At 43.9% G+C, this 72,089-nt stretch overlaps 2 protein-coding genes across 2 annotated transcripts; one reads left to right on the top strand and one right to left on the bottom strand.

The window, feature by feature from the left end:
- Positions 1-14,110: 14,110 nt before the first annotated feature.
- On the top strand, positions 14,111-15,019 carry BHLHE22 (basic helix-loop-helix family member e22). The gene has a single exon (XM_074146843.1). It carries the CDS (start codon positions 14,111-14,113, stop codon positions 15,017-15,019), a length of 909 nt encoding a protein of 302 aa, XP_074002944.1.
- Positions 15,020-27,200: 12,181 nt separating this feature from the next.
- On the bottom strand, positions 27,201-45,870 carry CYP7B1 (cytochrome P450 family 7 subfamily B member 1). Its single transcript, XM_074146666.1, has 5 exons — positions 45,738-45,870; positions 38,724-39,320; positions 38,073-38,279; positions 31,649-31,827; positions 27,201-27,633 (listed from the first exon to the last, which is right to left on the bottom strand). Exons 2-5 carry the CDS (start codon positions 39,298-39,300, stop codon positions 27,346-27,348), a joined length of 1,251 nt encoding a protein of 416 aa, XP_074002767.1. The 5' UTR covers positions 39,301-39,320; positions 45,738-45,870; the 3' UTR covers positions 27,201-27,345.
- Between the last annotated feature and the right edge of the window lie 26,219 nt (positions 45,871-72,089).

The raw sequence follows: 72,089 nt of genomic DNA, 5'->3' as shown, positions 1-72,089 counted from the left end.
AGGATGGTCTAAGAGGACTGAAAGGAGCCAAAACTGGTGCAGTCCATATTGAGCACAAACTAGCATGAACTTCTTTGAGACTCTTAGAATCATAGAATGGTTTGGGTCAGAAGGGACCTTTAAAGATTATCTAGTCTAACCCCTCTGCCATGGACAAGGACATCTTTCCCTACATCAGGTTTCTCAAAGGCCCGTTGAACTTGACCTTGAACACTTCCAGGGATGGGGCAACCACAGCTTCTCTGGGCAGCCTGTTCCAGTGCCTCACCACTGTCAGAATAAAGAATTTCTTCCTTATGTCCAATCTAAATCTCCCCTCTTTCAGTTTAAAACTGTACCTCCTGTATCCTGTCTACACACCTTGGTAAAAGGTGTCTCCTCATCTCTCTTGTAAGTCGTCATTAAGTATTGAAAGGCTGAAACAAGATGTCCCCAGAGCCTTCTCTTCTCCATGCTGAACAACCTCAACTCTCTCAGCCTTTTTTCACAGCAGAGGTGTTTCATCCCTCTGATCACTTTTGTGGCCCTCCTCTGGTCCTGCTCTAACAAGTCCATGTCTTTCCTGTGCTGAGGACTCCAGAGCTGGACACAGTACTCCAGGTGGGCTCTCACCAGAGCAGAGTAGAGGGGGCAGAATCACCTCCCTGGTCCTGCTGGCCACGCTTCTTTTTATGCAGCCCAGGGTACAGTTGGCTTTCTGGGATGTGAGATCACATTGCTTGCTCACGTCCGGTTTTCCATCCACCAGTACCCCCAAGTCCTTCTCAGCAGGGCTGTTCTCAATCACTTCAACCCCCAGCCTGTGTTGATACCTAGGATTGCCCTGACCCAGGTGCAGGACCTTGCACTTGGCCTTGTTGAACTTCCTGAGGTTCATGTGAGCCCGCTTCTCAAACCTGTCTCTTGCCAAACTCTGTTTTGGAAGTGGCCACCTGAAATGGTAGAAAGCAGAGGCAAGCTGTGCAGTAACGACTACACAGTGTGTATAGCCCATGCTCAGGCTCAGTCTCTGCCTTTCATTTTCCTTTTCCTAGAAGTGTGGTCTACCTGCTGAATCTCTAGAGAATATATCTCTTACTTTTGCCTCTTATTGTATGAACAATTTTCCCTTACAGAAGAAAAAAAAATTCCGCTTTATTTAACTTTACAGTAATGTTAGGTCTTTTATGTGGAAGCTCTTCAGGTCCTGTGATCTATCATTTTCAAAATATCTTCGAGCACAATGCAGTAGGTGCCCCCCAGGCTGGCTGCAGCCACTAGGATGTTCCCATCTGGCCTGCCATCTTTTCTGTAGCAGACGGGGAGCAGATGTTCAAGGAATTAAATTCACTGGGACAGCTGAACGCCTTCTCATGCCTTCAGAGCCCGGCAGAGAGAGCAGCGACCACCACGGTGCCCATCAAATCTGGGGCGAGGACAGGAGGGTTGATACCTTTGTTCCTGCCCAGGCTCTGGTTTGCCTGTTAGCGTCCAGTCTTAGATCTTAAATGTTCCCCTTGCTTTCTGATTGAGCTTCTGGACACACAGGCAAGATATCATGAGGTAGAACACAAACCACAATACCCTCTTCAGTGCCCACCCACTTGCCCCTGGTTGAAGCTCCCTATTCCCACATTGGGAGTAATTCACCCAAACCCACATTTAACACAGGATGAGGGTCTGTAGCCACCGCACGTGAACGCAGAGCTGGCAGGATCCAAATGTGTATATGGTCCTTCCCTACGATTCGTTCTTATTTTGCTGCCTTTGCAGTCTACTTGTCTTCTGCTAAGGAGTTGCCCATTACCCCATAGGATTTTTACAGCTGCTATTGCTGCTGCCATTCTCCTTGTTAAAATATCTTTGAGCACGATCCCCATCCCTCTTCTGCCCTGTTTGTGGTGTGGTCTGACAAACTCAAAGGAAGGGTCCTAGTCAGGCTCCTCTCTCTGCTAACTAAAAACCAGTAACACTGGTAACCAGTAGGTAACCAGTAACACTTCAAAAGCAAGCACTGTCATTTATAAGTCTCGCTGCTATCTGCTTTCTTTTCTCCTGCCATGCACTGTCTGCAAACACAGTTTAACCTTCTGTAGCTGCCTTGGGAAGAGTTACAGCTCTGCTGGGGCTTTTAAGTAGTCTTCTGTCTGACTCAAGGTCCTGGGTTTGCCATAGCTGCTGCATCCCATGTTGTAACCACATTGTAGGGGGCTGGCAGAGCTCTGCTCCTCTTGGGGCTTAGGTCCGATTGCTCCACATACCACACCAGGAACCATTGTGCAGGACACCCACAGGCTCCCACAGGCTTGTGCCATGCTAAACATGCCTTTAGATACATGTTCCTTCTGAGAAGAGGCACGGATTTTGAATGGAGTGTTTTGTATGCAGGCAGCAGGGCAGGGCAAAACAGGTAAAAGGGGGCAGAAATATTCAGAAACAAAGGATGAGGCAGGTCCTGGGTATGTCCAATAACCAATTCTAAACATGCCCTAATTGGGGTGAATCTCTTGACGGGTAAATCCAGGAAATGCAGGGCACAGTTTCTTAGACTCCTGGCCCATGTGCCCTACCACAGTGCAGCCATCCCTCCTTGCTGAAGACCCTCAGATGAGGAGTCTGAGTGTGGGCACAGAATCACAGAATCACAGAATATTTTTGGTTGGATGGGACCTTTGAGATCATCGAGTCCAACCAACAACAACAACAACAAAAACCAAAGCAAACAAAAAAACCCCACTAAAAATCCCAGAACACCAAACACCAAAACCAAACCAAAACAAACGCCCACAGCCACACCCCACTCCACCCACAAACAGACACAAACCAACAATCTCGGGCACTAGAGCATGCCCTGAAGTGCCATGTCTACACGTTTCCTAAATACCAGAGGGAAAGATCCTCCCTTGGTCCATCCTACAACCAATTTAATAATGGACAAGTGGCAAATGCAATAAAGTACATATTTTCTGAAGAAAATGCTGCCAGAGCATCATCTGCACGGTATTGAGACCAGCAAAGCTCATTAGAAAGGCTCAGGGAATGTACAATTTTAAGAGTAAAAAATAAAGTGGCTTAGGGACAGATCCTGATGTGGTTCCCCCAGAGCGATTTGCACATCCCACCAGTACCACCAAGATCAGCCGCTGGCACCAGCTGAACAAGCACCATTCGTGCCAGTTTCCTGGTGGGAATGATTGATTAGAGCTGGTTGAGCTTGCTCTGTCCAGAGCAGGTGCGGAGCAAATTTGCCCTGACTCAGTCAATTAACTTTATCAGAGAATCAGAATCAACAGCGTGAATACGATAACAATGTGTTGCAGACTCCATGCTTCTCACTGTGCCTGGTCTCACACTGTTGGTATAGTCCTGAAGTTATTGCTTAAAAAAAGTTCCCACATCTTGTAATGTGTGGGCACTTGGGTCATCCAGATTCATCCTATGCATGAGCAGAAGGTTGGTGAGCACATTGAAGCTACGCTCCTTGGCACCACGGGCTTCATCTGATACACAGGAATAACTATCACTGCTGAAATCTTTGCATTTGAGTCTTTGTTTTATCTTTGGGTGAAGTTGTTTTGGCTTGTTTTTTTTTTACTTCAGGTGAACAATACAGAGAACTTACCCTAAGAAGTGTGGGAATTCTGAAGGTAATCACATGGTATGGTACAAAGAAGAGGCCAAGTTTAGAAAAGCAAAATTTGGACCAAGAAGTTAGATGCCCAGATGCCCAAAGGTCAAATCTGATGTGTACCATGGGACACAGAACACGTGTCTCCAGGGTGACTTGTGTTTATCAGGGCCAATGTCAGTGTTGGAGTCTCTGTCCCCCATCCTTCTGCCATTACACTGGGAAATTCCTGAAGAATATCCTATGGCCACAGTTAAGAAAGAGGGGCAGGGAAAAATCCCATGCCCTGTTCGGGAAGTTTAAAAAATATGTCTCAGGGAGCCTGTGGTGCTTCAAGCGAGCATCCCTCCAAGTCTGATGGCTGATCAGACTATATAGTTGACCTTAATCAGTACAAAGTTGACCTCAGTGAACTCTCCTTTCAGAAAAACAGCACGTAATTCGTCACTAAACTCTTAATTCGGGATTATTGACAAGAAGTGGGTAACCAACCAGTACATTAAACAGGTTGTCTTTCCTGTATTAGCCTGATCTGATGCTATACGTCGGTGTGTATAGGGCCAGGGGTGTGAAAAGGCTGCCTGTGCCCTTTCCCTGACGGTGCCTCAGCTCACAAATGCCCAGGTGTAATCCCACGTGTTTTGTAGCTCAGATGCTCTTAGTCTTGCCTCAAGCCAGGCTGTTTGTTTTCATGCCCATTTAAACTCAAATAAATCAAATAGTTGTCCAGGTGGATGGCCAGTGCAAGAAATGGGACAGTAATGAAGTAAATCAGTTTGAAATATGTTGTTCTCCATGCAAACTTGCCTCTTCAAAGATGACTGTCACTTTGGTGGATTCAGCCTGCAGGTGCGCGGAGCCCCTTGCTTCCAGCAGTCCTCTCCTGGAATAATCAAATAACTCTGCAAAGGAAACATCCGTAAGTCTCTGTGACAGCCTAAGACAGGACGAAGGACGCTAAAAGCTTTTGTCAGCCCTCAAGCATTCTCTGGTCACTCGGTCTTACCCTCAGAAAGGGAGTTGTGTGTAAGCTTTGTGGTACCTGGACTGCTGTTGGTAACCGAGGCTGTGTTGCAAAATACCCTGAAAGCCAAAGTTCCTCACAAAACTGAACTGTAGGGTTTATTTCCATGGATAGCCTTTGGCCTCTGTCCTTACCCCACGTTGGTTGTGGCTGAGGTCTGGCAGTTGGTGTGCTGATCCTGGGTTTGAACGAAGGTCTAACTGAGCTAGCAGCACAATGCAGAGCAACACCAAGGCTGCTGTGAGCACCCTTAGATGTCAGAGCTCAGCAGCTGGACCTCACAGGAGCACAGCAGGGTCCCTGCCTCACCTGCTCCTGCCTCCCTGCTTTTCCTTCCCTTGCCAAAGTGAGGTGGAGTCCTTTAGTTTGCACCAGCAGGTCTCTGCCCACACAGAATCAATGGCAGGACTGGGACCATTGCTGGCAGCATCCTCCTCTCTGGATGGAAAAGCAGGTTCATATCCCATTACAATGGTTTGGCTCAAAATTACCGTGAGTGTCACAGTGCTAATCAGAGCTCGACACTGCCACAAGGAGATTTCCTCTTGATCGTGGTCTCTGCTATTATTGAAAGATCCTGTCACTTTTAAAATGAAACAAGGCCATATGGTACTGAGGTATAAGTCTTGTGAGGAGTGGCTGAGGGAGCTGGGGGTGTTCAGCCTGGAGAAAAGGAGGCTGAGGGGAGACCTTCTCGCCCTCTACAACTCTCTGAAAGGAGGGTGTAGAGAAGCAGGGGTCAGTCTCTTCTTGCACGTCATAGGTGATAGGACAAGAGGAAATGGCCTCAAGTTGTGCCAGGGAAGGTTCAGGTTGGATATTAGGAACAAGTTTTACATGGAAAGGGTTATTAAGCATTGGAATGGGCTGCCCAGGGAAGTGGTTGAGGCGCCATCCCTGGAGGTATTTAAAAGATGAGTAGACATAGTTCTTATAGATGTGGTTTAGTGATGGTTTTTTATCAGTTAGCTTAATGGTTGGACTAGATGATCTTAAAGGTCCCTTCCAACCTAGACAATTCTATGATTCTAAGAAGCAAGAAATCAAGGGAAAGAAAGAGAAAGAGGTAAAAAAGGAAAAGAGAAAGGAAGGAAGGAAGGAAGGAAGGAAAGAAAGAGAGAGAGAAAGAAAGAAAGAAAGAAAGAAAGAAAGAAAGAAAGAAAGAAAGAAAGAAAGAGAAAGAAAGAAAGAAAGAAAGAAAGAAAGAAAGAGAAAAAGAAAGAAAGAAAAAGAAAGAAGGAAGGAAGGAAAGAAAGAAAGAAAGAAAGAAAGAAAGAAAGAAAGAAAGAAAGAAAGAAAGAAAGAGAAAGAAAGAAAGAAAGAAAGAGAGAAAGAAAGAAAGAAAGAGAGAAAGAAAGAGAGAAAAAGAAAGAAAGAAAGAAAGAAAGAAAGAAAGAAAGAAAGAAAGAAAGAAAGAAAGAAAAACAGAAAGATACAGTTGCATACCAATGAACTATGTTGCTTCCCCTTTTTTGTTACATGCCATTTCCCCTGTCCCAGCCTGTAGCCAGGATCACTGTATTTTACTACAGTGAAAGCAAAGAGAAATAATACCCAAGAGAAAAAAAAAAAAACGTGATCTAAAAAAGGGAGAAGTTCTCCTGCCTTGTATTATGTGCAATTCTAGGCACTGTAACAGTGAAACATGAGCTGATATCTGTTTCTCTAAACACAGTGTGTTTTAGAGGATGTTACTCTCAGAGCTTCTAAACTTTGTGACATAAACAGCAAACCTAATTCTGAAAAAAGCACCTACCACACCAGATTACCATAACCAGGAGCACACACCTTTAAATCAAAAGTCAGTTGAGTTGGAAAAGGTTTAAGTTTTTTCAATAAATTACTTTTTATAATGACTATAAAAGTTATATAGTACACAGAGACTTGCTAGAGGTAGATACTTTACTGTACCTGAATTGCTGGGAATACTTCCTGAGACATAAAGCTGACAATCAGACATCTGAGTGTGTTTGAAAAACATCGTCTACCAAAAGATTAAAGTATGAATTTACCAAAGTAATCCAGGGTGGAATTTCTTTGTTCTTTCTTGTTACTTATCATGGCAACTGAAGCGATGTAATAGGAAATGAGCTTATATTTTAATTCAAAAATAGTTGAAATATAGGAAGAATCCGAGAACAAAATTATTTTCCACTGTTAAATATATGGATTTTGACTCTTACTGAACTGTATTTCAACACATTTTTATATTTTATGCCCATGATAAGTTATTAAACATATAAAATTGCCTTATTTATAGAGTATAGCAACATTGCTAGTGATAGTGCTTCCATTTTTCAATGTAGCAACTACTTAGATGTGCATAAATTCTAGATGATCTTTTAATTACAAGGGGGAAAAGGGAATTGCTAGGAATAAAAGGTTTGTTATTCTACAAAGAAGGGGGGAAAGGAGTGATGATTCTAAATCAGCAAAAGTATTGAATTGCATTTTTTAAGAAAAATAAAGTACAATTCAAAAAAAACCAAACAACTTTATAGTTAGAATTGTTGGGAGAAGGTCATAAGGAAAGTTGAGGGGGAGAAAACTAAGGATGTGAAACTGAGCCTATCTCTGTGATGTGCAGCATGGAGAGGAGGAAAGGGAATTAACTAATGAACTTATCCAAACTACTGACAATTATTTTACAGTCTTCTGGAGAATTAGCAATCTCTGAGAGGTCTGAAAAGAAAGGGAAGCATGTTACTGGTCTTTAAAAATGGCAGGGGAAGAGGAAGAGAAAGAGTGAACCTGTCATCTACCATCTGGTAAGCCTAACTTCAGGCTGCAGTAATATAGTGGAAAAAATATTAAAAGGTAAAAATCCTGAGCACTTAGGGGAGAACAGATCCACAACCAATAAACAGCATGGATTTATAAAGAAGGGAAGAAAGGCACACGCAAGCATTTTTTTTTTTTCTTCCTATAATTGCAAAGTGGTGGCTGAAGGGAATACAGTAGGTGTAATATACGTGCCTACTAACATATAGATTTGGATGTATGGGCTTCAGTAAATTAAATAGGATCTAGCAGTATGACCAAAAAAAAAAAAAAAAAAAATCCAATGTAATTTTTTGGCTTCTAACACAGAGGCACCGTGTCATGTACCCGGGAAGTGATAGATGTCTCTCTCGGTATACAATACTGATGAGATAGCACCTCCACTACTGCTTTCAGATTTAAGTACTTTCAGTACCAATAAAGGTGAACTGGAAGGAGTTCAAAAAAGCATGGAAGGAAAAGGAAAGGCCTATAGAAACCGTTTGGCAATGAAATATTAACTGAAAATAAACATCTATAGCCTGGCCAAACAAAGGTGGGAAGAGTACGATCACTGCCACATTCCTTCCAGTGGGAAGTTTCCAGTATAAACAAAATAGGGTCAATTGTGAGCATGAAAGCTGGGGAGGGAGTAAATATTAAACCTGGCCAGAGCTCTGACCTCTGCTCCCGCTGAGACCCACACAGAGAGTTGCTGGTGGGTGTTGGAAAGGAGCAGAGAGAACGAGGACCTACTCTGAGAGCTGGAAACAAGAGGGGAGCAGTACTAGCTAGAGAGAGCTGCATGGGGCAGAATTCAGGCTGAAGTAGATAAATAAGCATAACAGGTATCTCTGTCGATCCAGGGAATGGTTTGCTAAGGGGAGCTATCCCAGTAACCCTGGTTTGGCCAAAGCAGAAGTGCACAAACATGGGAAACCACATCCATGAGGAGGGGAATGGTTTGGAAGGCATAAAGGGGCTTCTCTGGGGAAAGGAACAGAAGGAAGGAGAGAAAAGAGGGAGAGGGAGAGGAAAAAAAAGGGAAGGACAGAGAGGGAAGGCAGAGAGAAAGAAAAAAAGAAAAAGAAAGAAAGAAAGAAAGAAAGAAAGAAAGAAAGAAAGAAAGAAAGAAAGAAAGAAAGAACTAACTCTCAAAATTCCCTGATCCAAAATAGAGCACACTGAATTGTAACAGGATCTTCCAGCCTTTCTCCACAAACCTCAGCGTAACTCCTCGATGAGTTTATCATTGCATATGCACCCAGTGTTGTCCCTGACACTGGGACACCATGAGGCTTTTCCAGCCACAATCTATTTCAAGTCCATACATTTCCTGGTGTGAATCTATGTAAATGAATACATAATACCTCCTGGTAGCCTCTTGACTCCTGACCAAGCACAGCCTTCAACCCATAGGCTTCAGCTTCAAAAGCAGACCAGAGGAACAATTATTTCTTTCCCCATGACAAAACATGACAAAACACACTGCAGGGTTCTTTTATATTTCCATGTATTTTTTATGTATTTATTTATTCATTTTTACACTTCCGTGTAATTTTCTGTCTCCAGCTTTACGTCGGTCCTTCCTTCCACCGCCGCCATCAACCCCGCCGCCTCCGAGGCGCTCCATGCATTTCTCCCGCTGCCCAGGAGATGGTGCTGTGGTTTTTGGATCGGGAGAGCAGAGACCGGGACCGGGGCCGGGTGGCCGGGAGGTCCTTCCCGGGCTCTGCGGGGACACTCAGGTGCCGTTCATCCCTCTGCAACCCTTTAGACTTTCTTTTCCATCTTCAGCCGTCCCCTTCCGAGGTGCAGGGACACCCGTCTGTGGGTGGCATCCCTCACCTCAAGATGTCTCATCTCTGCTCTTCTGTCGGGTCAACTCCATCAGCACAGTTTTTCCCCTCCTGCAAAGGACTGGGGGTGGGGGGGATGCTTTCCTCCATTTTCCAGCCCCCCGCCACACGAATTTCCCCCAAGTCCATCTGCGCACACGCACCCGCCACGTCCCGCCACCCTGCCCGCTCCCCGACCCTCCTGGCCCCGGGGAACAGGATGCTGTCCCTGGGGTTGAGAGCATCGCCCCCTTCTCCTCCCCTACACGCGGCCCCGGTGGGCTGCCGGATCCCTCTTTGCTGCTGGGAACACTTTCCAGGTTGGGAATTCACCGGCCTCCTGGGACTGCCCTTGGAGTGACACCTCTGAGGAGGTTCGCACCAGGAGCGAACGCAAAAGGGGGGGTTGAGGGGGTGGGAGGGGTGGTGTGTGTAATTTCTTTCTTTTTACTGTCTTTTCTTCACGCTGAACTTTAATAAAGTTTGCCTGAGAGTGAAGGCAACACAGAAGCAGATGCGGTGAACGAAAAGCGCCCTCCGACACCAGATTTAGCGCCGGGAAAACCGGGCAGACCTTGGGTCTGGGGCTGCCCCCGGCCGGCCGGGGAGCTCGGCTCCCCGCTCTGCTCTCTCCCAGGCCCGGTGTGTCGGGGGCAGGAGGGACTCGGGGCTGAGCCGCTGGAAGAAGGACCGGGAACTTGCGGGTGATGCCAAGCCCTGCCGTCCTGCCTCAGCGGGCACGCCGTGCCTCTGCCCAGAGCGGGCAGGGAGAGTCTGCCCTCATCTGCCTAAAATCTGCCTCGCTAGCAGTCATCTCCTAGGCATCTTTAGGGAGAATTTGGAAAGCATCCTTCCTCCTGGAGGCTTTTCGGCAAAGGAGAAGACCGGCCCTGGGGAGAGGGAAGGGATTTTTAACTTCTCTCCCAGGTGGGGAGCAGGATAAAATGACCCTCGAGTAGATCTTGCAAAAGACACCATGGAAAATTAGCCATCGTTGTGCTGTCCGTTCTCATCTGTGTTTTGGGACCTTCCAGCCTCCTGGCACCCCCTGTCCCTCCCTCCAGCCCCTCCCGGGACGGCCCGAGCCCGGCCGCTCACGGTGGAGGGGAGGTGATGCTCCGGGGCGACCGGCGCCGTCCCCTCTGCGGCTCGCCTCCGGGCTGCTCGTTTCCCGAAATAATGACCCGAGTGGAGCGGAGCCGGTGGCAGAGGGCTGCGGTACAATTAAACCAGGTAACGAGACGCTGGGCAGATGTGTTTTCATTGCGCTGTAAGATAAACGCAGTGTTAAATGCCTGACAACTTCCCAGAAGCAATCAGCAAAAGTTTACGAGTGCATAAACCTCAAAGACCATTCCTCGGTATTTTTATAAGCCCCGCATTTAAAGCTTCTATAAATTCTTCTGCCTGCTTCCAAACTAAAGTTCCCGCAGACTGTTAAACAGCCACTTCTTCGGGAAGGGGGGGGGGGAGACAGATCACAACGGGCGGGTCCAGGAGAGGCGAGAGGGGCTTTCTTTTTGTCTCCTCCACTTTCCTCTCCCTCTCACCCCCCTCCAAGCTAGAATTTGGAAGAAAGTTGGGCTCATTAAAGCACGGCGAGCCACACACGGACGCATCGGCAAGATGACTGGGATCCCTCGATGTCTCAAGACCGGGGGGGGGGGGCCAGACCCAGAAAGAAAGGAAAAGGAAAGGATGAGGAGAAATAAAAGAAATAAAAAGCGAGGTGGATGAACGGATGGGTAGAAGCAGGGACAAGCACAGATCCACAGAGAGATCAGCAGTAGGCAGGCTTTGGGGGGGTGTGGACGGGGATGAGCAGAAAGCTTAGACGAAAAGAGAGAAAATTCAGAAGCAGAGCGCAAATCTGAGGGAAGGCAGTCGAGGTCAAGAGGAGGCGGCCGTGACCTCCGGGAGGTCGCCGCGATGCCCCCGTTCCCCAGCTCCGACGGTGCGGCCCGGCAACACCGGCCGCCCCTTGGGGCAAACGCGGCGGCTGCAGCCTCGGGGAGCGGGAGCGGGAGCGGGAGCGTTCGCCCTCCCCAAAGTTGCAGGCAAAAAGACAGGGGTTAGCACTAGCGAACCCACGGATCAGAGGGAGAGATCGAGCCGGAGACCTCCGCCTTCGAAGCAATAAGATGCGCGGGATGAAATGTTCCCCCTAACCATCAAATTATAATGACAGTATCCGTCATCCTTAAGTGACCACGTGAGTTTTACAAGTTGGATATTAAACAGATTAAATAAAATTTAAAAAAAAAAAAAAAAACAAACAACCAAACTACAAACCCCCTATTGCGATTATAAAGCCCTTTGTTTATCATCCCCGGGACAATGAAGCTGCTAATTGGAAAACAATAAACCTAAGATGCCTTTGGATTAATAATGATAGAGGTTAACGGTGGCATCCCTTGGAAAGGGGGAAGGGAGCGAGGCGCTCGGTGACTGTGCGCTTGGACGGCGACCAGGGACAAGAGCAGCAGCCAAATGGGGTTGGGGGTGGGGGGGGGAGTGAGACACCACCACCCCCCCCCTCTTCGGAGGGCTCGGCTTGTATGTTCGCCTCTGATCCGGAGACACGAGGTGAGGAAGGTCTGTATTGTAGTCATGTCCTCGCTAGATGAAATCTCAGTCAATTACTTTGAAATCTGCAGCTTGGCTTCTTTTCATTCTTTCCAGGTGAAAATTCAAACGTTTTCTGTTGTCGCCTGGTCCTTTCTTTCCCGAAACAAGGCACCCAACTGTTCTGATATTACCATTCAAAAACAGGTTCTGTGGCAAACCTCATTTGTGAATCTATTACAGAGATTAATAGATTATTTCTCCTTTTTCAACTAATTCTCAGTGGGGAAATTTAACCATATGGTAAGGAGAGAATTAGAATTTCATCACATTAGAGCAAAATGTAATGAAAAGAGTCCAACACCTGGGGCCAACTCTGAAAGACACAATTAAAAGGTTTTTAATGAAACCAGAGAAACCAAAAAATTTCATAGCCTTCAGTAATCCTGCCACATAAGAATGATTTACCGGAAATCTTGGGAAATATTGTTTTTACTGATGTCATAAGAATGAAAACCTGCCACTAAATACTCCGAGCGCTTACAGAAAAAGCGAGAGCGAGCTGCTCGCCTCCAGCATTAGAGGAGCAGTGGGACAAAATTCAGACCAGCCCTCGGGTTGCCACTTCAGCTTCTGGGAGAGCACAGAAGAGCGTGTGCCAGGCTCCGAGGAGAAGCCCCCGGGAGGAGAGCAGGGGGGCCGGCACGCCCGGAGCGGGTGGCGGGGAGGGGGAGGGGGGGGACCGGGGCGCTGGGGCCGCTCTCGCCTTGACACCGGCTGCGGCATCCCGGGATTTGGGAGCGGAGCGGGGTGCTCCCGCCCCGCCGTGTTCTCCGGGGGGAGGTGGGGGGTGGGCGGCAGGGAGGGAGCTGCAAAGAGTTGGTCAATCACAGTTAAAAAAAAAAAAATAAATAAATAAAAAGAGAGAGTTTGGTGGGTTTTGCCCTTTCTCACCCCGCCCTCCCTTCTCCCCAGATCGGTTCATTTTCAAGGTAACTGATGGGGTTTTATATTTTTTATAGGGACACGGGGGATAATCACTGGAAAGCGGCAATCTGCTACTTGAAAACGGCTAAGGGGAGGAGGAGGGTAACCTCCCCGTAGTTTGGTCTCCGTTTGTTGGAGGTTTGGGGGGGGGGGGGGGGGGGGGAGGAACGGGGGAGGGGGGGGCGGAGAGGGGACTGGGGACCATTCGCCTCCCAGGGAAGCAAGGTAGACTTTGGCGGTGGGCAGGAGTGGGCACGGCGGTCCGGGTTGGTCCGGGATTTTTAATTTTTTTTTTTTTCTTTTTTTTCTTTCTTTCTTTCCTTCCCAGGCGATGCTTTTCGCGAAGAAGGGTGGGGGTGGGAGGGGGCTATAAGTTAATGTAAATGCTAAGGGGTGGGTGGGCTGGGGTGGAGGGGGAGAGGGTGTCACTCCCGACTCCGCGGCTAAGTTAGCAGAAGTCTGCTGGCAGCCCTCGGAAGGGGAAGTGTTGGAGCGGGCTTTTCTGCAGTGCAGGGCTGTAATTTGCTGAAGGAGGCAAAGAACATCCTTCGATCTAAGTAGGGCTTTTAGTGTGCTCATTGATGAGTGAAAGTCGCCACACATGTCAAGCTAAAGGCAGTTGTTGGGTTACTAACAGGACACAACGTCTTGCAAACATATGCGTTAAGCTGTGTATACAGATGGCAGGGAGAATAATGGAGCAGGCGCCTCTTATAAAGCTCTAGCTGCTGCCTGTCTTCAGACCTGGGAAATGAAACTATTCAGACTCAGGGCCAGATAGCGCCTGGGATTGTTTGTTACCGTTTTAATCCTATTAATTAAAACGTTAACCTGATTGGGTAGAAAGCTCTGTCCCAACAGGCGAGTCTTCTTCATAATAACCTACTCTCAGAGATAATGATGTAAAAGACTCCCCCGTCTGCGGCGGCTGCTGGTTGATGGGTCCGGAAATCTCTTGAAGGTGAATCCAAGCAAGATAAACGGTGGAAGCGGCTCCGCTGGCAGCGCACAATGCCCCAGCGCGGCGCCTGCTGAGGGCGAGCCGGAGCCGGAGCCGCAGCCGGAGCAGCAGCCCGAGCCACCGCCACAACCGGAGCCGCAGCCCGAGCCGGAGCCGCCGCCGGAGCCGCCGCCGGAGCCACAGCCGGAGCCTCAGCCGGAGCAGGGGAAGCCGCGGCGCCGGGGACGGAGCAGCCCCGGCGGGAGCCGGGAGGCGATTTCTGCCAGCGGGACGCCGGGGAGCCGCCCGCCGCGGCGCGGAGCCTTGGAGGAGCGGGCCGGGAGCTGAGGGGGGCGGAGGAGGCGGAGGCGGAGGCGAGCGGGGCGCCGATGGAGCGGGCGCTGGGGCTGCCCGCAGAAGAGGACCTCTTCCACAAGAGCCTCGCCGCCTCGGCCAAGCGCATGGAGTCCGCCTTCCGCTCGCCCCCGGGGCTCGACCTCTCCCACCCCCGCGACCGCCAGCCCTCGCCGCTCGCCTGCTACGAGGCGGCGGAGCCCGAGGCGCTGCTGCAGCCCGGCGTCGGCGGCGACCCGCTGGCCCTGCCGCCGGGCTCCGTCTGCGTCAAGTACGGCGAGAGCGCCAGCCGCAGCTCGGTGGCCGAGAGCAGCGGCGGCGAACAGAGCCCCGACGACGACAGCGACGGCCGCTGCGAGCTGGTGCTGCGCGGCGCCGGGGGGGACCCGCGCGTCGCTTCGCCGGCGGCGGGCGGCGGCGGCGGCGGCGGCGGGGGGGGCGGGGGGCTGAAGGCGGCCGAGGGCGGCTGCTCCAACAGCCACGGGCACGGCGGCAGCAAGAAGTCGAAGGAGCAGAAGGCGCTGCGCCTCAACATCAACGCGCGGGAGCGGCGGCGGATGCACGACCTGAACGACGCGCTGGACGAGCTGCGGGCGGTCATCCCCTACGCGCACAGCCCCTCCGTGCGGAAGCTCTCCAAGATCGCCACGCTCCTCCTGGCCAAGAACTACATCCTGATGCAGGCGCAGGCCCTGGAGGAGATGCGGCGCCTGGTGGCTTATCTCAACCAGGGCCAGGCCATCTCGGCCGCCTCCCTGCCCAGCTCCGCCGCGGCGGCGGCGGCGGCGGCGGCCGCCCTGCACCCCGCCCTCGGCGCCTACGAGCAGGCGGCCGGCTACCCCTTCAGCGCCGGGCTGCCCCCCGCCACCTCCTGCCCGGAGAAATGTGCCATTTTCAACAGCGTCTCCTCCAGCCTCTGCAAACAGTGCACGGAGAAGCCTTAAGCGCCGCCGCCGCCGTCGCCGCCCCCCGCCGCCGCCGCGGCCCCGGGGAGCGGCGACGGCCGGCGGCCCGGACCGGGGATCGCGGGGGGGACGGAGGGACTGACCGCTGCCCGGCCCCCGCCTCCCTCCGCCCGGCCTCGCCTCGCCTCCTTCTTCTCCTCGGGTTTTGCCGGGACGGGACGGCGGCGCCGGGGAGGGGGCGCGGGGCCGGGGGCGCCGCGGGGAGGAAGCCCCGGCCCGGGGGGAGGGGAGGGGGGGTGCTGGGGAGGCGGGGGGGATCACTCTCGCCAGGCGACCGCTGCGCCTCCGGACAAAGGAGAGGTCGAGAAATAGCAGGCCGGGCCGGGAGCCGGGGGTAGCGCCGGGGAGAGGGACGGAGAGCGGCCCCCACCCCGGCCCCGGTCCCGGCGAGGGGAAGGGACCGCAGCGACCCGGGCGAGGAGGTGGACGGGACAAATCAGAGAGGGCACTTGAACATAGATTTTTTTTTTTTTTTTTAATTATTATTAGCAGTATTATTATTATTATTATTATTCTGAGCCAGGAAACAAACAAACTTGAAATGTAAACTTATTATTTAAGCGACTCGCAGAAACAAAGAGACTGGACCATTGCTATGGAAGACTTTGTATTTTTTATCGTCTCTAAACTTTGATCCTGTGAAAATGCGCAAAGTTTGGTGAGAGTGATTTAAAAAAAAAAATTGAGAGAGATTAAAAAAAAAATAGACAAAAAATAACCGATCAAACCCCCTATTCCGCGTGGCTGAAAGTATCGCATTTTTAAAAGAAATATTTATGTGCACCTTGTTTCTTTCCACTTTGCAATGATGTATAAACAAGACATGCTATTTATTTGTTATTCTTTAAATGACCCTTCCACGCCAACAATATTTATCATGTGTTAAGGTCACGGGTCTTATGTGCAGTTACTTTCAATGCTTCTAAAATTCTGTTTATGGATTAACTTAAACTGTGTGCCAAGTGTTTCAAACGTTTATTTGCCAACAACGTATAACCAGAAATGTTGATGTATCCGAGCTGCTTAGGTTTATGAAAGGTCATCTGGATTTTAAGTTGCATCATCCCTGTATTTAAATTGAGCTTTAATAAATTGCTTCAGTCCAAAAATTACAGGAAAGGTGTATTCTTAATTGCTCAACCAACTGATTTTTGAAAGGGTATTCTTTGCATTATGACAGGTAATAGCTATTTACTTTTACAAGGCATCAGAGCAATAGCTGCTACAAGAACACTTGCCAAGCCAATGTTTTCCCAGGAGCTGTGTTTTCAAAGGTATAATTTAAACCGCTTTCAATGTCTATGTAAATTATTCTGACTGTGGATGATTATTTAAGTTTAAATACTTTAAAATACTTTAGGCTGATTTACAGAACGCGTGGAATTCTTCTCTTTTTTTTTTTTTTTTTTTTTTTTTCTGGTGGGGGTGGGTGGGAGGGTGGGTTTTTTTGGAAGAAAAATGAGAGCTGAAAAGCAAGAAGTAGCTATTTACCCAAAGTGAGCCTTCAGTTTGAGTTTGCATGGCTGGGTGGCTGTCTCTCTGCCATTTGTAAATCAAGATTTTTTTTATTATTTTTTTTTTTCCTTTTCCAAAACGAGTCCTGCTATTTTCCACTACTTGCAGATAATACAAATTCGGACTGTCAGGTTGGATGGCAAAATAGGAGCCATGATGGATCTGTTGGCAGGTCACGGATGTGTAAAGAGTGATATATATTAAATAGGTCAATCAGATTATGACAGCAATGTACGATCGTTTGTATGTGTATCTATGTCGGAAAGAATCTTTATTAAAATATTTTGAACAAACGCTTGTATTATGCTGTGCTTTGTTAAGCATATATCTCCAGATTTAAGGAGGTGGATGGGGGGGGGGGGTGGGGAAGAAGGTAGTTTCCTTTCCTTTGCCTTGTCCTGGATGCTCCCCGGCACCCCACTCCCGGTTCAGGTTGGGAGGCGAGAAGTTCTCCCCCGCGGTGCCTTTCCCCCGCGCCCGTGGCGGGCGGACCACGGCGATGCGGGGCAGCCGTGGGGCAACGCCGGGCCCTGCCGGCCCCCCACCCCCTGCAGCTCCACGCACGCCCCTCGCCGCCCCACCCGTGGGGCTGCCCGCGCCCCGGGGCTGAGCTGCAGGACCTCCCCCCCCCCTTGCCTCCTCCATACCCCTTCGCCAAGTTTTGGAGCCACCTCTCCCCTCGTGGACCCTGCCCCAAACCCGAGGGCAGGGGGAGCAGGCAGCTCCCCCAGTTCTGCCCGCCCCGCGCTGGGTCCGGGCTGGGGGTCCCGGCCCCACCGGCTCCCCCATCCCCTCGGGCGGCCCGGCCCGGTGCCGGATGTCCGCGGAGCCGGCTCTCCCAACGGCGGCAGCACAGGCGGGGGAAGGGGATAAATATTTTCTGCTCCACTTCCCATCAAAAAAGATTAATCAGAACCTGTAACTTTTCAGGAAACATAACTGTAAAGTGCCACGGAGCTGTGGGAAGGCAGCCCAGAGAGGGTGGGCAGATCAGCCCCCAGGCGCAAGGAGAAGCGTCTCTCAGCATTTACTAGACAAAGGCTGGGTGCGTCTAATTATGATTATTAAAACAATTTCCATGACGATGTCTAATATTATGTTAATTTGAAAACAACTGTGTATGAAAACTGTCGACTATAATACCTAAATTCATTTAATGAAACACATCGTTAAGGCAATTAAACCTCCTGGATGTGATTAAGGAACATAATTACGACACTGTTCTGCGCCATAATTGGGTGTCTTTAATCAAGGGGTAAAGTGATCAGCAACACAGCCATTAGTTTGTATTGTTCTGTCTCTGCTGTCCATCATTCTGATTAGGAATTAACCACCGCCACCAGCTTGGCGTGGTGCGTGTCCCTGTGTGTGTGTGTGTGTGTGTGTGTGTGTGTGTGTGAGTGTATAAAACATCGCAGGACACATTTGCTGCAAGATTTACCGCTTAATATCTCTGGCTACCGAGCAGGCTTCCCGGAGAGGTTCCCCCTGGAAGGCGCGGGCGCCGCCCGGGCGTGGGACGGGGGGAGGCAAAGGATGTCCCAGCAAACTCCTGGAGCTGCCGGGACCCGGAGCTGGGGGAAAGGCGAAGGGCCGGGGGAGGCCCACGCTCTGCCTCCCGTGGGAAGGAGCCGAGGCTGCTCCTCTCCGGCTCCGAGGAGCGAGGGCGGCCGCTGCCGTCTATGGCACATCGGGCGGTTTCTCCCTTCACCTCTCTCTCCTCTGCCTCGGAGCGACGGGAAAAAGGAATGCAAACCTTTCTTAGTTCTTCGCTGCCGCCCAAATTTGGGGTCGCTTGCTGCCTTCTTGCTCGCTTTGGAGGGGGATACAGGGAGTCTCTGGCGGGTAGAGGTGCTGTCACTCCCGGCCCCTCACCCCTGTCCCCCTGCACCCGGCAGCCTCGCTGGGGAAGCGGCACGAAGCCGCCGGGCCGGTCCTTGGGCAGGTCTTGCCAGCGCCAGTGTGTGTCGGGGGTGGGGGGAGGAGAGAGGCTCCCCCGCCCCTCTTAACGCTTGATAGATCACTTCACCAGAAATGAACATGTCCCCCTTCAAAAAAAGAGCTTCTTCCCCGTTTCCAACCGCCCCGCCGAACCGGGATCTCTACCCCCGCCCCCCCCCCCCCCCCCCCCCCCCCCCGCCAAAGCCTTCTCCGGAGGCTCCCTCTGCCCCCGCCGCTCAGCCCGGCTCCCTTCCCCCGGCCCCTTACCCCGGCCCTGCGCCTGGAATTGTCCCAGCATGAGTGACATTGGCTTTCCTAATGTAATGACTTATGAAAGATATAATCATGTGTTAAATTGAATCCTCCGCTTAACTGTTAATGGTGTGCTCTGGGCACATTTACGTATTAGATGCTATGGTAACTAATTACCACTAGAAGAAGGGATAATACACTTTCCAGACTTTGACAAATAATTATGAGTGTTCACATCCCTGCTAGCAGCAGTTGCAGCGGATCTGCTGGAATGAGTAAGTGAATAAATGAATGGGTAAGTGAACTTGTGTGCATGGAGGGGACTAGATAATGAATAGTGGTCAAGTGAGTTTTCTTATTAAAACCTTTAATGAAAATGTGATTTAGGGTGGAAGGGGGGAAAAAAAGTGCGACGCTGCCTCTAAACGTAATTAAATCGCGTAATATAAACATCAGAAACATAAATAAGTTTGCTTTTAATTAAAACGCAGCAGTCAAAGTAAATTATCCACGTGCACGGAAACTTTACAGCAATTAACACTTTTTTTTTTTTTTTTTTGGGGGGGTGGTGTGGCGGTGGAGGGGAGTTGTTGAGGAGGTAAAATAAATGAGCCAGGACTCCGCGCCTCTCTCCAGCATCATTTGTAACTTTGATTGTACCCGCTGCCAACAGGCCGGAGGGATCCCGAGGCTTTAATGAGGTGGCGGAACAGATCCTTGCCGGAGCGGGACAAAACTTTGGGGAAGAGGCGCTGGGCTCCGCGGGGTCCCCCTCCCTCCGGGGCTCCCGGAGGAGCTCCATCGGAGGCTTTTTAATGCTGGTTCCCTCCGAGATATTGCGCTTGGCGGAGGCAGGCGCCGCAGGGGTTAAGCCGCTCCCGCCCGGTGCCATCCCGGCCCGGGCAGGAGGGAAGGCGGGAGCCGCCGCCGGGAGCGGGAACCGGCGTGGCTGCCCCCGGTTCCCAGCCTGGCCCGGGGGCTCCGAGCAGCCGGCCACGCTGCAGAAGGGACATCTGCTAAATGAGCAAAAAAAAAGCTGCAGCCGTCCCCCTTTCCCCGTGGTCACTCGCTCATCAGCTCGGTGTCACCCAGCCTCCCCCTCCCCCGAAGCGCTCCGGAGGGGGATTTGCTCTGGTTTGGCTGGTTCTCCAGCCTCGGGAAGGGTTAAATCCTTCCCCAAGCCCCTAGTTGCCCTTGTCCTCTCAACCTGATTCAGAGACGTGTAATAAAATACGAAGCAAATTTATGGTGTGTTTCAAGCACTTTACTGCTGTATTTTTAAATTCATATATGCACATATAAGAACTATGATCTGTGAATAATTTGAAATGCTATAGGAAAACGATGCATTTTAGATCAAACATAACCGTTTTCTTACATAATTGTCTCGGATTAAAATCAAAAGAAAGATACGTTTCGAACAGAGACAAAGCTGAAAATCTAATGACAGCCATAAACTGCTAGACAGCCATAAATTAACGTCTTCATCAAACGCTGCAGGGATCAGCGCTTATCTACATCAACAATTATTTCTTCCGAGAAGTTGCAGAACAGATTGCCCCTCTAATACTATTTTTAAATCCTCATAATTGAAGATTAGGGGCAAACAATCGCCTTTCCAGAGTAAACCTCCTCTCCACCAGCCGAAGCCCTCCCAAACTCACCCACCACCCAGACCGGTTCCTTAGGAACCTTCTCGGGGGTCCTGGCCCTTTTTCCCGCTCCAGCATCCCCTGGAAGCGCAGGTTGTTTTTAGGAAAGGGTGGCAGTCGTCTTTCCTCACCATCCCCCCCCCTTCCCCATCCCTTTTTGTAGGGGGTCGGGGATGGGGGGGGGTGGGGGGAGTTGGGAACGCGGCGAGCTCAAGCCGGCGCCGGGAGCCCGGCGGGCAGAGAGGCTGGCGGGTTTGCGGGTGTCCCCCGCACCGAGGCGGCATCCCGGAGCGGAGCCATCCCGGAGCAGCGGCATCCCCCTTATCTCCTTTCTCCCTCCCCCCCTCCCGCCCCCCCGTGCTTCAATCCCTTCATCAGTCCCCAGCTCAACTAATGCCCATCCACTTTTCAGGTTCCAAGCTTTAGCGAGGCGGCAGTTCCCGCAGCTGTAGCCACCTGCGCTGCCGATTTTGCGAGAGGATGCTGTAAAGATTTCTTTTTTTTTTTTTCCTTTTTTTTTTTTTTTTTTTAGAAGGCAACGGAAAAAAAAAAAAAAACGTTGAGAAGATAGCCGATTCCTTGACTGACGGGATGGAAATTAGACAGGGAAAGACACGCTGCCTGTAGGAGGTTAGCAACTAAACTATTTGGAAGAAAGGGGTAGTTGGAAAGATGAGCCGGTAGGAGAGAAGTCACTGGCAAAAGTCATGCCGGGGTATTTACTTACTGGTTTTTACACCCACTGGAGCCAGAACCTGGACTTGTATTCAACTTTGCTGTACTCAAAGCTGCTGTTTGTTGGGGCGGGGGGGAGAATACAAACCGACACATCGGTGTCAAAATCGGTTTAACAAAATCTTGCAAGGTAGAATCCTCCAAGGCTCTTAGCAGTGACAGCTGAAGCTTAGGCTTCTTTTGATTATCTATTTTTGGTGTAAATAGTTTTGAAGACAAGCACATTTCTGCTATTACAAATGATGTATTCACACCACCTCAGTACCTGAGGTCCCAGTACTGTGCGTAGACACGTCACTGGTTTATATGGGGATAAAGATCCCACTACAGTTTAATTCTTTGCTTTCAAATGAACATGGAATATTTCCTATATTTTTTACATGCTTCTTTATATGCAGCAACCATTTCTTCATACTTATTGCTATTTGTAATCACAGACAATAACTTAAGGCTCACAATACTTCCACAAGTATAGTTTTAAATGGTGTTTTTGTAATGAGAGAATTTTTCTGCTATGTTGTGGTTATTGGGACATGACTAGCCAGGGTATGTAGGCTGGTTTAGGTAATGGGCAGAAAAATACTTCACTTTCTATGGTCTGACAGTTAAAATGGCTCTATTCATATGAATTAAGCATATGCCATGCATAAATTGATGTCTCGAATAATTTTAAAATACAGTGCAATATAAGTAACATCAAGAAAGCACGCAGTATCAGAACAAGTATTAGATGAAACACAGTGTTAGAAGGTCTTATTAATTTCCCCACAAAGTCACCTTTCAGATCATCCTGGAAAACTCACTCAGAAAGGTGCCCTTCAAGAAATCTCAAATAACGCCCCTTTTTATTTATAAACTTCGGTAACTTCTAATAGAATCTGGAGGTAAAGCTACAGCACAGTTACAAACACATTTATCAAACCCAGAAAGATGCTGCAGGTCTATCCCCCCTACGACGCATCTTCAGCAGCTCTCACAGACGTACCTGACAAGCATTTCTGCATGAAGGAACGAAGAAACCCCGATGTCTTTAAGGTACAGCCTTCATATTAAATAGCTACTTGTAGTACTCGGTAGCTACATCGATACTTAGGAAAGCCAAGGTGTGCTTTGCTGGTGCAGCGCTGTATATTCTAACAATTTTCATACATTTCCCCTTTTAAAATGAATGATCTGAGAGGACAGGGTATTTTACAGTAAGTAGTACATCTTGTACTACACAGAGGTTTGTAGAAGGAAAAGCCTGGGATCTGTATTTGGGAATCACCAGTGGATCGCAGAGCTTTCTACTAATTTTGAGTAATGTCCTAAGAACGTGAGAAGTACTATTTTTTTCTTTTTTTTTTTTTTTCTCACCTGACAAGAACTGGCTTAAGTTCGTGTGCCCAAGGTTTTTTTTCACCTTGCAGAAATACCTTTCAAAATCAAGCATCAGAAGAACGTGGTACGCTGAATAAATCATTTAAAAATGAAAGCAATAGTTACGAATCTGTGAGAAAGACGTAAAGGTAAGCTGGAAAAAAATACCATGGACAGCCATTCAATATTAAAATAGATATATTCATTTTTATTTTGTCCTTGAAATACAAAATTCACTTAAGATGTTAGATTACTAAAATAATGAAGTTTCAATTTTCTCGCTCAGAAATTCACAATATACCTTATTTGATCTAAGAGCCTTAATGACAGATATTAATCATTAAAGTAGAACCTAACCGTTGTTCATCTATATACAAAATGTCAGTTTGCACAATTAAGAGCAATTCAAAATCTTTTGAATGTCAGAAAGTTCAATAACGACGGAGCAAAAGATCGTTTATAATTCTACAAGAGAAATTCACAGACCAGTAATTACTCATAAAAATAGCAACGCCAAAAACTAGTGACATGCAACTGGCTTAAAAGCCCAAACTAAAGAACAGCTCTGACGCGGTTTTACATTAGCACATTAGGACATACTGGCAGAGATGCGAAAGTCTAATTTGCAAACAGGTACGCATAGACTAGCATGGGTTTTTAAGTAATGTAAGAGTTTGCAAAGTTTACACTAGCTTATGGCAGCATGAAAACAGAGAACGTACAATCTGTAAATTAAAATAAGAATAAGAATTAAAAAAATATCACATTTTAGCATTCACATTAGTTGACGATGAATTCACTTTTCTTCTTGGGTGCTATAAAGGGTCATACTGACTTAGTAAAGCTATTTTATATGAGAAAAAAAAAAAAGATTATTATTTTTTTTAATAGCAGAAGATGCCATAGGCAGTGACAACCTACAGTTGGGGGCTGGTACTGACCAGCCGCGTCACATCTCATACTGATGGCTGAGTTCACTAGAGGAACAGCAGAGAAACTCAAGGGGCACCCGTGTCCTCCTCCCACCTGACCTGGGTCAACGGGAGAGAGGAGCAGCGCTGGGCTTGCGGGGCAGACCCCGCTGCTGAGGTGGAGAGTAGGGACAAGGAAGCACAAGGTCTGACCACCTCCCACGGCTCACCTCTGCAGCACCACTGGCACCCGAATGCTTGCAAACAGAACTGCTGTTTCTGCTTGGGTGGTTTTGCCACCTTAGTGCCCCAGTGACAGACGCTACGAGCTGGTCGCTCCTGGGTTCAGCGGCCGAGGAGGTCATCAAAAACCGTATTGCTCCCTACGTCATGAAACATGCTCGTCCTCAGCCAGCTTGGCTCCTGCTGGGACAGACCTCCAGGGATGGTCCACACTCACCCTGTTGCACTGCTAAGGCTTATTGACCAGGAATTCTGACACCATGGCGTTTCACTCCCTGCCCCACGGAGACCGAGTCATTTCTGGTCAGACCAGCTGCTGACTCTCCATAAAGTCACCTTCTCAGCTGCTGAGCAGATGGACCAGAAGGGCTTGACGTTTCCTCTGTCCTGTTCTAGCGCTTGTGAAATTACAGGGGTGTGAGGTTTACCTCCTCTGCAGCTGGGGTATGACAAGGTAGCGATGCACTGCTCACCAGCAGAACTAATCTACCAGGAGCAGGGGTTACCAGGGACACAGTTCCAGGACAAGCTGGGCGGGCCCTGCTTTACATTTGATTATTTTGGTCCCTGAGCAAAAAGAGAAGCTTACTTTTACGCCAGCAAAGTGTATCCCCCTGGAGGTGTTCAAGGCCAGGCTGGATGGGGCTTGGAGCAACCTGGTCTCGTGGGAAGTGTCCCTGCCCATGGCAGGGGGGTTGGAACTCGATGATCTTTAAGGTCCCTTCCAATCCAAAACATTCTACGATTCTAAAACGCTGGCCTCTTGCATGGTGCAAAAAGTGGTCTCCAACCCCAATGCAAGACCTGTAAGTGTCTTCATGGAGGTTTCCTGCAATTCCTGGGAAAGATTCTGACCCTTTTTTTTTTTTTTTTCCTCTTTTTAAGTGGAAGCATGCCTTACAGATTTAATTTGCTTTTTTGGAGAAAATCTAGTTCCTCTTTTAATTTCAAAATAGATACCATACAAACTGATCAGCAATTAATCTGAAATTACTAATGATTTGCATGTACTTTTGGCACAGTCCTATTATGTCCTAGCAAATTATGCAGCAGCCTGTGATATTCTAATTCAAAATCCTAAAAATAGAATACAATTATAAAGAAAAAAAAAAAAAAAGACATGTTTAAAACAAATACCTACTGTTATTTTCGCAGTTGCTTCAGGTTTGTTTCAAAGTTGGATGCCAAAGAAAGATTTATCATAACTGTGGCATGAGACATTTTACAGCTTACATTTAAGCAATAATGGAATACAGTCAACAGTATAATGACATCAACGTTTTCTCTCTCAATAAACCAGGCTCTAATGTCCAAACTGGATTGTGAGCTATGGCTGAGTACAGAATAGCTCCTACAGAGTAACTACAGCAGTAAGTAACTTGAGTACAAGAATCTCTCCATAAAAGCAAATTTTATTCCGTGACACAAAGCAATAATCAGCTTTTGCTGTTGATTAAATGTTGAAGCAAAGTTAAGGCATTTAATCAACTGCAAAGCCCATTTAATGTAAGTGTACTCCAACACTGTAGATGTTATTGATATTCTATATGAAGAGAAAATATTTATCCGATATATCTCACAAAACCACAATTTTCTCCTGGGAGGATTTGGAATGTGGCTGTGCCAATCTCTGAAAGCCTTTCTACTGATGCTGATGCTTATTTAGGGTACGAGCTTTACATGAATAACTAAACAGACTTCTACAGAAATAACAATAAATAATTCTAATCCTTAGTATGTAAGTAAGAGTTTCCATCCATAGGCCATCAAGTGCTTTAGAGATGAGCAAAATTTCTGATTTTTAAAAGACTTACGCTGGCACATCCCAAAGAGAGATGTTTTTTTGGGAACACAAGGCAAGGCCCACAGACATGGCTACTCTCCCACCACAATTATCATCTTGGCAAATCGGGACTGGACAGCCGCGAGAATCCTCATCAGTCTCTGAAGCAATGGCTGGGAAGAGAGACAAGGTCTAAAAATCTCAGATCTCCTGCACTAGGATATTAATTTTTGAAACGAGAGCTGGTCAGCAGTGAAGTAGGTTGGGCAGCCAGTGCACAGACAACTTCTGTGGCTGCCCAGGGTCCTCGCTTGCTCAAATTTTGGCCCCAGGGAAGAGCTTATTTTCCAATTTGTAGATGGACAAGCCTGCTTCCAGAGGTCACACTACTCTGCCTACGCATAACAGTAAAACACCATAAAAAAGTAGTTTTAGATACCACACTTGCCCTTGAAGCCCTCTTCTTCTACTGCCTTTTTGGAGAAAGGGACAAACACAAGAAATGGTCAAAATAAACACATGAATGTGTTACTATGAAAGCAGTGAGACAAACAGAAGGTCATTTTTGAGATGATAGAATCATTTCAAACAGGCTCATATATTTTCTCCCTGAAGAACATACTTTTTTGGCTCAAAAGCCGAAACAGATCATTTAGGCTTGATCCAGAGCCTACTAAAATCAGCAGAACCGCCCTTCTGACTTTAAATGACTGCAGGAAAAAAATCACGGATTTTAATTTCTTTGCATTGCACCAAAAAAGAAGAAAAGCAAAGCATTCACCCTCAGTACATAAAACTGAAGTCAGAAATGTGTTGCCAGTTAAGACATTCTTGCACATCATCCCCCACCACCCCACACAGCTTCCATCACATCTCCCAACTAAGGGCTAAGATACTCAAGACCACAAAGGGAACAGAGTAAATAAAAAGTTAGAATAATAAACACTAACAATTCTTTCACCCTCCCCTAGAATTAAGTTCCCCCTTTCTTGCTGTTATGCTTCTATGAGCAGATGCAGAGATGCCTCCAGATGGTGGGTGTGTGGGACCTCCCAATCTAATGAGGGGGAACCCCTGGGACAGAAGGCTCCTGAGCCCGTTTCTCTTATAAATGGCCTGGATTCAGCTTGTTCTTGTCCTCCCTGTAGACCCTACTCAACTCATGGCCAAGTGTATGGGGACTTGTAGGGACATTGGGCTATTTAATTGGCCAAACTCTTGTCATCTCACCTCACTAGTTACAACCCAGGCAGGACAAATTGAGGTTGACTGTCCCCACATCTGATATCTACCTCCAGCCCAAGGGCCTTTCTCCTTAGAAACAAATAGGAAGGAGGTAAAAGCAGAGAGGGAGAAACAAATGGGCATGTTTAGTTTGGAGAAGAGGAGGCTGAGGGGGGACCTCATTGCCCTCTACAACTACCTGAAAGGAGGTTGTAGGGAGGTGGGTGTTGGCCTCTTCTCCCAAGGGAATAATGACAGGACCGGACGAAATGGTCTGAAGTTGCGGCAGGGGAGGTTTAGATTAGATATTAGGAAGAATTACTTTACTGAGAGGGTGGTCAGGTACTGGAACAGCCTGCCCAGGGAGGTGGTGGAGTCGCCATCCCTGGAGGTATTTAAGAAGCGTGTAGACATGGCACTTCAGGGCACGCTCTAGTGCCCGAGATTGTTGGTTTGTGGGTGGGTGTGGTGTGTGGTTGTAGGCGTTTGTTTTGGTTTGGTGTTGGTGTTCTGGGATTTTTTGGGTGTGTTTTTTTTTTTTTTTTGGTTGGACTCGATGATCTCAAAGGTCCCTTCCAACCAGGAAAATTCTGTGATTCTGTGAAATGCTTCCAAAAATACAAAGCTGAGTGATGAAACAGAGCAAACATGGAGATTAGTAGACGGCATATAGGCAGCCGCTCACTTTCTTCAGGACCTTAGCTTGTAACGAAAGGCAATATCAACGTCTGGCAGGAGGATACCAAGGCCCATACGACTGTTATCAAGTCTGACAGCTTTGTTTTCCGCTAGTTCTACATCAAAATGAGCCAATAGTAAGAAAAGGAACATCTTCATCTCATTCATTGCGAGGAACCTCCCTGGACACATGCTGATCCCAGAGCCAAAGGGCATTAGGAAATACTTCAGTTTTCTTCCTGCCTTGTAGAACGTGGTTTTCTTCTTGCCATTCTCTATGTATCGGTCGAACTTATACTCCTGAAAATAAAAGAGAGAGAGAGCATGATATCTAACAAGGCAGTTATATGAGTTGCTTTGTTTGCACAACGGTAATGCTTCTGAAACCCAAAAAATAAGATAAAGAGGAAGACAAGGAGCTGACAGCTTCTCCTTTTTAGTTGGCTCCCTCAAGTTTCATTAACTCACATTATCTTCCCTGCAAAGAACACTCCTTAAATCCACTTACTTAGCTTAGTCCTTTTACATCAAGCTCCTTCAACTTCCACGTCTCATCCACTGAGTGTCTGGCCTATATTGATTGTAATTAGATTTTGACCGCTTTGTAGCAGGGACAATGAACCTTAGTGGAAGGACAATTTTCTTGTAAAGCATCATACGCGCTCGGTGTGGTAGATACATCATGAATAAGGATAATCTGCCAAATTCTGCAAACGCCTATGAATAAATTAATGCATGGTGCCGATCTCGTTCCTGCAAGCTAGAGCAAAATCCATCCTTCTTTTGCACCCAGTGGTGCAGATTATTCGAAAACCAGACCCGATTGCTTTGCAGTCAATTTTCCCTTCAGTTGGGGATGGTTGCTGCTTCATTTGCCACATCTGACCTTCAAACAGTTTGCCCCGGAAGCTGTGTACAAAGCAGGACAACCACCAGGGACCGACCACTGTAAAGGAGGTGCTTTCAAGTTGGGCTTGTAACCTACGTCCCACAAATTGAAAATCTTTCTATTTTCTGGTAGCAGGATCCCTGTTTAGAGATAATTCATGTTTTTGAATGAAGGAGATCTGGCATCCTCACTCAGTCAACGGCAAATTAACCACTTACAAAATCCTCCTGCATGCTTTGAATAAAAATGACAGGCACTTCTTGCTTATGGTCACTCATTAGCATTTGTCCTGCTTTGCATACATCTGCTATAGCAGCAGCCATTTGGAGCCGGCTGGGAACAAGTCAGTCAGACAGAAACCAACCTCAACTGATTAAAAAAAAAAAAACCCACACCACAATGAAAAATACACTGATACTGATCTACCCATTAGATTAAAGGCTCTGAAGACCACGCACTGCAGGTCTTGCTGTCGAGAAGAAACAGTGGTAAGGGAGGTGGTCTCTGAGAAAGGGAACACGTACAAGGTGCGCTGGAGGGGATGTAACTTTGGGTGCTGAAGAACCAGAGCTTGTCTCTCTAAATGGCAGAGGTCTGGATTTTCCACAGATAAAGGTGATTATATATGTGTTTCCACTGACAAGTAACTCTTTTCAGGCTCTTTGAACACCCCAGCCAAAAGGAAGCATGCCATTTTTTTTTGTCCCCAGTAAGTTACTGCTTCATTTGAAGAAGCACAGTAAGAAATGAAAGCCCAGAATACCACTCCTTCCTTAAAAAAATTCAGTTCCTGAAATGTAAATCCTGCTGGTCTAAAAAAGCACTGCTATATATGAGCTGCAACAGCTTAAAAAAAACAACCCAACCCCACCCAGAGCTCTTCACTTTGTTGGAATCTTTCCACAAGGTGCACTCCTGGCGTCTGGAGCAATTAAGAACTGTGGTATGGAACACATAGACATACTGGGTCAAACCTTATGCTTTCTTTGTCATCTTAAGAGCCATCTGAGAGTTGTAATTGCTTTTAACAAAAAATAAATTGGCGTCTAAGGAATTGGGACAGCAGAAAACAAGTGTGAGACAGGAATGGAACCAATAACAATGACATCGAGCTCAGGCTTGTGCTGCTGAAGCCCCTCGGCTTGGATAGTGTTTCCTTAAAAGCTAGCTTCCTGGCTAAATAAAGACTTATTTTTGACAATAAAGGAACTTTCAGGCATGCATAAGGCCTCCTTGGAAGAGACAGGGTGGCTGATGGTAAGGAAAAGGTGAAGACACGGACCAAGAACAGGTGAAAAAGTCCTGTGTGGATGGACTGCTAAGAACATTATGAAAATTAAGCAATCTCCTGTGATTGATATAAGTCTCTCTCTGTCACATCTCGTATTTAGCTTTGTTTGGGAAACCATGTAGGGCTTCCTGTAGGGTTTCCTGATATTTCACTCTATGGGATTTGCAGAGTCCAGTTACTGAGCTCTGCAACTAGCTGAGTTAGGATTTAGGGCTTCACTTATCCGCTTCATAGAAAACCGACTCATTTATTCAGGTTTTGATGAGTGGAGAAAGAGGTCAACAATATACACTTACACTTATACAATATGGTGCCAAAGCAGAAGATAGCTTGAACTTAAATTTATGTATCCAGGAGAAAAGCACTGCTACAAAATTATCTCGTCAAGCTGCCTGCTTTCCCAGGAAAGTTTTCCCTAAATACATGACAAGCTCAAGACTGCACCTTTCAAAAAATTCATTCTCCCTCTCTATCTGATCCTCAGTAGTTATTGTTGAAAGCACACTGCATATTTTAAGAACCAAACAGAACAGTGATTTCCCCACTTTTCGAGAGGGCCCATGTGCTGAAATCAATGTACTGCAATGTGTGGATTGCTCATTCACTATCAAACAGATAAAATATATGAACTAAAGCTGTACTGTGAAAGCTGAGCAGAGCTGATACTAAGCAGATATATTCAAGCAATGGAAATATGGTAATATATTCCGGCAATTATTGGATAAGGGAGGGGATCAGTTTCCACACTGATGCTTTTGGTCTAGAACTTAAACAAACAGATGGACTTTTGACAAATCAATAATGTTCTCCAAAATAAAGTGTTAAGAATAAAATGAGAAAAAGCTTATTTGCTAGTTGCTACTTTTTAAGGATAGAAATATTAATTAACTATTTGCCGATATATGGATTATTTTTTAAAAACCTATTTTTCTCAGCCGGCTTTGTCTTCAGTTTTGGGTGGGGACAGCCAGCAGAGCCCTCCTGGAGGCTATTTTCATGGCTCCAGTGTTCATCCCTGTGACTATACCTTACCCCGACACGCTCCACACCTCCTCTCACTGAGGCTGGTGGAGTTTCTGCACAGCAAGATGCTCTCCCGCACCAACAAGACATTTAAATCTCATCTTTCCCTGCAACCTCATATCCTTAAATTCCCCAAAGGGAGAGCCTCAGGGAGCAATGCCTCTAACATGGGTTTTCTATAAACATGTAAAAAAAAAAGTCCAGTTCCCTTCTTCTTTGGCTCAAATGCCAAGGGTGGAAACCAGCGTGGCTGGGAGACAGCCACTTGCTTAGAAAAATGGGGATGAAGAATGGATCAGGTATGAGGGGAGGCATATGACAGCCTCAGCGTGCACCCTGCCTCTTCCTCGGTGTCACCCTGGGCTGGGGACAGCAGTTCCCAAGGAGCAACCTCGCCCAGGCGATGACTATTCAATTTGCATGCAGGTGGCGAACTTCTGAAGCCGTATTAAGGCTAAGGCAGGGTGGATTAATTTCGAGTCTTTGATATTCATTAACTCGAGCGTCAGAGAAAAATACAAGGAGATGACACAATTACCCTCCGAGCTTCGCTGCGGAGCAACAGCTTTACAGTCTCAAGTTCACAACACTCTACTAATTGATCAAGAAGGGGTGAATCCCTACAAAGGGAGGTGAAAAAGCATAAGGCTCAAGTAAGACAACTGCTATTATAGGGCTTCAGAGAGTCAATGATGCTTTGGGGGCACTTAGCTAAATGGCCCACATTATTTGCTATTTAAACCACCTTCTATTATTCAGCCCTCCTTGGGTATCAAATGATCCACTGCCAAACAAAACCCACATTTAGCCTAAAGTTTATGGTAGTCAATGTGCAATTGTCAATTCCTTTGAAAGCGGTGGCAGTCAGTCTCATCACCATATTTCTCTCTTCAGGCCATGAATCCTTTGTCCTATAGGGCCCTCGAAAATACATCTGAAAATAGGAAGATTTGTTCCACAAGAAGGAACAGCAGTTTAAAAAAAAAAAACAAACAAACAAACAAAAAAAAACCAACAACAAAAAAAACAACAAACCAAAACTCAGATCACAAAAGGCTTGGCTGCTGCAAATGTGCCTGGAGTAGGAAGAGGAGCACCAGCTGAATGTTTACCTTCGGATCTTCATAGACCTCAGGGTCCATGTGCAAAATCTGCGGGTAAAGGGCTATCCAGTCTCCTTTCCTCAAACCGACTTCTTGATTGCCCTCGAGCTTGAGAACAAAATCCTCCTGGCTGATGCGAATGTTCATGGAGGACGAGCACATCCGTAAACTCTCGTTTAAGGCGCTCTCTGCGATTAAACAGAAGAGGAGGGAGGCGGGGGAAAGCGTCAGGAATATGGAAGATGACTGGAAGTTATACAGGGCTACAGCTGCTGAATCTCGACAGGTTTAGTAGGGCAGGCTAAAGGGAAAAAAAAAGGAAAAAAAAAAAAAACAAACCAAACCAAAAAAACCAACCCACAAACCAAACATAAAGCAGAGACCAGGAGGAGGCAATAAACAGCCCCGCAGGGCCGGGGCGGGGAGCCACGACACTGAACCTCCCGATGTGATTCTCACTGATGGTGCTGAGAAATCCTGTCGGCTGTAGGCAGCACCGATTTTGGGGTGGAAAGTCATTATTCGGGCATCACGTTGAAAACGGCGCCATCAAAAGACACGAACGCTTTACGCATTTACATATATTTCAGAGGTTACAAGCAAATACCAGCGAAGCATCCACGGAGATATTTAGCTTGCTTTTCGAAAGCTGTGGGATGTAATGGCAGGACTATCTGTTAGAAAAAAAATCATTTCGCTTGTTAATTCCATAGCCATTCTGAGGATTCTTAAATTTATTTATTTTGTTTTCAATGCGCTGCGCTGCCAAATGATAGTGTCTGTTATGGTCAGAGTGAATGAAAGCAATTCATTATTTGCCTGGTAATTTTAAGAGAGAAAGACACTTTTAATTGGCCAAGAGAAAACAAAACATAGTCCTTTCAGGCTTAGGGAAAGCAAGATTTCTGTCTCCACCATCACATCCTGGAAGGCTCCAGAAGCTGAATGTCCTTGCTTTCCCAGTGGCCTTCACCTTTTGCTCCTAGCACGACAGATTTTATGGCTAATTTCCGGCAATTTATCCTGGCAGTTTGAGGAGGAATTCCTTTGGGAATAATATGCATAATTTGCATAAATCATTCTGATAGCATGTATATCAGCATGTAGCTCCTGTCTAGGGCTGCATCTCTCACTTTGTAATCAAAACTGACTATTTTTCCACCAGCGTATATGGGCGCTGTTATATGTGACTTGATTCCTTCTAATCATCAGTGTGAAAAATAGCCTAAAATAGGGTTTCATTTGCACATAATAATCCATTTGTGTCTGCATTTATGTTCTCTGATATCAAATAAGCCCTCTCTAAGTGTTCACCAAGGCACTGTAACTGCTGCACCCAAAAGGTTAGCTTATTAGAGACAGTAGCTACCCAATGTAGATGCCTCTGAAAAAAAAAATAATAACAAACATTCTTTCACTAAAAATTAAATCTGGTGCAGCATGCATAGCAAATAAAGTGGCCCTGGATGCTTTCTTGCAGGAGGTTTTTCCTTAAGCATGCATTTGTCTAAAGAAATGAGGCTGCGGTCAGCTTTGTGTGGCCAGCGCCGTGATTCAATGTGACGTACAGTGAGTCTGTGCATATTCTTTTGGACTGCCTTCGTTACTATAATCAGGCAGAGTCAAATCGGCTTGTTGGTGACGAAGCCAGAAAAGAACCCTGGTTCCAGAAGATGGCCTCTACTGCGGATAGCCACAAGGCACCTGACACGATAGATTTCAACTGGCAGCGCTCTGGCAACAAAACTTTACGTGGTACAAAGAACAGGGTCCAGCATCCGCTCCCAGACCGGCTTCGACCCACGGAAAACGAGGCTGGTGACTCCGCATGGGGTTCACCGTTTGGGAAACGGTGGCGACATGGGTGGTGGCACCAGGAATCAAACGAGGAAGGGGGAAGGAGAGGGGAAAAAAAAAAAGAAAAACAACCCCAAAGGAAAATAATTATTAAAGGGCGTCTGCGAAATAGCAGGTTTACGTTTAACCGGCCAAGCGCCGCGGTCACATCCTATCGGTGACATCCTCCCAGAAAGCGCGGCAGTCCCTGCCCGCTGCCGGATCCCAAATGACAATCGGGCAGCATATCTTATGCAGAAGTTAATCACAATAATGGAGCACAAAAGTGTGGCTTAGCGGTCAGATCGTAAATGACAAATCTGCTTTACCTTCCAGTACCAGTTATGTGGGGAAGGCGAGCTTGGCTCTCGCTCTGAGCGATCATGCCGATAATCATTAGACGACAGAAGTAATGAGTCACATTATGACCAACAAAGGAGAATGGAGCTTATACGGCTTTGCGGGCTCGCATTGGAAAAAAAAAGAAAAAAATAAATAGACAGTCAGCTTTCCACAAATGCTGGGGCTATACGTTGAGAGGAATGACAACTGCACAATAAAACTGCAGCCTTTCCTTGCAGTTGTCATAGTTCAGCAGACACCAGCCATCGCCGCTGACAGACCAGCTGGGAAGCTTGGGAGGCCTTCCATTCTGCACCGCGAGGTACAGTAAATTATCCAGCACGGGAGAGCAACATCTGTTTCCGTGCTTGTGCCGAACAAACAAGGCAATTTAAAGCATACCAAGGGATAACCAAGCAGCAAATGAACATGACCCTCATTTCCCGCCCCCCCCCCCCCCGCCTCACTTCTTACACACACGAGAAGCTAAACTTCACTGTGCGAGCGCTACAGAAAGAAGCCAGGCTGTTGTTTGATAAGGTGTTGTCAGAGAGATTTTACATATTTTCTAGAGAGAGAGAGAGAGAGGGGGGAAAAAAAAAAAAGAGAGAGAGAGAGAGATATCTCTCATAGTATTGTTATTCTTAGAATCCTCCCACTTCTCTCTTCGTTTCTCTTATACTAAAGCTAGCACTCAGCTTCCAATTCATTCTAGATTTTTTTTTTTAAAAAAAAAAAAAACTGTTTCAATATACTTATAAATATTCAGTCTTTAAACCCTAATTTGCTATACTTAGTTCACATGCCTTCAAGCATTTGTCTTCCAATTTCCACTGAATAAATGCGTACTAATGAGAAATAGAGCAAGCTGCTGAGGCAAAGCTGGGTGACTTGAGCCTGGCCTGCCACCAGCTTGTGATAGGCAGGCAAATTGAGTTAAAATGAAAAGTCTTGTCAGCTGAAATACAACATGGTAGCCAAACAGCAAGCTGTCAATCATCCAGCCAAAACAAGGGACTGCAGGTAATAAAAGGTCATTGCGAATCAGAAGTGCATTTGGCTTTCGTGGGCAAGTTAATTTTAATTAAACATGATCTCTATCTGTTAATGTTTTATCAAACTTATTGTGCATAATGGATTGTTAATTTTACACTAACACATAGCAGGTAATAGGGTACTATAATTATTAGAGTGCATTGTAGGAAAATAGCTATCGAGTATGCAAATATTTTGGGGGGGGGTCATCTACCCACAGGCATCGCGGTGTGCCAACACAAACGATGATCTGAAACAAGTACATTTGCATCTTACTAAGAACTAAATGGTACTGCCCAGCCCATTCCAGGAAAATATATTCATTTCTCTCAATCCAACCAACAATTTTCATGCTTAGCATTTCTGTTACAACTACGCACTCCGTATTAGCTGTTTTTGGGTTCCTACCCTTTTCTGTGTATGAAATATTTTTTCAAGCTGTGCTCTTTTTGCAGGAAATATCTGGGATTCAGCAATGACCCGGGGCAAGAATACTTCACCATATAAATGCGTGGACTAATATTAAACAAACGAACTGACTAAACACGGCTAGCATTAAACATAGCACTAAGTATATCTCTGCTTCACCCTTTGCATTTCCATTATAACCATAAAAAGCGACAGACCATTCTCATGTGTCGTTTACCGTATTAGAGCTCCGTGGTGAGCCATAACGACTAGTAATGTATGTTACTCTGCGCACACAAATACACGCATTTGGGTTTCGGGAGAAGTCTTACGTAGACAAAACAGAGTGTGCTGCCCCAGAAATGCCATCGGGAAAAAAAATAATCAGGGCCAAAATTTGCTAGTTTTTGCTATGGGTTGAAACCCCCCTTTTTTTTTTTTTTTTTTTTTTAATTCTAGAAAAAAAATCACATACCTGTGCTTTTAATTTAGAAGAAAATCAGGTCATATTGTTCCCTAGACCCAAAGAATCTGACCATAATAAAAACATTGCTTCCTGAGGAAGGCTTTTCAGCAATACTGGTTTGCTCTCCGTAGCATGAGGAATCCAAAAAAAGGCTCTCGTTACAGTAAGGCCAAAAAGAGGACGGAGAATCAGAGCGCTTAAAACAGGAGAAGGAGATGACAAGGTGATGAAGGTACAAGAATCCCACCTGGTCTGCCTTACTGGAGAGCAGGGACACAAACCCTGGATTTCTGTGCTCTCTCTCAGGGCGCGAGAGGGAAGAGGGAAAGCTCGGTCTCGGAGGCTGGGGATCAGTGAGCTGCAAGGGCAAAGGCAGAGCTGGCCCACAACCTCCCTGCCATGGGGGACTTTTGGTGCCCAAGCGATGCACATTGGGACCTTTGTCCCTCCTACACATTTATTAACAAAACATCCCTTTCCACTGGAGCATGAATTTAATTCTCTTATGGTACATATTTTTTTTTCCATATTATTACTTTATGGGACAGTATCCAGCCCTTTATGACTTAAGTGCCAGAAGAATTGAAATCTAGCTTCTGTTCATATCACATTACGTTTAATGCGATTATAAAATTTAACAAAAGTGTTACAAGAATACTACAAAGTAGGATGTGGCACTTTCCCCTCAACACATAAATCAAACGTTACCAAGGTACTTCAAGATTTCAAGGAGCAGCAGCGGAGGAATGACACAGTTAATGTTTTAAACTGTTCATACCATTTTGCACCAGATGGTTTCAGTGAAGTACATGCTTTTATTTTCCTTATTCCTACACTTCTGGGGTGCTTTTGGTTTTCTTTTCTTTTTTATTTTTTGGTTTTTTTTTTTTTCCTTGCCATTCCCAACGCTGTCTCCAAATACAAAATAAATTCTGTCTTGATCTTCTTGATGCTTGGTAACTCTCCTTTTCTATTATTTTTTGGTGGATGCTAACTCTGTCGTGAAGCAATTTTACTTGGAGTCCTTAAAAGTACATTAAATGCTTAGGATGTCATTCTTCAGAAGTGTCCCTGTCATCAGATATCTCCCCTACTTCAAAAGCATCCTCCATCAGTTAGAGATAAACCTGCACCAAAACAGCTGGGACTCCAGATGAAACCAACTTACTCGTCTCACGCTATGTAAGATTAACACTAATGATCTAACAAAAAGTAACTGGATCAAACTTGTTTTTATATTTGTACTACGAGAAACAATCCAAGTTTGAAGATGAGCTCTTGAGACATTCCACTTTGGATGGTCCTGGAGAACGGCAGCTACTACCGAGATCCAAACCAGGCTCAGAGACCGCTCTGCTCCACCACCCTGTCTCGACACAGCTTCTTTCAAGAGTTCATCAAAGAACATCAGTTCTTTGAGCTACCAAAACACAGGGTCATGAGCTCAGTTTCAGCAGGGGACTGTTTTCCATATTTAAAAAGAGAAGAATATTGAACCTTTATGCTTTTGTTCAGCTGTTGTCTACCCTGCTAGCGCTGCCCATGGAGACTTTCAGATGCTTGAAGATTAGGCTCCTGCCTGCTGCACCCCTTCTCCTCCCTTGGACTAATTTCAGCATTTATCTTGCCCATGCCTGTGCGCTAGCAAACGAAGTGAAGCCATCAGCTGATGCTCTGAAGGCCTATCCGGCTCCTGGATCAAACAGTTTCCAATGGCCACTGGCAAGGGTCTCCCTCTGAAACGCTGAGCTGGCATTGGAAAAATCTGTATCTCACTTAAAGCTCCCTTATTTTGACTCAAGCTACCTTGCTCAATACGGGAAATGCCACCTCTATTCTATAAACCTTTACCTTCTCATATTTCCTTCAGAGGCATCGCTCAACTGAAGCTCGCTTTAGAAGTCTTTTTGCTTTGTTAAAGAGAGAGAAAGAAAGAAACTGCCTGTGAAAAAAATTACATTTGCAGTTTAAATACATTATCCCACTTTAATTTCAGAAAAGGGTCTTTCTTGGCAGTACCATACAGAAGTATTTGAAATGCATTAACACTTCGGCAGATGCTCAGAATCAAACAACTTAATAGGCATCAACTTTTTTTCAAATAATTGCAAAGCTTCGATTTAGCCTTTTGCATACCTTGCATAGTTAATTACCTAGGCTTTAATGTTTACATGCAACGAGAGTATCTACAGCTATAAACTACATAATTTATAATTGATGTAAATGGGTGTTATTATGTCAATTAGGCAGCTGTGTCCTCCACCTTCTCAGTAAACAGAAATGAGTGATAAACCCAGTTTGCCGGGAGAGCCCCTCTTTTCTTCCTAGCAGATAAAAATAAATTACCCAGGTAGACCAGGTTGTCCAATTGTTCTCTGGTGAGGTGGATGTTATACGTGGGCCCTCTCTTTTGACCTGTTGACTGCAGCAAATGGTCAATCTCGTCACGCACCGCTGCAAGAGCTTCTGGGTGCCGCAGAAGATAATACATGGCCCAGAATGTAGCTGGAATCGTGTTTCCCACAGAGGCCCACAGGAAGGCAAAATGATGTGCTGGGAGAAAATAAGTGAAAAGGAAGATTAATAGCGTTTATTACACTGATTAGATTTGCAGTGTGCTAATTAAAAGATGTTAGGACACAGACCCAGCCAAGGATCAGTGAATGCTAATGAGGACCAATAGGCTTCTGAAGTCTAATTTTCTGCTTAATGAGAATAGTTTGAAATGTAATGTCGGGGGGGGTGGGGGGAATAAGGGGAGGAAATGCAGCTCAGTTATAATCTTTCTCATTATCACCATTAAGTATCTTGTTTTACCACCTCAGCACAAAAAAAAAATCAATTATCATAGAGGGTTGTTTCAGAGTAAAACATTTTATCATTAGCCAATTAGAAAGAACATAAAAAAATTTCAAGGTCGCCATTTTGCCTTTTTATTTCAAAGGTCTATAGTAAATTATTTTATTTTAGACAAGCAATCATTCATAAGTTTCCTACCTGCTTTGTCATAATCTCCAAGCAGCTCATATTTCTCAAATATATCTTGTCTGGCTTGGACCACTTTTGACCCTCCCAGCCATTTTGTCATGTTCTGAAGTAAAAAATGATGTATAAGCTCCTTCCGAACCTTCTTGGTAGCTCCTAGCAACTCAATCGGTATGTTTGCAGCTAAATAGGGAAAGCTGGCATCAAACTTGATAAATTTGTCTCTGATTTCACTAATAACTTTGTGGCCATCTGCAGCAGGAACTCTTCCATATAGTGTTACAAAACTGGCTTCAAACATTACAGAGCAGCAGAATTTGTACATTTTTTCTGTTTCCCAATCTGTTGCTTGTGAGCATTTCCATTCAAATATATCCTGGAGATTTTTCATCATGTGGTCAGAAATGATATCCAAAGGCTTGCCTTGTAGATACTGGTAGATTCTGTGCAGGTTTTCCTTGAGATCAGGGAATTTTCCTTTCGACAAGGCTGGGTAGTCGAAAGTTTTGGAAGCCATTTTATCAGCAAATTCATGAAATTCCAGTTGCTTGCTATTTCGGATAACATAGACATATTGAAAGGGGTCCATGATAAAGGTAATATATCTACCTGAATAGAAGAAAAGAAGAAAAAAAAAATAGACACAGGTGCACTTTTATAATCTGGTAACACTTTCAGAAGTAAATAAGAAAATAAGCCCAGCTAATGTCTGGAAGAAAAGCATGCAGAAAATCCCCACAGCAAGGATCTGTGAAGAAATCTGCAAAGCCAAAAAAAAAAAAAAAGGGAAGATGCAACAAGTTTTATCGAGATTCTCTTTGTCAGGATGCAGATTTCACCTGTGTACGCTTTTATGGCTCTTCTAAAACCAGCGTGAAGCCATTTTCCATGTAGACTGAGCTACTGGTTTCGCCAACAGTAGGGCATGGCCTGCAGTTGTAGCACTCTGGAATAAATCATTTACTACTCCGCCAGAATTAATGAAAATACAGCGTGAAGTCGTAGCAGCATTTGGAAATTGTGGTTTTTTTACCAGCAGAAAGGGAGAAACACTCACATTTCCTCTGGATGGAGGAAAGTGAATACGGGGTTGGGTGGGGTGGAGTGGAAAACCACTGCCCCACTGCAGTGTCTGCCCCACTGCCACTTGGGCAGCTTTTCTTCCAGCAGATGACACAAAAACTCAAAATCTGCTGGTTAACGGCTCTAACTGCACACTGCAACCCCCCAGCTTTGAGAGTCTCTCTCACATCTGCTTTTTTCCTGAAGTTTTGCTAACTTTTTATTAAGAAGGTGTTTAGTATCCATAAAATGACTACCTCAGGATTTCAAGCCATAGCTTACAATGGAGCAGGTCCCCTGCGTTAAACAGGGGAGCTACCTGGGGGTACACACTGTCCCAGCGCTATCACGCATGGTGCCAGAGGGCACCAACAACTTCTTGCCCTTCCTGATGTACTCCCTGAGGTGACACGGCTGTACCTTCAGCTGCTTGGACAGAGGAAGAGGACGGCATCAAGTCTGATGCTTTTTCAAGTCGTCCATGCCAACAAAATCCTGCAATTTCTCCCTAAACTTTAAGTCAACTACTAAAGAAGAGCATTTTGGTGAACTACCACGAATCAAAATGCTAACGCTCCCAAAGCTCAATTAAATCTTAACTCTTTATAGATGATTCCCATGTTAAGTCCTAATTTAAGGGTTCCTGATCCTTAACTTGAATGGAGAGATGCATTAGGGAAAAAGGGTACCCATTAAAATATCCCAGCTATAAACTCAGGAAAATAGCAAAGCTTCCAGCACTTCCAGTCTAATTCTGTCTCACTAAAGGGACAAACCTCCTTTGATTTTAATGGGAACACTACATGCTTAACTGAGGACCAAATTTGGCTCCGTGACAGATGTCCTGAGATAAAGTAATCACTACCACTAAAAATGTCAAGAAGTATCCATGGTTACCATATAGTGATATTTGAATTATCATAGTTATTCCGTATTCTGACTTGTATATACACAAAGTGCTCTATGGTAAACCTGAGCGCGCTCTGGACTTCCTCTGCAATTACCTTATGCCAAAATTTCCCTCCCAATTACATCCACTACAATCCCATTGGGTTCCAGTAAGGAAACATAAGGGATAAACCGAGACAGAATTTGACCCTCTTTTTTTGTCAACAGCGTGTGAAGGTTTTTAAGGGTACTTGCAGAGTTTGCTTTACTGTAACATAACAAACCATAGATATAAAATAATTTTTAAAGAATAAAACTATCGAGAAACCATCATGAAAAGGAGATCTTCATTTCCCAGTCCCCTTTTCTGACCATTTCTTCCTTCCCAGACCACAGAGGCTGGCAGGAATTTTTATTCTCGACCTCTTCAGGATCGTTGTTAGGAGTCCTAGAATTTCTCTCTCTTTCCAGCTTTCACTCACTGTCACGCTCTTTATTGAGGCTACCATCTTTGCGATCAAAGCTTGGAAAGAATGCCCATCGGAGCAATTTTTAATAAATAGATTTGGAGTGTTATTAACCCTAAAGATGAAAGCTGGCTTCCTAACTTTGCGTTTACAGGGTAAACAATTTAAGTTAAGATTTTTAATTAATATTAATTTAAACCATCTGTCCACCATCTGCTTATTTCTGATGCAAAATATGAGTTTCTTTGTGATCTTTAATCAGACACTTAGCAAACGCACATCAATTCTTATCATTTTTAAGTAAGAAAATGATTTTCAGCAAATGAGTTTTCAGACAAACAAACTATTTTAGCAATAATTTCAAATCAAAACTCACTCAACACTAGCACATACTTTGAAAAAAAAAAATCTCTGAGAAACAGACTATCACAGACACTTATTTTTATTATTCTCATGAGGTTCCTGGTAGCAAAAATTAAGTATATACCAAAATATAATTCATTTTGTAGAATCAATTCAGGCTCCAGACCACATCCGTGCAAGTCAACAATATATATATAAACACAGAAACCAAAATACTTTTGTTACTGCATTTAGTAAAGGTCTATACAGTTAGAAAAGTGGAACCCCTCTATAACAAAGGCAGCTTGTTTACGTACCTCACCGAGAATCTAATTTTAGATCTCTTAATTAGAAAAAGACTAAAATCTAGGGCTAATTAACGGCAGTTAGGAAGTTGTTGTTGTGAGAGTGGGTATGGGAGCCTTTAGCAATTACAGTCCTACTGGCACACAGACGCACTGCGCGGCTACACCAGTTACCCCAGTCTCTTCCGTACAGGAACAGATTGCTAATTACAAAACCGTGCCCCAACACCTCCTCTACCCTGAGCAGCAAACATTCGAACTGGAACAAACTTTCCCACCTCAAGTTATGATTTTATATTTTGTGAGTGTCAATATGGTCTTTAATTTTCCTTTTTAAATCCTGTCGTTGTCCCTGATGAGGTCTCTTCCCACTTCTTGTTCCTGGTGGTGTCAGAGACCAACAAATGCAAATTTTTCCTAAAGTTTCCACTTATTATTTGGTATTTTAAAATGCGGCTTCCTCCCTCCCCTCTCTTGCCTTTCCATTGCAGCCAATGCCAAGAACCACCTCCTAAAAGTAGCCTTGTCTGAAACCGAACCAAAATCTTGATGCTCATGAGTTTCCATCAGAGAACTGGTAAAGGTAAATGCCAGATCAGCCAGAAGCGGAGGCATATCACACGCTCCACAAATCAGGAAGCCTTAAATATTGAAGGTATTTATATAGAAATCACTGGGGAGCAAGCCCTTCCTTGTTAGGTTGTAAAAACAATCCTTCAAATCCAACAAAACACAAAGTAGACATGTCCATACAGAAATGCCTCGCTCCAAATCTCAACAGTTTAAGTTACTGAGCTTTTTATTTAGTACCGCAGAAACAAGTCAAAATACGAGATGTATGCCTGTTCCTGTAAAAAGCCCTCTGCTTATTTTTAAAATATGGCTGCGGAGAATTCGTACTTCCCCATCCAATCCTTCAGTCCGCGTTACACCCGTGCTGCAAATAGCCTGGTTATCTCCCTTTAGTTTATACAGTCTCCCAGAAATAGAAGATTGATGTGGAAAATATGAAAATTGTCAACTTTGGTAAATCTGAGCACAGAAGCCAGTATTTGTATGATAGTTAAGAAATTACTCTAATAATGCATTCCGGAGCTTTTTAATGTTAATGATGAAAGACAAGCATTTCAGACGGCATCTAATGATGGATGTTATTTCGGTAATGCTTGCAGCAGGCTTCAGCTGGGTAAGGAGTTAATGTAAATTACCTTTTGCCTAAGAGAGAAAAATGTGATATGTTACTGTAAGTGTATCGTGATTTAAAAGAAAAGAATGACTTAGCAGCAGTATTTTAAAAGGCAAGTGTCCTTAGTAAAAAACCCGCAAGATTATTTTCTTAAAAGTTGAGCTGGTCTCAGAGTGTTGTAAGGTTTGGTATCATTCCTAATAACTTGTCAAGAAAAAGAGACAAAGTTTAATCCCGAGAAACAATGAGAAAACTGCTTCAAGCTCTTTAAGTTCTTACCTAGCCGTCTGCCTATGCTGCTGACCCTGAACAAGCAGAGAGGTTGGGCTTGGGAAGTACGATCATCTCAACACAACAGACTCTCTCTCCCTCTCTCTCTCTTTTTCCCCTCCTTATTCTTTCCTTTTCTCTTTTTTTTTTTTTTTTTTTTTCCCCTGAAGACTATCGCATTTACGTAATCGTCCTCTTATTAGGGAGATTCTGCTGAACTGCTGACAATGATGTACAGTGGTGCTTCGCCGGCATGACGTTTGGGGAAAACGATTCTGCTGCACCACCACACAAAACCAATTAGAGAACTATTTTCTGCGACAGGTCAGGAATTTACATTGTTTCTCATAGAAAGATGTGCTTTTTAATTTCTTTATTAAGATGACATCCATGTCCCTTGCGACTTTTAGGGATGACAATCATTTGCTCATCACATGGGAAAGTACAATCAGCGAAATCGCATTACCGGTACGGGGCAACGCCAGAAACTCCAAGCATCGTTCCGCATTTTCCAAATGAACTAGTTTGAGAACCAATAATTAGAACAATATATATTGATAGAATTTTTTGACAGGACCTTTAGACACCCACCAGGGGGGTAAAGTAATGATAGTCCATATACAGCAGGCTACGCTATGTTTGCCGAACATATAAACATCATCTTTGTCAAATCAGTAAGACATATAGAAATCCTGTACGTCTTCGGAGCAGGACATGATCGGAGGCACTAACTACCTTCGGCTTCTTCCTTGACTTGTGGATGACAAACTGCTTCTCTTTAGTGAAGTCTTGACTGGTCAGTATTTTCATACCGAAAAGAGAGAACTTAAAGTGGTAGCTCTGGTAAGACAAATCCACAAAATCAGAAGATTTCCCTGCTCAAGGCTGAAATGATACCCAGAACTCACTCCATTTACCTCCATTTCTATCAAGGAAGGCTTCCCCAAAACACCTGAACACAGGGAGATAAGTTGAAACAGAATTTTGTTTACCATGCAAATAGAAATTTGTGAAACTAAATTACACTCATAGATGGCTTAAACACACAAATCTCTAAACATCGTCTTGCATAAAATAATAAAGAGGTGAAAGAGAAATAAATATTTGATTAAACACATTAAGGATTCTAAAGTATGGCTGTATCTGGTTTTATGAATGTAGTAAGGTAGTCTCTAAATTATAATTATTAATCTGTATTATTAAGAAGCCACAACTGTATATATAGTGTGAAAGTAGATCAACAATAAAAAAGACTGTATTTCAATAAAAGTTGGTCTTGTAATGTGTCAAACTCGCTTTCAAGATGGAAAAAAATCTGAGCAGACCAGTCTCCACAGAAAAAACCCAGAATGAATAAAAAAATCACACATTTAATAGCAGTAAAAATGCTCTTCCAAAGGAAAAAAAAAGAACAGATTTGGTAAGAGGAAGAAAAATTGTATTAATTAAACATACGTCTTGCAATTTAATTAATCGACTTTTGAAGAAAAAAACTATTTTTACTGCAAATATTGCTTATATGGAAACATAAAGCTAATGCTACTGCCATGAAATTACAAAGCAAACTTTATACTTTACACTTTACATTTTTATTTGAAACTCCCTAAAAATATAGGAATAGCTAAAACCGAGATAGGCTTAGCTCTGAAGTTGATAATTTGAACAAGGATATCAGCATGTAAAGGGGCAAAAGATCTATTACATCCACCTACACTAATAAGGGTTTGCCTTTTTTTGAACAGAGGAAAATACTGAATTTTAAATTGATTTTAGTAAAAACTACATCTGTGTGTGTATATATATATGTATGTAAATTTATATATTTAAGTTTCATTCAAGATTCTGGTTTCATTCTATGCTTTGCTTTTACAGCTAAGCGTCTCTGTGAACTCACTCAAATGTTTGTATTCGAGCTAGTGTAGTAATACAGCTATAAATACAGAAAGCAGCGAGGTTATATCATCCTTTATTATATTGTTATTTTCAGCAAGCATGATCAGAGTAAGAGGCTGGCAACGGGAAGTTTCTGTGTTCCAGTCCTGATTGTATCACTGAGTCAATGTGTCATTCATTCCCTTGTGTTCCTGTCAACCAGTTGTAAAATGTGTGAGAACATATTCTGCACTTTTTTCTTAAGTGTTCTCTAAATTTAATCTGATATTTTTCTGTGCGGTGTCAAGATGATGTTAGCTCTCCCTTCTTTAGGGGAGAAAAACCACAATACACAATTAAATGTGCTGGCAAAATCCACATTCATACATTACGTGCCTACAAATTCTGTCAATATGCACATATACCTATAGCTATATATAAATATCCACGCTCATAATTATATTCTAAGGATACTTATTATGTATACAATACATGTGAATTTAAGTAATTTTTATTGGCCTAGATGCTACATAAAAATGTTTTTGGTTAAGGAAGGTTCTAAACTAAATATTTTAATTAGTATTTAACTTCACTGATGGAAAAAATTAAAGAGGAACACTAAAATATTTCTCACCGGCAATATGTACAGTGAAAATATCTCCAAGTTTCTTTTGCTGATCCAGTAAGAATTTGAAAGCATCTTTTCTAAAAATCAAAGCCTTCCCAAGGTAAGGAATCCAGCCATTTATTAGTGGGGGCTCTCCAGTCTTCCTGTTAAAAACAAACAAAAAATATCAGGAATTAACTTTGGCATGAGAGCAACTCACCTTTATATCTATTTATATATTACACTTAGACCCACCATCTACATATATAATTCTTGCAGTGTATAATATGTTGTACGGAAAGTTCTTCAGATATAATGGCAGGTTAAATCTAATCGCACCTCCGAGCACAGAAGGCTCCGCGTGGTCATTAGGAAAAATAAGTGAGAGAAACTGAGATGCATTTAACTACAGGTCGTCCAGTTATTACCATCAAGTTGCGAACACAGAAAAATGACATTCGGTAGAAAATCTCCCAGCAAAGTGTCCTCTCATTTCCAATATTTGGCGTGTCAGAGGAAGATGTATCGGAAGGCAATTATGACAGATTTAGGTAAATAGGACGCTGACATACCACACAAAACAACTAGCTTAACAAATAATATTTTAAGAATTTCAGTTTACCAGCACACAGATGAGCTACCATTCTAACTAAATATCTTTAAAATATAGAATAACAGAGGCCGAACATTTACCATAAATAAATAAATCTTAGTCTCCCTATATTTATAGTCTTCTAAGCTAGGAACGTGCATGAACAGTTTAAGATTAAATTCTAGATAATGATATTTGCATCCCAGCCTAAAAAAGCAGCCACAGTGTCTTAGTTATATTTATGGAACAATATAAAATACCTTTTAAGAATCTAATAAGTTACATTTTTCTTTAAAAAGGATAAAAATGGTTCCCACACTGTCCTATTCCTGACTGCGAGTAAATGTCTTTCCTTCGTGCTGGTCTTTAGTTGCTTGAATCCGATTTACAACAAAGAAACATAAAGCGTGCTTGCTCTGGAAAGGATTAAAACAAATATTCACGAACAACTCTGCTGCTACATCCCATCTGTGAAGGTGACTTATACTACATGCAGAACAACTCATTCTGATTAAACACAAGATATTTACTAGCTTGGATCTAATCAAAGATCAAGGGATCACAAGCTTTACTACTATCATACACAGCATGGATTTTTATGTAGCTGGATTAACCCTATCATAGTCACATTCTCCCTTGAACTGCTGTAAGAGGAATAAAAATTAAAAAAAAGGTCAGCATGATATGCTGCATTAAAAATTTTTATTTTTGCAATTAAAACTTTCTGAGCAGGAAATTACAAGGGATTTGATCTCTTACTTTAAAAAGTTGTGTAAAAATTTAATTTACAGATAAACAGATGTGGCCAAAACAAGTTACCTATCTAAGTCTCTTTCTGTTTAACTGGCTGCTAGGTCTGAATGTTAGTTTTCAAGAACATCCTTTTGTCCTCTGGAAAACTAGTAAACCTTCTGGTCCCAACCTGACAATCACCTCACAGCTGACAATTTAGCCCTGGCTTTTTTGTTTCTTTGGGTTTTGTGGCTTTGGGCTTTTTTTTTGTTTGTTTTGTGGTGTGGGGTTTTTTTTATTGTGGAGAAGGTGGAGCGCCTCTTTTTTCAATACATCCCCTAAAGCACTGCGTTATCCATCCTCTAGCCGTCAAATAACACCGCTATTTACTCAAGTGGTCCAGAAAACTTTGTAACGGTTAATTCTGTATTAAGTGAATACAAGAAAAGAAGTAATCTGAGATTACAGGAGAGGGATCACCAGCCCTGGATGCAGAACAGCCCACTTGATACCCTCAATTATCCTCTCCAAGCCCATAAAGAATCTGGATGATTTACCCAGTTTTTCCCTCCCTGGCCTGTTAAGTCCCGAGAGCGTCCTCCTTTCACTTCCCGGGCTGGACACTGCATCCCGTAAGTAGCATCCTGACAAATATTTAGATAGGCTTTTTGTCATCTTCTAATTGAATGCATCTAATTTCACCCTCCACGTTCTGTCATTCGGTCAGAAGCTGTATTCTTCACAAGCTCTCCGCCGGGTAAAAAGGAGGCAGCTCAGAAATCCAGGGGAAAATTAACTTAATGCTCCAAGTCTGCGGGATCACGTCAGGGAGACATTCTGCTATCGCGAAGACGTGAGGGTCATCGTTGGCTTCAGACATGTTTAGCTCAGCAGCAATAAGCTTAACACTGTTAAACACCGTGTCAAGGCGACGTGGCTTTCAGAGGAAAATATAACACCAGTTCAACTTACGACCCACAGCAGACTGATAACAGAAATGCGTCTTCATTTCTAGCTTTCCTTCCCTTTGGAAGGCGGAGGTCATCTTCGTGACTTATAGATGTCTGCCAACGCACAGCAAAGAAAAAGAGCCCCGCGTGTATTTTAGCGTCTCCCAAAATATAATGCTTGGCTGCACAAACTTTTAAGCAGCGCAGTGCAGCTGACCCCGGCTTCCTCCAGGACCCTCACCCGCATCCCGGCTACCCCCACACATTCCCATCGCCTTTGGATGCTACACCGAACCATTAAGAAAGCCCACAGAAACTTTTACTGGTTAATTAATTTGTTGAGAAACTTTAACTCCAGACTCACACTTCACAGGTGTTGTAAAATTTGATAATTAGACAAAATATTATGAATGTTGAAGTTAAATTTTTTCTCATGATAGAATATATATTTTTGTATCGAGTGTAAAATATAGTTAAGAAATATAAAAAAGCAGTATGAAGTGTTTCGATGGCAATTTAAGACTGCAACTTTTTTAATTGAAGCATTCAGAGCATTTTATCAGATTCCGTTTTATTCAGTCCTGGTGTAATTCTTATTCTTCCTGGCTTAAATTCTAATTCTAATTCTAAATTCTAAATTCTAAATTCTATTTCAATTCTAAATTGTACTCCATAGAATCATAGAATTCACTTAACACACCTCGTAATATTCCCAGGCCTTTCCACTCCATGTTCTTATATTTTTTTACAGATTGGGCTGGTTTCGTTTATATACAGGAATAACTTTACTTATCTGAGAAGCCTCTCCGAAGTCAGTAAAACTCAACGGACAATTTTCTCACATATGTGAATGAATTTTACAAATAAAGCATCAGCAACGTGCCCAATGCAATCTATATGTAGACGGATCAGTTACAGAGTGGAGGGAAAGCAACACAGTTGTATCATCCGTCATTGTTAAATGGATAATTTCAAATGGCATTATGCAAAAATCAGATGGCTACAAATACAGCCCGTAAATAGAATGAACAGATTTTGATAACTGTGATTTTTCTTTGCTTTCACAGAGAAAAGATACTTCCTTGTTAGCAAGGAACAAAGTTGAAAAGAAAGTTTTGGAGTTAGTTTACAGTCTTATTAAGGGAGATTTTTCAGCTCACCCAGAACACAGAAGTCACTGACTCAGGTGTGATTATTTAGCTACGGAGGTAAGGCAGAATTTAAAAATGTGGGTGTTGTACCTATGTCTCACTTATGCTAAACAGCAGTGATGCAACAAAGCTGGAGTCAAATAGTCCGCAACACAAATTCTGCGAAGAATAGATTAAAAAATAAAATTTTTAGATTCATCATCTCTAAACATTATATTTTCAACTTTAAAAGAGAATTATTTGGGAAACCCAAATAAGGCAATTTGTTAAGCTCTCTGAACATTAACATAATATTTTTTTTAATTGTAAAGAAAATACCCTAAAGATTCACAAGCAAATAGACTTTGTCAAAATTATCTCTCATGAAAATATTGTTGCTTTATAAAGCACACAAGGCTATTCTTTTGCTGGTTACACCACTTCAGCTCCTCTGCAGTGAAGGGAATAGGATGAGTGTAAATGAGAGGAGAATCCTTCTCATTTCCCTGGTTATTTGTATTCCAAAGGAGCAGATGCCTTCCAAATTATGCAAAAATCCACAGCGCATCTTGTACTATAGCAGATGAACAGGTTAATTTTTCTCTTTGCACATAATAAATCATAAGTGCTTTAACACCCATAGTCGCATTTCATGAACATAAACCTTCTGTTTAATAATGTCTGTTTACAACTAGAATCAGACATACAGTAATCTCTTGCCTGGGATAAACATTAATCCAGATCTGTCTAGAAAAATTATACAATTCATTACCATAAGTAATCTCTATTGTGCCCTGTGCTTAACCTTCATCTTTTTTTTTTTTTTTTCCTGTCCTATAATCTTGCAAATCCACCGGCGGTGTATGATTGGCATCTGGTGTTAACGCAGCCCTTCACTGCACACAGCACAGCTGAAAAAGCCTGACGCGGACACGTCACTCCGCAGGGTACCGCCGGTTCAGCTGACCACTTCTCAGCAACTTTCACCAAAGGGAGAAAAAAAAACCAACCCACCCCGTCAGCCAAGGAGAAAAAAGTCTAGCAATATCCTTTGCCACCGAGGAGCCATTTTAACTGTCCAAACCATAGTTACCATCCACAGAAATTAAAGGTATTGATGTGATCTTCCCATCGCATCTCTGGTCAAACCATCACGTACCACGTCCACGCTGGAAGACACCGTGCCAGGGGACTTTAAGGAATGGAAATGGATGGGTACAGAAGTAGAACAAAAGCTATTATGAACATGTCAAAGCAGTCTGAGATTATTCACAGGCTCGATCACGATATTTAAGCAACAAGACATGACAGACAGTGTCTTTCCAGGGGCTTATGAACACTCTTAACTGTGAGGAAAAGAATGAGGCCAAAGGCTTCAACCCCAAGAAAGGTAATCCCCAGAAATGTGGTGTCTGGAGTGTCTTCTTGTATTATGAGAGACAGAACACAGGAAACTTAGGACAGGAGAAAGCCAGTAAGTCTATCTTCCTCTTTTTTTATTTTTTTAATTTAGCAGTTACATTTTTCCCTCAGATCTGCTCATAGCATTAGGTGTTTTGTATCTATGAGGATAGAAAAAAAATTATCTTCCAAATACCTGTCCACAACACAATTTTTTTATACTTATAAAATTACACATGCCTTAAATAACCAGTCTAGATTATCTCCCTCAGTGACCTCCTGGAACTCCTGAATTTTCCAGGTTGAATACATGTGGCATGAAAAAGTATTCCCATCAGTATTCCCTGCAGAACAAGCCAGATGAAAGGTTTAGCAATATGCAGTCTTCTACATTTGAATTCTCACCTTAAACACTTCCTACGGAGGAAAGGACCACATGCTGCTCCTATCTGATCACTATTTGGAGGCTTCTGTGGAGTAAATAGATGCATCAGGCCAAGTCTTGACAGAGAGATGCAGACACGGATTGACTCAGAGAAGAAGAAGAAACAAGAGCCCTGGGATGGAAAAAACCTCACGCTGACACCGCCTAGACCTTCATCTGGGTAAAGTGATTTCATGCTGCAGTACTGATAACCTCCTCTTTTTTATTAGGATAAAGATCACTCGTAAAAGAAAAGGAGAAGGACTCAGGAAAAAGTAGCAAATACACTTTTGAGCACACCAAGGAGAGAAGAGTTTATCTGCGCTCCCAAAAAGAGCAATACAGCAAAGACAGACTCTGGTGGTGATGTGAGACAAACTGGGAGAAATGCTGACGAAAACAAACCACTCAACCAGTGAATATAGTGATTTTTTTTTTTTTTCACAGAAAATGCAAACCTTTTGTTGAAAGCTTCTCATGTCAAGAACTTCTGGGATTTTAATAAAGATACTTTTTTTTTTCTGTAAAAGCATACTAGCTTTTTGTTGATAAGGACTCTAACTAGTGTTGTAATCTGTTCATCACTGGAGTCTCTTCATTTTCCCCCTCTTCTAGAAATTTCATTTGGGTCATCCCCAAATATAAAAAAAACGCCACTACTCAACAATTCATTCAGTGGTTCTGAAATCTCACTCTCTACGAAATCCTATTCCTTTGCCATTTTTTAGGCTGCATTATCCCAACAACTGTAGGTTCACATTGTACGTATCACCTCTTCACACTTCAGAGTTGTGTGTTGAAGGACACATTCATAAATTCAACAACAGCCTGTATTGAATGGTTGGGACATTGTCTTAAATGCCAAAGGGTGGGGTAAATACCATTGTGGGAAAATCATGTGAACAGTTTAAAAATGGAAATCCACTGAAAACACCCTTTTGGCTCAGATTTTGTAAAAGGCTGAACATTCCCAGGACAGTCCTACACAAAATGTAAAGATTCATAAGAGCCAGGATGAGATTCATGGCGAAGACAAGACCTGGCCAATACAACAATAATTCAGCAATATTAAAAGTTAATATACATTCACTGCTTATGGCCCCATCCTTGAAATCCTACTTTGTTTCTGCTCTGGGTGAGGTCAATAAGAGCAGCCACGACTACTCAACGCTTTCCATGATCAAGCCCAAGGTTATTTTATTACCTTTTACATTTGAGATCACTTTCCCAGCCCATGGCTTTCAGTTCCTTAATTAAGCTTTAATCAAAGCTGCCGTGCTGCCATCCAGAGAGACCTGGACAGGCTGGAGAGCTGGGCAAGGAAGAACCTCATGCGGTTCAACAGGGAAAAGTGTAAGGTGCTACACCTGGGGAAGAAGAATGTCAGGCACCAATACAGGTTAGGCGTGGACCTGCTGGAGCCAAGCTCCGAAGAGAAAGATCTGGGAGTCCTGGTAGACAGCAAAATGACAATGAGCAAGCAATGTGCTCTTGTGGCCAGGAAGGCCAACGGAATCCTGGGCTGCATAGGGAAGAGTGTGGCTAGTAGGTCAAGGGAAGTCAATCTCCCCCTCTACTCTGCACTGGTGAGGCCACAACTGGAATACTGCATCCAGTTCTGGGCTCCCCAATTCAAGAGGGATAGGGAACCACTGGAAAGAGTCCAGCAAAGGGCAACAAAGATGATTAAGGGATTGGAGCATCTCCCTTATGAAGAAAGGCTGAGAGAGCTGGGACACTCTAATCTGGAGAAGAGAAGGCTGAGGGGAGACCTTATTAATGCCTATAAGTATCTCAAGGGTGGGTTGAAGGAGGAGGGAGCCAGACTCTTTTCAGTGGTTCCCAGTGACAGGACGAGGGGCAACAGGCACAAGTTGGAACATAGGAGGTTCCACTCGAATATGAGAAAGAATTTCTTCATGGTGAGGGTGACAGAGCCGTGGAACAGGCTGCCCAGGGAGGTTGTGGAGTCCCCTTCTTTGGAGATTTTCAAGACCCGCCTGGATGCAGTCCTGAGTAGCATTCTCTAAGCAATCCTGCTTCAGCAGGGGAGTTGGACTAGATGATCTATATGGTCCCTTCCAACTCTAAAAAAAAATTCAGTGAAATTCAGTGAAAGGAAAAAAGTCTAGGAAGGGATGGTGAGAGGTTACTTATGCCATGCCTCGTATCCCAGGCAGGGTTCTGTGCACCAATATCTTCCCTCATATTTGTCTATGTTGTTCTTGAAGATATTCAGTAAGGGAGTCTCTACAGTCTCCCCAAGCAATCTGTCCTTATTATCAGAAAGTTTCTCCTCACATTTAACCTTTATCTTCATGTCATACCTCAAGCCCACTACTTCTCATTCTGCCTGTGAAGAATAAGAGAATAAATGATTCCCTTCACTTCAGCAGGAGACCTTAATGTATTTAAAATGTATTTAAAGGTACTTATGTTCTCCCTTAGTCTTCTTCAGGTTAAACAACCTCACTTTCTTCCAATATTTCCTCATAACTGTTTTCTAGACCTCTACATACTTATGCCACTAGCTTCTTGATTTCCTACTTTTAGCCCACACCTTTCTCTATGGCAGTGCCTTGCAGCAAGCTCAACAGAGAAATTACCTCTTCCATCTCGAGGGCGATGCAGCTTCCCAGCACAACCTCAGCTTTCTCTGCATGTTCACCATCATGTTGATAAAAAACCCCAGCTTGGGAACCATTACAGCCCTCGGCCTTATCCCAGAGAAAAGATCGTGGTCCTGTCCAGATGTTGTTGATTAGTCCTCTGTGTTTTCCAGTTCCCCCTTAGGAATGCTAATCCCTCCTTTGCAGGCTTGCAGCCGCTCCTCAGTTGCTATTATCCACAAACATAAACACTTTTTTTCCCGTATTCATGTGAGAAGGATGGGATCAGAATATGAAGTCCACCAGTATTTCCTTTTACCGTCATTACAAACATATTTATGCTGCACACTAACTGACTTTACCTAAGAGAACCCAAGGACTCTCGCCTAATATCCATCTCTTTCATAAGCCATTTCTCCACTTTAATATACTGCCTCGCTGCAACACATGTTAAAACTGTACACAGTAAGAAGCTCATAGTAGGAAATCATATTAACCGTCTGGCCTAGAAATGACAAGTGAAGTGTGGATAAGAGTGTCAGCACTCCCCACAGAAATATATTCAAACAGGCAGAAATCACTCCTTACGTAATAAAGAGCAAAGAAATAAATTCAGGAAATCTCAGAAACAGTGGTGGGACATTATCACGTTTAAAAAACCCTGGTAACAAGGAAAGCGAGGAGAATGTTAGATGGAAAGATATTGTCGCTTCTGTGTGCAGCAACTGTATTTTCTTTGAGTATGTAGTATACAGTTTCAGAAGTAAAAAAAAAAACAAACCTGTAAAAATCAGATATTAGAACCATAGGAATCACAGGATGGTTCAGATTGCAAGGCACCTTAAAGATCATCTTGTTCCAACCCCTGCCATGGGCAGGGACACCTCCCACCAGACCAGGTTGCTCAAAGCCCCATCCAGCCTGGCCTTGAACACCTCCAGGGATGGGGCAGCCACAGCTTCTCTGGGCAACCTGTTCCAGTGTCTCACCACCCTCACAGCAAGGAATTTCTTCCTAATATCTGACCTAAATCTCCCCTCTTTCAGTTTAAAACTGTTACCCCTCTTCCTATTGCTCCACTCTCTGATCAAGAGTCCCTCCCCATCTCTCCTGTAGCCCCTTTAGGGACTGGAAGGGACTCCAAGGTTCAACCTTTTCCAGGTTGAACAACCTCAACTCTCTCAGCCTGTTCTCATAGCAGAGGTGCTCCAGAACTCTGATAATCTTTGTGGTCCTCCACTGGACCCGTTCCAACAGGAATTATTATTTATTATTTCCTATAAAACTGTATGAATGCTAAATAATGCAGGATGTTCATTAGAACAAAAAGGGTAATGAAAATAGACCCTTCATTTCATGTAACTGAGCTGTCCAGAAGTTTGCTTTCTTGGTCAAGCTGGACATCTTTTAAGTTCTTTATAACCACCAGAGAGAAAAGGAATGAAAAGGCTTTTTGGAAGTATTGGTCTTTATGAACGATACAGATAGGTTAGAATTGCTCACTTAGGCAGCAAAGAGATGATGACTCCCCTGCATTTCACTAATTCCGTCACATCTCTTCCCATATTTGTTTTTTTTTACGTCAGTTTTTCTGCCCCACTCATCTGCAAACTTTTTCCTCCTCCGCATGATCCCTCTGCGTCCTTCCACCCTGGTTGCTCATCCATCCTGGGGTGGCTCCATGGACCTGCCACCACCATTCAGTCCTGTTGCTCACTCAGCGATAACTTCCTTCTCAAATCAAAGCTCCTGTTCAGACCTGGGGAGCCTCTGCTCTCGTCTCCTGCAATATATTCTTAGTCCAGATATTGTCCACCTGCTTCCACTTCCAGTTTGTCCTCAGTCAAATCCCTTCTGGAATCCTGACCACTATTTCTATATATGCACACACACGTGAATATATACAAACAGAGAGTAATTTCATCATAGGAAAAAATGAGTAGTGTTGCAACTTTTTTTTTGTAATGGTAAAACAAACATTTAGTTTGATTGCAATAAACTTCTAATGTTATAGCCGTGGTGGTATAGCGAATATCCATCCCACCCTTTTGACCTGAGTGCATTATATACCGTTATGGGCCAACAATAGAACGCTGCTGAAAACTGTTTTCTCCCTCGCTCTGTCTACCACGCACAGGATTTTCAAATACCAGCAGCCCACTCCTGATTTATCAAGGTAATTAACTAGAGAAATGGGGCCACTTACTCTGTCTTAAAATCTACATGCACACAATAAAAATTTTTGCATTTAATCTTTAAAAAAAGATGCAACACAGCTACGAAGTCTTTAATTAATGAGTTCATGACTCCCACAGTTATGGCCATGCATTCCCCAAGTGGAAGCACAGCAGCACATAGTCATCTGAAAGCAATTTCCCTCCTCTCCCCTACGAGCTTCAGATGTCAGACATTCCATGAATCGTATTGCAGAATTCACAGTCAGGACATACATGTTTTGCTCAAAAATGTATTGAAAAATTCCAAAGTGTAGTCTGAACAGTTGAATAAATACAAAAATACCCCAGGTACCTTACTTAGTCCACTTATTTGTAAATACAACTTGAAGTTGAAATGATACGGACAGGAGAGAGTTGGGTTTGTTCAGCCTGGAGAAGAGAAGGCTCCAGGGAGACCTTAGAGCTCCTTCCAGTCCTACAGGGACTACAGGGACTAAAGGGGCTACAGGAGAGATGGGGAGGGACTCTTGATCAGAGGGTGGAACCATGGGATGAGGGGTAATGGTTTTAAACTGAAAAAGGGGAGATTTGGATTAGATATTAGGAAGAAATTCTTTCCTGTGAGGGTGGTGAGACCCTGGAACAGGTTGCCCAGAGAAGCTGTGGCTGCCCCATCCCTGGAGGTGTTCAAGGCCAGGCTGGATGGGGCTTTGAGCAACCTGGTCTGGTGGGAGGTGTCCCTGCCCATGGCAGGGGTTGGAACTGGATGATCTTTAAGGTCCCTTCTAACCTGAACCATTCTATGATTCTGTGATATACTGGGAGAAGGTAACTAATCCTGTCACGAATGCATATATTGCAGTAAACCAGCAACTGAATACCGTACTCAGGTGAATGTATCGAAATCCTTAACGTTTGTAAGATGAATGTAGTATTAGTAGGTCGTCCTCCTTTTTAAAGAATTACACATACTGGCTTCCCAGATCCTTATTCTCTCTTTTCCTTCTAGTGCTACTGGTCTATTGCACACATTAAGAGAAACAGTCTTGTAACTGGACTCTCCACTAAACACTCATTCTCTCCTGCTTCACCTCCTTCTGTCACCAGCCTCGATTAACATCTCAGTTTCTCCATCTGAACTGATTTTACTTCTCTCAGCAGAGACTATAGGTGATTTATTTCAGCAGAAAGCACGTGGCAATCCACGCTCATCCTCTTTTCCTCCCCACTAGTTGCAACGATTCTCTCCTTTCCTTCTCTCTCCCTAGACATGCTTCTACGCTCTTTCCTCAAATCCCTCCTCTTCTCCCAAAACTTCCCCACTCTGTTTTCCATTTCACTTGCACCCTTTCACAGAATCACAGAATCATATGGGGTTGGAAGGAACCTCTGGAGATCATCTAGTCCAACACCCTGCCAAAGCAGGTCCACCCAGAGCAGGTTGCACAGGAACATGTCCAGGCGGGTTTTGAATGTCTCCAGAGAAGGAGACTCCACCACCTTCCCTGGGCAGCTTCTTCCAGGGCTCTGCCACCCTCACAGGAAAGAAGTTCGTCCTCATGTTTAGATGGAACTTCCTATGTTCAAGTTTGTGCCCATTTCCTCTTGTCCTGTCCCTGGGCACCACTGAAAAAAGACTGGCCCCATCATCCTGACACCCACCTTTTAAGTATTTATAAGCATTGATCCGATCCCCCCTCAGTCTTCTCTTCTCTAGACTAAAAAGACCCAAGTCCCTCAGCCTTTCCTTGTACGAGAGATGCTCCAGGCCCCTAATCATCTTTGTAGCCCTCTGCTGCATCTTTGTAGCCCTCTGCTTTCCCTCCTCCTCCTCCTCCCCCAAGCTCTGCTCTGGCTCTGCCCCTGCCTGCAATACCACACCTGGGTCTTTTCTAGGCCAGACTTTCTCATAGCTCCTAGTTGGATAAATCCTGCCCCTGCCTTAACAAGCTGCCACAATTAGGGAGCAACAAACCCCATTAGTTGCAAATTTCTTTTCCTAGGGGTGGCTAGTGATACTTTTCATGTACAAAAACGAAGTGCAGTTTTCTTACCGAGCATTCCTGGGTAGCACTAGCCTGAAAGCAGACCTCTCATTATGAGAGAAATTCTGAAGTATCTTAAAAAATTTTTATTTTTAAAGATTTAAAAAAAAAAATATCTTAAATGTATTTGCCACAAAAGAGCTTCTCCTCGATTCTATTCAGCAAATATCAGAATGAAGACAGTCGCAGCCTTCTCAGCCCACAGCTTTTCCTAGGACGCTGAAAGGAGTGATGAGAGGGACTGTTGTGCCCTCTCCTCCTTGGGGGGATTTGCAGAGCCACCCTGCAGCCACACTGTGAGCTGGGCAGTGGGACATGCGTCTGCCCTGGTTTGAGGTAAAACAGAACCAATTTTCAGTAATTTTACTTTTCAGCTAAGCCTCTTCTAACTAACTGAACTCTCTGAAATTAACGGCGTATTTTTCAGACAGTACACCCTTCCAGAGTGATAAGATCTGGTTGTTTATAATTTATACCGAGGAGTGGTATGCAGAGAGGCTCTTGATTAAACGTATTGCTATAACAACCAAGGTCAGCTAATTTCATTACTTGCCCCATTGGAGGGTCAGAAGCGGAAGAGCGTAGAGGGGTCCCACCGGTGGGGAGGAGCTGACAGGACAGGTGACCCCAAACTGATCAACGGGCTATTCCATCCCATCTGCCCCATGCCCAATATAAAAGCTGAGGGATCAAAGGGTCAGCTCTTCTTCTTCAATGACCAGTGTTTGACGAGGACTGCATCTGTTCGTCTGCCTTTGATCCCAATCTGAGCATTCCTGAATCCAGATCCGGAATCCAGTTCCCATCCGTCCCTGAGTCCAGTCTGGGACTCCCCCAGTGCCTGCCAGTGAAGTGATCATCATCCTGGGAAACCGATACGGCTTTGTATATATTGTATATATTTCATTATTTTCTGTTTATTATTTCATTAATATTTTCATTAGTTTAGTTCCTTTTCAAACTCATAAGTCTCTTTTCTCTCTCTCATCCCCCTCTCCCTGAAGGGAGATGATCTCCCTTCTCTGAAGGGGAGAGAAGTAAAAGAGAGCATCTGTCGCTCATCTCAGTGGTCAGCCCAGCCCAAACCACGATGGAGTCTCACAGACAATCTCTGCCCGACGTGCCCCCGGGGGGCTCTCATCTGCTTTTCCCTCTCCTGCGCCTAAAACTCTTCTGAGCCCGTAACAGATTTAATATGTATTAATTTAAGAGCTTCAGTCTATTGCCTGAGAACAATGGTATGATGCTTGGAAAATATATTCCTTTAATTGGTCTGGAGCTGCCCTTCTTAAATATTTATGTAAACTCTGTTGTGTCCAAGGGTATAAGGGTTAAACCTAAATGAAGCTCCTAGACTTGTGTTTGTTTGAGTTCTCTGGAATGTACAGCATCCTTGTCGGTTTTAGGTAACACAACTAATTCCAGTTTTAGGTAAATAAAGAATACATACTCATTCTGCAGTCACAGAAAGCTAAAACATTATTAATTGAAGATCATAAGATGGCACAGTAACTGAGACATTGTAGGTTTGAACATGTTTTAAATCCCTCTGCTGTGAAAGATGGAGTAAGAAATATAAATATAATTCTCATTTTTTTAATTAAATTGAGTAAATGTCAACTTGGGGACTGTAATCAGAGCCATTACAATTGCAAATGAATACTTGTTTCATTGTTTTCCTAAGTTGTTTCCTGCACAAAATAATACTTGGTTTATAAAAGGATCACCTTTCTGAAGAGTCCAAGACTTGTCTGTCCTAGATTTACTTAAATATATTATCATTTTCTTTTCCTCCCAAAATAGACACCAAAAGAGAAATTGCATAATTTCCTGCTTCAGTTCAAGGGTATAGGACAGATTTAAACTCCCTGGTGCAAGTAACACTAAGTTCCATTTTCTGTCAAGTTAAAGGCTTGAATTTGAAAATTAGAAATTTCATTTAAGAAATGTTCAATATTTTCCAGCCAGATATTCCAACTGAGTACTATTAAACCTCTTTTGAAGCCCCACATAATTAAGTGCTGAATCCCAAACAGCAGACGAGGCAGCTGCCGATACACGGGACACAAAATTCATGATAGCGTCAAAGCTTCATGAAATCTTAAAAGTTTAAAACATTTCTGTTGGGGGGATAATGAGCTTTATAGGTTCTGATGAAAAGAAAGTAGATGCAGCCAGAGAGAGAGTCAAAGATTCAGGACACCTCATCCGTGTTGCTGGGCAGAAATGGATGCAAACTTGGGATTACGGCCAGGTGGTTCCCCCCTTCATCATTCCCATTGCTGAAACGCCTCCGAGACTGGCTCTACAGCCACTTGTCTGGTATAGAAAGCTGTAGGTGTGGGTGTCTTAGAATACACTCAACACTCAAGGGTGCTCTCTCATGTGGCTGGCTACTTGGCCTAGCAGCTAGCCCATTTCCACCTAAAATTTTGTCATATGACTGAGGCTGAATAGACAGAACAGCCCAGATTTCTTCCTAGAAAGGCCTGAATATTGCTTGCCAGAAGACAGCTGGATCTGTAGGAAGTCTGAAAATCCTCTAGCTCAGGTTGCCAGTAAAGTTGATGGGAGATGCTGGATCTTGTGAATGCCCTGGATGTCAGATCCTGCTGGGATAAACCACCTCAGATAGATCATATATGTAGCTTGCAATCTTACTTCCATCCGTATGCCTGAATCCCGAAGCATGTACTTCCCATTGTCCCAGTATTTGAATATTTGGAATTCAGTCAGATTCTGCCATTTTTCTTTGTTCCAACGGAAAGGCATCGTGTCTTACAAGTACAATGGACTGTTATTATACCAAAAGGTGGACATCAACAGCATCGTAAGGTGATGGAGAAATGTGCAAAATATGGACTCACCCAAGTCAATATTAGCCTGACTGTTCAGACTAATTGTGAAAAGATTTCATGTCGTGTGCTGCACCGAGAAACTCAGGTATGGAGTGTGTCCTGAATTTCTACACGCTGTCCCATTGTTCATAAGCAATTGGTGACATCATAGGGACGATGAGAAGAGCACCAAAAGCATGGCCAGAGGCTGCATTGGCCATGCTGAATTTTGCTCTGAGGGTTGGCAGGAATCCTGAGTAACAGGTTTTGCTAACTATAGCTCTACCTTAGCTACAAACTTGAGGCTTTACAGAAGGAATTTAAGTTCTCCAGCACCAATAACTTTTCCATTTATATGCTGTATTACGTACCTTTGACTTTATTATTTTTCAATTAGAAAAAAACCCTAAGAAAATGAAAATTCGAAATGAAAGGTTATCAGTAAAAAATTTTAACATTTCAATTCCAAGCATTTGCACCATTCTGATCCAATGTAGCCTTCTGTTAATGATACATCTGTCATTTTATTGACACCCCTAAAGAGCTTTATTCTCTTTTCTAATTAAGAGACAAAGCTGATTATGTCAATCTATGAACTGACATCTGAGTGCTTTTGTTATAGTGTAAGAAGCAATGAATATGACTATTGTTATGCTAAAACAAAAAACTTGGGAATTTTAACTGGGAAACCCAAGATAGCAAAATATAATAATGGTTAAATTAAAGCAGATTCTTCCCATTCATGCAAAATGCACATGTGATTGTATTATATAATTAAATGAAGATACTGTGTGAAAAATTAATTCCCAGTAATAGAAAACATAAAGCAACAATGATACATAATGTGCCTGACTAAAATATGTGAGGAGAAATCATCAGATCATAAAATATCTCAAACAAATAAATGACAGACTAAGCCATCAATCCTCAAGAAAAAATTAAGCTATTAAATAATCCAAAATGCTTGCATGTCAGGACATGATTTCAGCTCCATCCTGCTGCTAAATCAAAGATACCTGCTCAGCGGGCTCTCCCATGCAAGGGAATACATCTGGAAGAATTCTCCAGTAATTGGGAGTGCAGAGAATATCCACTTTTCACCACTTCCCCCAAGCTACCATAAACGTTCCTCTGGTTGTGAACCAGAACTAGCTGCAATGACTGCTCAACCTGGTGAACTGATAGGTAATTTTAAGATGATACTGTGGATGGGATGAAATGCTCACAGAATCACAGAATGATAGGAGTTAGAAGGGACCTCTAGAGATCATCTAGTCCAACCCCCTGCCAGAGCAGGGTTACCCAGAGCAGGTTGCACAGGAACATGTCCAGACGGGTTTTGAATGTCTCTGGAGATGGAGACTCCACCACCTCTCTGGGCAGCTTCTTCCAGGGCTCTGCCACCCTCAAAGGAAAGGAGTTCCTCCTCATGTTTAGATGGAACTTCCTATGTTCACGTTTGTGCCCATTACTTCTTGTCCTGTCCCTGGGCACCACTGAAAAAAGACTGGCCCCATCCTCCTGACACCTACCCTTTATAAGCATTGATTAGATCCCCCCTCAGTCTTCCCTTCTCCAGACTAAAAAGACCCAAGTCCATCGGCCTTTCTGCATGAGAGATGTTCCAGTCCCCTCATCATCTTCATAGCCCTTTGCTGTACCCTCTCCAGCAGTTCCCTGTCCTTCTTGAACTAGACACATTCTGGACTGGACACATTCACCATTGTAGGAAGGTCTTTGTGCCTGGATGGCCACAGGTAAGATTCTGGAACAATCTCCCACAGAGCAGCATTAATTGCTTCAATCTGTCCCACCTAAAAAAGGCAGGGAGAAGACAGCAGCAGGCAAATCCCGCAGAATCAGATGATCTTCAATATTTTGGGATGTTAGCAGTTTTCAGACTCGAAGATAACATGAAACAGTTTTCTCCTCAGTTGTGATTAAAGGCAACAGACAGAGGTTATGTGTCTCTTCTGGCAGCGCTAGATCTTCAGGACCACTGCTGGTGCTGAAGCTCCTGGCAGGAAAGCATTGAATCCTTTCCAAGGAACTCCACTGATCCTGTGTAAGAGGTTCCTGCCGATGGTACTGGGTGTCCTCGGGACAGAGCTTAAAGTACTGCAGACTGACACAGCTCTCCTGGCATCAACTGAGCTAAATGAATTTACACCCTGAAGATCTAGTCCTCAACTGCTGACTGTGTCAACCAGCGTTGACATACATCCAACCAACACATATATCTTTCTTTTTTTCTTTAAAAACTTCTATTCTAAATTATCAGAAAAAGCCAAGACATTATAAGCTACAGTATCAACGGCATTAAATTTAATTATGGATTATAGCATCTGTGCTCACTCCCATGCACACCACACGTAATTACAAAATATCATTCTTCTACCAGTTGCTGGTCAAGGGATCGCCTTTTTGCCTCCAATAACCAGAGGCAGCGAGTGGCTGAATGTCTGTGACCTTCTGTCTCTGCCTTCATGGAGGTTTAGTCAGCGGGGAAGGTACCTCCTTACACTTTTCTTAAAATAGATCTGAAAGTATAAACTATATCCTTTGCATTGGATGTGCAAGGTTGTGCATATGTCTCTGCATGACTGCAGGGATATGCAAGATCGGAGATGTCTACTACTTATAAGACCAATGGTCTTTCTCAGTACTTCAAAAAATCACTCTACCTCTGTTGCACACCATGGACTACCTAGTTGACTGCAAATGAAATTTTGGCAACTGCTTTTAAGGAATCGTTAAAAGGGATAAACATTTTTCCTCTGCTACAGGGTGTCCTCTAACAGCCCACTCAATTACCTGCTGTTACTAATCAGTTCAACAGCATTCCAACTCTGATGGCTACCCACTAGTAAGGTTGGGCTCTTCACTGCTTAATAGGAGAAAGGGAAGGTTTCAGAATGTATGCCCTTTGGCTTGGAAAGCACCATGATCCTCTTCAAGTCACAAACATTTTGCTCACACTGAAATAGCAAGATTGAGACGTTTACAGAAGAGTTTGGAAACACATCACACTCCTAACTGCAGCTTCCGTCACGTATAGGGTCACCTCAAAGGCAACTGACAACAGCATCAAACCATCCAAATCCAAAACGTACCTAGCTGGAGTTAGGATTACTTAACCAAAAAACATTGCTGATATTTGGTATTTATGTTCTTTAGAAATTTTCTCTTAGAAGAAAAAAGGAAAGGAAAATATCAACTCACAGTCTCATGTTTTTCTCCCAGTCTGGGATACGTATTTGGTTTATAAGAGCAGGAAAATAAAAACCAAATTAAAATAATGAGCTAGACTAGTGGTATAAGTTCCCACAGCACCATCAATTTCAATATTTCTATTGTGAGGCCAAATAATACTGGGTAAGGAATAGCATCTGATTAGCATCGCTACACTAACAAAACTGACTGTGTTGGTCACAGAATATGAGCACCCACCAACGTGCAGGACCTACACACCAGTCACCATCACAAGGAGATTCCCAGGGAAAAGGGACTCTGTGTCATCTGAAGAACTCTCTAAAAACACCTTTGAAAAGCAGATTATTAAACACAAACTCTACCACTGCCTCCTGGCTGTGGCAGGGCCACAGAATCTCTCTTGCCTGTGCTGGGATCAGTTCCCACCACAGTCAGCCGCTGGACCTCTGCCAGCCACAGCAGAAGCGAGGGTCTTCCAGCAGAATAGGCATCACGGCCATTTCTATGCTTTCCCTTCTCTTCCTCTCCCCTGATTCCCCCCCTCACTCCCTCCCGACGGCTCCTCTGGCTGGCCTAGAGGACATGGTCAAAGGAAGGGAAGTGCAGCCAAGACTTTGCTATGCCCCAGCAACCCCTCTCTGCTGTTACAGGGTCACTGGCAGCCAGGATGATTTAGAGCAGCCTTCAGGCTATTCTAACTTACAGTGAGGGACTTGACTGACTCATTGCTGCTCCAGGACTGCGGAAACATAAAGTCACCTTAAAGCCATTTTCAGACATCCCTGCTTCTGAGCTGTGCTATTTTATCCTTGCCTGTGATTGAAAAAAAAAACCACCTGAGCGCAGGGGTTGTTTTTACAAGTCTTGCAGCTGCAGTAACGGGGTGGTTTCCTTTGCCTTTCTTCTGCCTTCATTTTTTTCCATCTGTTTTGGCTTTAGAGACAGCTCTGGTAGCATTCATGGCCCCCACGTTCCATCAGAAATGGTGATTCATGGCAGTCTCCGCTCTATCGACCGGGCTCCAGAAGTTTCTCAGCTGCCCTGAGAGCTGGCTGTCTGCAAACAGGACAAGCAACGTTCTCGTGGTTCATGTGGGTGCCGTGCCCACCAGGAATAATTTTGTGATTTAACATCTTCATTTTAAAAAAAATCAAATGCCAGTGACAGGCTGAACTGAAGAGAGATGAACTGTTTCATTTCATCACTTATCAGCTTTGCTTATATTTTTACTCCGGAGGGACTTTGGGTTAAATTTCTGCATCGATAATCTAGTTTGTTAGTGCACAGAAAATACCAAACTACATTTATTCTACTTATTTCTGCAGCATTCATGCACTTAATATATACCTTCTATTTTCTCTTCCTTTTCAGATTTGCCGTTTTAATTTAATGCTCTTGATTACATATTTTTCACACTTACTCTCTTTGTCCTTTTCTTCTGTAATACCTTTATTAAATTCAATCTTTTTATAAAAAAAGTACTTCCATTTTTTAATATTATTGCTTCGTCTCTATCACTATCTAGATTTTACATTTCATTAAGCAGGCAGTTTTAATTTTACTTTTCTCTGACTGTTCCTTTCCTTAGACTGTTTCTTGGCTTGACCCTTTAATTTTATTTTTCTCTTCTGTAATTTGCTTATACCCGCCTAACCGACGTGTGTCTCTTTTCAAGTGTGCTTTTATTCCCCGGTACTCTCCTTGTGACTTCTCTTTGTTGCTCAGTGCTGACAGTGTTCCTCCCCATCGCCTGTGAGTGACAGTGACAGCACTTGAGTGGTAGCTGGCAGATCCAGGGACAAGGAGTATCTGTCTGAAAAGATTTTAGTTGGTTTTATTTTTTTATTTTGACTGTAAAACCAGACCTCTCGAATCCTAGAGCACCAGGGGGCATTGTTTCATTTAGAAAATAAAAATTGTCGTGATAGCTATTAACTTCCCAACAAGTCCACCGCAATATCAATCAGAGCCAAAGGAAAAAAAAAAAAAAATCAAAATGGAGCTATTATGTCAAACGCAGCAACCAAGGAGGGTTACGGGTCAAACATTTTAATGCTTAAAGATGGGTATTATTCCGGAAAGCTGCTCCACGGTGAACCAGAAATGTCGCACCCCTGACCCCCATCCCCGTCCACCTCAATGTTCAACTCTAGCATCCGGGGGGAAGTAAGAGATCAGAAGTTACAATGAGAGCTCCTGAGCAGAACCTGGAATTTAATCAATAGTGGGAAACACCGACTGAAGTATCTAGAAGGAACAGGCAGCGACAGCCAAGGGCAATTACACAAAAAAATAAAGAAACAGCCTGAACTGCCATTAAAATGAATGGAAATGTAAAGCAGCGGGAGAAAGTGGAATATCCCTCAGGATCGGGCCCAGTGGTTACATTTTAGTGAAATAATTAATCGATTGCATTTCATAACCAAGTGCGGGGTAATAACAAACGTAAGTGCAGCTTCACAGCTGGCTAAACTCGCAATAGCAACAGGCGACTCTATTACCACTAGTGAAACAATCCTGTTTGCCAAAGAAAAAGAGAAAAACAAGGCAGCAAAACCATCTACAATTATGAGGGAAATCATCTATGTAACAACTTAACTAATGCCCAGAAGCCGAATGACTCACAGCATTAAGAAAATTAGAAAGGGTGCTCAGTAGTATTGTATAATTCAGGACACGTACGTTAGAATATCGTGGTCTTAACACGCCAGCAACAAATTTAAGCACTGTGCAATATACGGCTCCCAACCTTGCAGAACACAAGCAAGCACTTAATTCAAACCACACTGCAGAATTAGGCACGCAGCTATTTAGAGATTATGGATCAAAATGTCCAAAGGTGGATTTTTGTTGTTGTTGTTGTTGGTTGTGGCTTTTTGTTTGGTTCGGTTGTATTTTCATGTGATTTGATGCTTGCGCAGCTTGAAGAATTCTTGCTCTAAGTGCACTTATAAGGAAAAAGCAATGAAATGTAGCTACCTCTGAACTGCCTGCTACAGGTGATGACCTCCTGATCCAACTGATGGGCAGCACTGTGTGAAACATGCACCACGCTCACAGTGACGAGTCTTGCTACAGCTCTGCGAGATCAAGCCGTCATGACTCAAGCCCAGCGTGAGGCCATACACAGACCATAAAAAGAAAGTAAGAACAAGCTTGATGCCATAGAATCACAGAATCATAGAATAGTTAGAGCTCGAAGGGACCTTAAAGATCATTGAGTTCCAACCCCCCTGCCATGGGCAGGGACACCTCCCACTAGACCAGGTTGCTCAAAGCCCCATCCAGCCTGGCCTTGAACACCTCCAGGGATGGGGCAGCCACAGCTTCTCTGGGCAACCTGTTCCAGTGTCTCACCATCCTCCCAGGAAATAATTTCTTCCTGAGATCTAATCTAAATCTCCCCTCTTTCAGTTTAAAACCGTTACCCTTCATCCTATGGCTCCACTCCCTGATCAAGAGTCCCTCCCCATCTCTCCTGCAGCTTCCTTTAGGGACAGGAAGGGGCTCTAAGGTCTCCCTGGAGCCTTCTCTTCTCCAGGCTGAACAACCCCAACTCTCTCAGCCTGTCCTCATAGCAGAGGTGCTCCAGTCTTCTGATCATCTGGTGGCCTTCTGCTGGACCCGTTCCAACAGGTCCATGTCCTTGCTGTGTTGAGGACTCCAAAGTTGGACGCAGTACTCCAGGTGGGGTCTCATGAGAGCAGAGTAGAGGGGCAGAATCCCCTCCTTGTGGTTGGCTTCCTGGGCTGAGAGCATACATTGCCCACTCATGTTGAGCTTCTCATCCACCAGCACCCCCAAGTCCTTCTCTTCAGGGCTGCTCTCAATCCAGTGTCATTCACCTAATCCATGAATCTCTGATGCTTTCCAAATAAGGGTAAACAATGACTCTTTTTTTCTGTTTGTTTGGGCCCCAATTCAACTCTAACAAGAAGAATCACAGGTTCTCTTGACAAATACCTGCTGAAAACCACAGAAGCTCCTGCAAGTCCAGATTTCCCCTAGGTAGAGGCAGAGCCTAGGAGATACTGTGTGTGCCACAGCGGGAACTCAGCTGGAAGGCACCAGAAATCAGATATCAAGTTCAAAACTCACACTGCAAAGTTCTTACAGAGCAACGATTTCATAGATCTCCACCCCTTCATGTTGCCTTCAGCTTCTCTCTGCATCCCAACAGCAGAGCAACGCCTGGCACATCATAGTCTTCCTCTGAATGGCATATTGATTCTCCATAGGAAAGAGAATCACACAGCAGACGCTCCATGGTTTGCTGTAAAGACTATTTAAGATTAGAGAAATATATGTCTATGTATTGTCTATCTACAAATAAATTGACAACCAACACACTTAACGCAAAAGCTTCCTTTTACCCCTCTGTATTTCATGCAAACTTTTTCCTACTACTGACAAGAGACATATAATTTCTTCATTTTTACTAAAAAAGCTCATGTGGAAGTCTCTCCTTTATAATGAATAAATAACAAAGCATCCATTCACGTTATATATAATAACATATACAACATTATACATCTCTACAGAGCTAATTCAATTCCTGCTGTTTCCTTACTACCAGTGCTGTATTTCACCTACTTGTGCATTATCATTTTACTGTTACAGCTGATACGACTTTAAATGCTCGTTTTCTTGTTATATTATAAGCAACCTGTTGAAGTCTAATTGAATACCAGATAAGTAATTTAATCTTGAGCTTCTACTGCCATCTGTAATATTAGCAAAATACTGTAGGTAAATTATAACCACACACCTGGTTTTGATTGGTTAAGAGTTTACAGTTCTTCAAGAAAATGTTCAGCACAACAGCTTGCGGTAACTCTGTGTATTATTTTCTGTACCTATTATCAACAATACCTTTTATTTATTTTCTTGCAAATTGGCATTTTAAAAATTACGTGTTTATGTTTATCGTTTCCTTCATTAAGGTTTGTTTTGGAAATAACGTGGCTGAGTTTGAAATACAATGCTTAAAATTAACAAAAATCCGTGTCCAGCGCATGCTTACTTGTGGAGTTAATGTATTTAAATCACAGGTTAAAGCTGGAAAGGAGGTGGCCACAACCTCATTAACCCATCATCTAGATACAAATCCACCTCTGAAATTGGGAGCATCGTTACAGTGTAAAGCCTTCAGATATATTTAGGGTAAGTCTTAAAATCTCTAGCTGAAATATCCTTTTAGGACATACAGAGACAGACCTTCTATGAATATCTACCGATGAATACAGCTCTGTGTCTTCAAGAACTGCTCTGAAGTATCATCCTAAGCAGCTCTGTAGGGCTGCAGCTACGTTACATCTGTCATTTCCTAGACTGCAACGATAAAGAGAATATTATTGTTCATTTCAATTTAATGTGTGGCTAATACTGTCCCTAGGCACCAACTTTCTACCAAGGAAGTTAGATTATTGTAATATCCACATAATTAATCGCGTTATCAATTTTCTTACTTTTTAAACATTTGCTTTTGGTTGGAGAAGATTGTTGCATCGCTTCTAAAAATGTCTTTACAATTAATTATCTTTCATTGCAGCAAGCAACTAGGAAATGGACATTAATCACATAAGACCTTCTCAAATTGCTGGGACTATCTCACTTTTAATTACAGGTGGCATAAACGGTTATGAGCCTGGTTGTTTGTGCAAGAAATGTGGCAAAATACTTATAGCCTCTGTAATGTGCTATTTTGTACAGCATCTAGTCCACTTATTTGTTCACATAAAACATTCCAGTCTGCCTTGGAAAGGCTCCTCAGCCTTCAGTATCATCTATGGGAAGTTTCATCACACAACACAAATATCAGCCATCAGTTCAGCTCTGCCTTGCAGCCAGTGAGTCAGGGATGTCTTCCCAGGGGCTTTAAACCAGTTGTGCTCATAGATAACACAGAGCAACGCCAGCATCTCATTTTAAAGACATCACTGACGTGTCAAAGGTCCATGGTCTTAATTAGAAGCCCTTTTTGCCTCAAAAATGGAGCTGACAATCCCACGAAAATGCCAGTTTTCTAACCACCAGCACATGCTCGGTGCTGTGTTGGTAGGATGCTGGTCCTGCCTGCCCAGCTCAGCATCGTGACTGAGCAGAGACACGCTCAGTGGTGGCACTGACTCAATCCACGATGTGCCCACAACACCCAGTGCTCGGCTAGTGGGTCCCATCTCTACTGTGTGAGAGCCCAGCAGACACCTTCCCAACCAGCCAGCTGGGCAGAGCTGCCTGAGATAAGTTCCTGGAGAGTGAAGAAGGAAAGGGAAGAGGGAGAAAGGAGAACAGGATCACAAACAAAACAACAGAGAACATCAAGCTGAAATGGAAAGGAATAGATTTGGGAGCCATCCAAAGATCTAGGAAAGCAGAGACAAGAGAAATAAAAATGCTGAACTCCAGGGAACAAGAAGGCAGCATTTTTATCAACTTGGTCCAGATTTCATTGGAGTGGAGCGATAGGATGAGGGGTAATGGTTTTAAACTGAAAGAGGGGAGATTTAGATTAGATATCAGGAAGAAATTCTTTCCTGTGAAGGTGGTGAGACACTGGAACAGGTTGCCCAGAGAAGCTGTGGCTGCCCCATCCCTGGAGGGGTTCAAGGCCAGGCTGGATGGGGCTTTGAGCAACTTGGTCTAGTGGGAGGTGTCCCTGCCCATGGCAGGGGGGTTGGAACTCGATGATCTTTAAGACCTCTTCCAACCCAAACCATTCTATGATTCTATGAGTCATAGTATACTGCGCATAGGCCAGAAAAACCCCGAGTCACAGATTTGAAGAAAATGGAAGAGGCAAAAGGCATTCTCCTGCTACGCGCTCCCTGACACGCACCCGCTCCTCATCCTGGAGTCGACATGAAACCCACATGAAACCCAGAGAGGGAAGCTGTTAGTCTCACCTTCACCATTCTTACATTTAAACACAAAATGACAAACACAAAATGTTAATAAATCAGGTTTCTGACTTGGGGAGGGGGGGAAGAAGCCAGGAACAGACACAAGAGAACACAGTCTTCATTCAGATACAACCCTAGACGAAAAGTTTGCTTGTTCTGTATTAATGCATCGTAAAAATCTAGTTGCGAAAGAAAAATACCATGTGAAAACACACAAGCCAATATATGCTTTTTTTGCAGCTGGTGAAGCAGGGGTCTCCTCTCATAGCTGTAGCGCTGAAAATGGTACTGCTTCATGTGTGTGCTCACTGCACTGCTCACAGTGTTATTTTTCATATAAACTCATCCCTATCCAGCTTTTTACTTCATCAGTTGAAGTTCCAGCTGTGGTTTTAACCATATGCAAGGAATAAGATTTACCTGATTCTTTCCTTTCAGGCCTTTGGATTCCTGGAAGGTTTCTGTGCAAATATTTACTTGTTCATCTTAAAACTTAAAATTAAGCAACTTGTGGGTTATATAGAGAAAGACTATTAGTTCCAGCTAATATTCTGTGCAATTAGCGCTAACATGCAGCATGCTGCTCAAAGCTGTACCACCTCCGACGAAGAACCTCCACAAGCCACCTCAGAATGTACGGTAGGTTTTCTGATGTCCAAATGTGCTTTATTTTTCTCAGAAAGCCCCTATGTCTTTCTGATGTTAGCACTAGTAATAGGACGAAACCTTCTGATTCTTGCAGGTGATACTGACTGCAGCTGCTCTACAAAAACATCAAGGGGCAAAATTCCCACCCAAAAAAAAGTCTTTGCTTTCTTATGTTATCTCCTTCAGCTGAGATATTTCCTGAGTCAAATACTGTAAACGAATGGAGGGGACTATGGTTTGTTGTCACTAATTCAGCCCTTCAACAATGAGATTTTGTTAGACTAGACAAAGAGAATAGGTAAGAGGAAAGGAGAGCTAAAGGAGGAAAGACAAAAAGACGGGGATTAAGCAATGTACAGTTAGAAGCGTTAAGGCGTGGGAAAAGGAGCGCGGATCATAATTCCAAGTAGACTTGAAAGATTATGCAGGAAGAGAAACTGCAAAGAAACATCATGACACCAAGTAAGAGACAGGAGAATGGACAATATGCGGGACCGTGCAATCAACCCATCTCACAATATTGTTCTAATAAAAAGCAAAATTCTGGGCAGAATTACCCTGAAGTAATCTATCCTAAACAGTTTGTAGACTATTAAATGTGCTAGCTGGAATTTAAATTCAAAGCCTACATCTCTTTCACAGTTACTATGGAAGCGCCTACCCTCTGTATATTTCAGAACCACAGCCTTAGACTTGGTCTTCTTTGCATATTAGATTAT

This window comes from Numenius arquata, chromosome 4 (assembly GCF_964106895.1).
Source record: "Numenius arquata chromosome 4, bNumArq3.hap1.1, whole genome shotgun sequence".
NCBI lineage: Eukaryota > Metazoa > Chordata > Aves > Charadriiformes > Scolopacidae > Numenius > Numenius arquata.
Note: the sequence above shows the minus strand (reverse complement) of the source record. Positions and strands in the feature narration are given on the sequence as shown.

Excerpts from the sequence above, each read along its gene's own strand:
- BHLHE22 (XM_074146843.1), top strand. The coding sequence starts at position 14,111 with ATGGAGCGGGCGCTGGGGCTGCCCGCAGAAGAGGACCTCTTCCACAAG.
- CYP7B1 (XM_074146666.1), bottom strand. The coding sequence starts at position 39,300 with ATGGACCCCTTTCAATATGTCTATGTTATCCGAAATAGCAAGCAACTG. Across the intron at positions 38,280-38,723 it reads TGGAGATTATGACAAAGCAG|CACATCATTTTGCCTTCCTG; the intron begins GTAGGAAACTTA and ends ATTTTCTCCCAG. Across the intron at positions 27,634-31,648 it reads AGGTCTATGAAGATCCGAAG|GAGTATAAGTTCGACCGATA; the intron begins GTAAACATTCAG and ends TTTTATTTTCAG.